Here is a 70,575-nt window from a genome sequence, read left to right on the forward strand (position 1 = left end):
CGGGGTCATCCTCCAGCCCCGGCCAGCATGTGTGGCAGGGAGGCAGGGCCATCGGGGCACAGGCCGTATAGGGAGCTGGAACCTGGCTCCCAGGCTGCAGGAATGCTAATGGGAAGACACACACTACAGCCGTAAGCACTGCACCCTGACTTTCCCAGGCAGCAGGGGATGGAACCCTGAGGCCGGGCCAAGGGTGTCAGGAGTGTCTCCATAGGAAAGGGGTTGGCCAGGATCCTGCCTGTCTGTGGGTAATCCTCCTCCTTCACCCCTCCTTCTTCCTCTCCTCCTCTGACTTACAAATGACTTTGAAGTCCACATGTCCCTAAACTGTGGTCAAAGAAACATGCAGGCAAGCTTCGAGTGCTCCCCTTTCTCCGCAGCTGTGGGAAAGCTTTCTTTTGGCTAGGAAACCATCCTTGCAAGAGGCTTTTGTTTGGAATCTAGGTCTTACTGTATTGCCCAGGCTGGTCTTGAAGCTGGGCTCAAATGCTCCTCCTGCATCAGCATTCCAAGAATTATGAGCTAGAGCTTATAACAACTATTTATATTAAATGAAGTAATTATATTTTGAGTCAGAGTTTTGCTATCTCAGGTTGGCCTCCAACTCATCATCTTCCTGCCTCAGCCTCCCAAGTGCTGGGATCATAGGGGTGAAACATTGTGTTTACCCTGCAAGCATAAAATTCTTTTTTAAAAATTATTTATATTTTATGTACATTGGTGTTTTGCCTACATGTGTATCTGAGGGTGTTGGAGCCCCTGGTACTGGAGTTATAGACAGTTGTAAGCTGCCATGTGGGTGCTGGGAATTGAACCTGGGTCCTCTGGAAGAGCAGTCAGTGCTCTTAACTGCTGAGCCATCTCTCCAGCCCCTAAAATTCTTGAAATTGTGATAAACAAGTCAGCAAGAGGGCTGAGCAGGTGAGAGCACTTGCTGTGAGAGTCTGACTCCACATGAAGGTGGAGAGAGAGAGCCTGACTCCATCAAGTTGTCCTCACCTCCAGTGTGCTCATCCCCCCACAAATGAAACATGCTTCTTGTGATAAAATATATGTCTTAGGGGCTGGAGAGATAACTCAGATGTTAAGAACACTGGCTGCTCTTCCAGAGGACCTGGGTTCAATTCCCAGCAAACACATGGCAGCTCACAACTGTCTATAACTACAAGCATATATATCCAGAGGATATAGCATCCTCACACAGACACACATGCAGGTAAAACACCAATGTACATAAAATAAAAAATTATTTTTAAAAAAATACATGTCTTTGGCCGGGCGGTGGTGGCGCATGCCTTTAATCCCAGCACTCAGGAGGCAGAGCCAGGCAGATCTTTGTGAGTTCGAGGCCAGCCTGGTCTACAGAATGAGTTCCAGGAAAGGCACTAAAACTACACAGAGAAACCCTGTCTCAAAAAACCAAAACTAAACCAAAACAAAACATGTCTTAGGCTAATTGAGCTATCTGCAGGAGAATTACACTGTTGTACCACCATCACTGCTACCTCTTTTCAGAACTTTTTCATGCCCCCCAGACAGAAACTCTGGATCCACTGAACACTGGCTCTCCACTCTCCTTCCCTACCTGTGACCTGTCATTTCAGCATCTGCCTGTTCCAAATGCTTCTTCTAAGTAGGACAGACAATGCACTACGGAGGCCTGTCCATCCATGTTCTCCAGGCCCGCTCCCAGCTGAGCAACCCTACCCCACCCCCACCTGCTGCTGGCGTTCGAGTATGTCGAGTACTTCTTTTGATTGTTGCAAAATTGGTAGCAATGCACTCACTTTCAAGTTTGAATGACTTGGGTCCTTTATTTTTCTTTGCTGATCTAACTAAAGGTTTATCAATTTTACTCATCTTTGCAAAGAACCCAGTTCTCTACTGTAGCTAGAGTTTTCCGCCTTGCCCACAGTCAGGACAAATCTTTGTCACCCGCCAGTCCCACAGCCGCTCAGACCCAACCAAGTAAACACAGAGACTTATATTGCTTACAAACTGTATGGCCGTGGCAGGCTTCTTGCTAACTGTGCTTATAGCTTAAATTAATCCATTTCCATAAATCTATACCTTGCCACGTGGCTGGTGGCTTACCGACATCTTCACATGCTGCTGGTCATGGCGGCGGCTGCAGTATCTCTCCGCCTCAGCCTTCCGCTTCCCAGAATTCTCCTCTCTCCTTGTCCCACCTACTTCCTGCCTGACCACTGGCCAATCAGTGTTTTATTTATTGACCAATCAGAGCAATTTGACATACAGACCATCCCACAGCACTCTACTCTGTTTATCTCTGTTATATATTTTCCCCATTTTTGTGTGTGGAGCATTGTTACAGGAATTCTGTCACTGGCCCACCAGCCAAGTGAAAGAAGTGTTTTGGTCCAAGAGGCAGGGTTTTCAGTGGGAATGGACATGACTGAAAGAAAAGGCGGGGCTGAGGGATGCATGGTCTTTTGGAACAAGGAACCAGCAGTGAGGCAGCAGCAGTTAGCGACTTGGTTCAGATTCCCCATTCTGTCTTGTGATATTTGTACACAAATTTTACTGATAATAAATGGTTAAGTAATCTTTTGACTTCCATTTTCATCTGGCGCCCAACGTGGGGCCTTGCTAGACCATGTGATGGCCACTCTGTGGTCCAGTGGAGGCTGCTGCCTTCTCAAGGATGGACACCCCTGCTTTGCTGCATTCCTGCCTTCCGGGGCTCAGACTCGGCCCACTGCTGCCCTCCCAGATCCATTCTGCTCTACATGCACACAGGAGCTGGTACAAGTTTTGATTCCATCACCTTGCGCATTACACTGTGTGCTGCTACCCTCCCAAGCCCAGGGCAGGCAAGCACTAGAGCAGAATCTAGTGTGGTATATAGCTGCTCTCTAGAACCAATTTTACTAAGTGGGAACAAGTGCTGGAGTCGAGTCTGGTATGGCTCAAGCATGCTGAGCTTGAGCTGCCTTGGTGCCTCACCTGCTCCACCTGCTGGTCCAACATCATTGCTACATCTACAAAAGGACTGAACTGTGTTAAGTTATTGGAAAATTTTAAACGGTAAACCAGGATTTTAAAAAAGGTAAAAGAATAAGGGGAAAGGACAATCTTAAAACCTTTCCCAGGTCAATGCTTGGAAATATCACAATGCAGGAATTAGGACCCTACTAACTGCTACTGTGGACAAGATGCTAGAGAAACTAATTGAGGAGATAAACTTAGCTGGGATCAATACAATGTTGGCCATAATTATTATCAATCTGGTAATTTATATTTTACCCTTAAAAATGGTTTGATAACTGTGCCAAATATGAGAAATTGACTGACAAAAGCCTTAGAAAATGGTACTAATGATAATATCCAAAACTTGGAAAAACTTACTATTCAAAGGATACAAGCCTTAGAGAAGTCTACTACTGATAACACAAGCCTCACAAATAGTTACTAAAGAGAATAATACAGTTTTGACTGACAAGATAAAAGATTTAGAAATATTTACTGAAGAGAGTAAAAGGGTGACTGGTAATATGCAAACCTTAGAGAAGCCTACTGTTCAAAATGCAAGCCTTAGAAAATGCCACTACTGATAATCACAAGCCTTAGAAAAATTTACTGAAACAGATAATAAAAGCATTCAGACACAGACAGAAGAATTCAGAGGAGAACCAACCTCACCATTACATTATGAAATTAGAGAGGAGAAGCCCAAGGTTATTAAAAAAAAACCACCCTTAATTTATCCAATTACCATTCAAGAAAAACCACCAGACAATAGGAATCCCCAAGGCCATGCAGAAGTTAAATGGAATCCTAGAGAAATGTTAGATTTAAGGAAGCAATAGTTTCCTATGGTATACATTCATCTAATGTGAGGCAGATGATGAATACATGGTCCGCTCAGAACAAACTTACTTCACAAGATTGGAAAGATTTAGTTACAGCAGTATTGGAATATGGTCCTCAGTTACAGTGGTACAGCTGGTGGAGAGAAGCTGAGGCCCTCTAACAGCAAGGTAGGGTTAGAGGTTATCAGATTTCCCAAGATCAAATCCTTGGGTGAGGACTGTTATACTGATGTGGATAGTCAAGCTACATTTGATGAACACACCTTATCCCTATGCCGTACAGTAGCCTTAAATGCTTGGGGAAAGATTCAAGAATCAGGAAAGAGGCCTGAGCCATTTACTAAAGTTATAGCCCAAAAGAAGCCTTCACTGAATTTTTAGAAGGATTGACTTCAGCTATAAACAGAATGATATAAGATCCAGAAGTTAGACTACTGTTAATTGAATCTTGGGCTTTTGAAAATGCTAATTCACACTGGGTGGTGGTGGTGCACACCTATAATCCCAGCTCTCGGGAGGCAAAGGCAGGTGGATCTCTGAGAGTTCGAGGCCAGCCTGGTCTACAAAGTGAGTTCCAGGACAGCCACTGTAGGTAACCCTGTCTTGAGAAACAAACAAACAAACAAACAAAATGCTAATTCACAATGCAAAAGGATAACTGTGCATTTATAGATAAGATCAGCACCCATAAAGGAATGGATCCAACACACAGTCAATATTGTCAATATTGAATCTCATAACCATGACAATACTTAGATAGGAGAGGTGATTTCCAAAAGCTTGAGAAAAAAAATCAAAATGTCAAATGTTTTAAATGTGGTAAACAAAGTCATCTAAAAAGGAATCATAGACAAGGCATTCCCATAAACAATGTTTTTTTTTATAGAGATAACCCGAACAGAAGTCCTCAACCTTCTGGAGTATGTGGAAGATGCGGCAAAGGTCGACATTGGACCAATGAATGCAGATCAACAAGGGACAGGCAAGGCAACCCTCTACCATCAGGAAACACCATGTCGAATTTGGTTCAGTCATTCCCTGTTACCATGAAGGAACTCCTCCACAAAGCAATTAAAGGACCTAATGCCTATTGTAAAAAACCATACTGCTCTGGATGACAGGACAGCTTTAGAAGATAAAACAAAAATTTCAGGAGAAACCATAAAACAAATATTTTGGCAAAGTTCAATAAATGATCAAAGACCAAGGTTAACAATACAGATAAATGCCATCAAAGTTGAGGGTCTTGTAGACATAGGGGCAGATGTAGCTATAATTGTTCTAAAATCTTGGCATCAAAATTGGCCACTTCAGGAGGTAAACATTCAGCTTCTAGAGACTGGAACTTTATCTCAGGTGAAACAAAGCACAAGATGGGTCAAATGCATAGGGCCTGAAGGACACAGAGGAAAATTAAAACCATAAGTGGCCAAATAGCAATGAACTTATGGGGATGTGATTTATTACAGCAGTATTATTCAGATTAATATTCCTCTAATCTCAGAAACAAGCCATAAAATACGTAATGCTTCAGGGAGAAATGTTAAAAGGTATTCTCTAGAGTGAACACAGACTGTTCAAGTTGTTACATAAACAGGAGCCAATGGCTGGTGACTCCTATAAGGTACCAACAGCCCTAACTTTAAAATGGCTAACTGATAAACCTGTCTGGGTGGAACAATGGCTTTTGACACCAGAAAAATAACAGGCCTTAGAACAGCTGGTACAGGAGCAGCTAAATGCTCAACATATTGAAGAATTGATCAGTCCTTGGAATTCTCCTATATTTGTTCTTAAAAAGAAATCTGGAAAATGGAGAATGTTAACAGATTTGAGAGTCATAAATAAAGTAATTCAGCCAATGGGCTTTCTACAACCTGGAATTCCCCTGCCCTCTCTATTAACTAAAGGATGGTATATTATAGTGACTGACTTAAAGGAACATTTCTTTACAATACCTTTACAAGAACAGAATAGAGAAAAATTTGCCTTTACAGTACCTACTTATATTAATTCACGGCCCATTAAAAAGTATCAGTGGAAAGTTCTCCCACAAAGGATGTTAAACAGCTCCACCCTGTGCCAATATTTTGTACAACAACCATTAGAAATAATTTGTAAACAATTTCATTGATCCATAATTTATCATTGTATAGACAATATCTTACTAGCTGATCTGAATGTAAATACCTTAGAAGAAATGTTTGAGGAAGTAAAGAAAATATTGCCTTACTGGGGATTACAAATTGTTCCTGAAAAAATACAAAGAGGAGATTCTATCAATTACTTAGGATACAAAATAGGTTTACAGGGGCTGGAGAGATGGCTCAGAGGTTAAGAGCACCAACTGCTCTTCCAGAGGTCCTGAGTTCAATTCCCAGCAACCACATGGTGGCTCACAACCATCTGTAATGAGATCTGGTGCCCTCTTCTGGCCTGCAGACATATGTGCAGACAGAACACTGTATACATAATAAATAAATAAATCTTTAAAAAAAAAAAAAGGTTTACAGAAAATTCAACCCCCAAAGGTACAAATCAGGAGAGATCAATTGCGGACTCTTAATGACTTTCAAAAATTACTGGTAGACATTAACTGGTTATGGCCCACAATTGGATTAACAACTCAAGAACTAAGTAATTTATTTCAAACCTTACAAGGTGACAAGGACAAAAATAGTCCAAGAAAATTATCAGCTGAAGCTGAAAGAGAATTGGCTCTGGTAGAGAAGAAATCACAGGATGCCCATGTGCATCAGTTGGATCCAGAGCTCGATCGTATCCTAGTCCTTCTACCTTCTACCCACTCTCCTGCTGGAATTCTTGTGCAGAGAGAAGATAACATTCTGGAATGGATATTCTTGCCACACAAACAGAACAAAAAATTAAAGACCTGTGTTGAAAAGGTTTCTGAATTGATTCTGAAAGGAAAATTGAGACTTCTTCGATTAGCAGGAATAGACCCAACAGAAATTGTAGGACCTTTTACTAATGCTGAAATTTCATCTTTATCGACAGAAAATAAATGTTGGCAAAGAGCTTGCAGTAATTTTTTTGGAGATTAATAATAAATATCCCCCAAACAAGAGATTTCAATTTATAAAAAGAAACAATTGGGTCCTTCCTCACATTGTATGGGGATCACCAATACCTGGAGCCCCTACATTCTATACTGAGGCAAATAAATCAGGAAAGGCAGGTTATAAATCAAAACATTTAAGTAAGGTGGCTTAAAGCCCTTATGACTCTGTTCAAAAGTCAGAACTATATACTATTATTGTATTACTAGATTTTTCAGAACTTTTTAATATAGTTACTGACACTCAATATGCAGACAGAGTTGTTTTACATATTGAAGCTGCTGAACTTATTCCAGATGATTCAGAATTAACTTCATTATTTATGCAATTACAGGAAATAGTCAGGAATAATCACATATATATCTAACACATATCAGGTCCCATACATTTCTACCAGGCCTGTAGCATCAGGTAATGATGAAATTGATCAGTTATTAGTAGGAAATGTGCTGGAAGCCTCAGAATTTCATAAGAAACACCATGTTAATAGCAAGGGTTTGAAAAAGGAATTTCTTATCACTTGGCAACAAGCCAAGGAAATTATTAAGAAATGTCCTACTTGTTCTTTGTGTAGCCAAATTCCACTACCTGCAAGGATTAACCCAAAGGTTACTCAAAGAAATGAAATTTGGTAAATGGATGTTTTCATTTTGCAGAGTTTGGAAAATTAAAATATGTACATCATACCATAAATACATATTCAGGATTTCAATGGGCAACTGCTTTGGGTTCTGAAAAGGCTGATTCTGCAATTATACATTTATAAGAAGTCATAGCCATGATGGGGATACCTGTACAAATTAAGACTGACAGTGCTTCAGCATATGTCTCTAGTAAAATAAAGCAGTTTTTTGCATAGTACAACATAAATCATATTACAGGTATACCACACAACCCTACAGGGCAAGCAGTTATAGAAAGATCTAATTGCACTTTACAAGAAATGCTTAATAAACAGAAAAGGGTAATAATTACCCCTAGAGATAGATTGCACAATGCTTTATTAACTTTAAATTTTTAAATGCTATTGAAAAAGGAACAACAGCTGTGGAGAGACATTGGTAATAGAAAGCAAAACAAAACACTTGAACTAAATCAGCCCATATACTTTAAAGATGTGCTGACTTCAGAATGGAAACCAGGATAATGTGTCATGTTGGGGAAGCGGTTTTGCTTTTGTTTTCCCAGGAGAAGAAAAACTATGGATACCATCAAAATCAAATCTTGATAAAGATTAGATTCGAACATGAGAGATCTCTTAGTGAGGGGAGGTGATAGAGGCGACAGTTCATCAACTGATGCGGAGAGTCAACATGTCCAAAGGGAAAACTCCCCAAATTAGTTCTGTTTTTGTCTTTCCTGGAAAATAAAAACATCCAACTATGGAATATAAAGACCTTTTGACAAATAAAGCACATAAACAAGAAGGGAGAACCATCTGGAAAAAAATTACCAGGAAAGGGAGTAATCTGGCCTAATGGTATAATAGACTTTGAACAGTGTAAAATGTCACAAACCTTTTGAAATGTCTGTTTTTTCTGGTCTCTACAGTCATGTTAATTAGGTGATCTTTATGCAGTCCTGACTAAAGCTGGCTTTGGAGTTGGAGTGTGGCTTTCTCCTTCTCTAAACCCAAAATGTTTGTTAAAAGAAAATTCAAAACCTGTCTCATATCAGAAGAGCTACCTGGTATGGGACAGAAGAAACTCAAAATCTAGGGACTATTACTGTAACTAATCTCATTCCCCTTGAATTTACCTTGACTCTTTGAAAAAAAATGTTAGGTATAAGTACTATTTCAAAGTGTAAAGTTTCTGTTTTGATATTGATGATATTATAAGTCCTGGTTGTATTTAATAGATCATGATCCTTTAACCTACATGAGATTTACAGCATAAGACATTTAATATGTTTAAGTTTTCTACAATGAACAATAAATTTCCTAATAACAATCTCTGAAGTCTCCAAAAAGATGATGGGGCCCCACAACAACGATTCTACCTGGATTGTAATAATGCCATTAAGCCGATAAACACCACCCAAAGATCGGCTTTGGGCTACAAACTGCTCAGGACAGTTCCAAGGTGGCTAACTAAGATCAAATGATACAGCTAGTTCTCAGGAGACTTGACCATTGTTTCGGTTTTTTCAGGGTCCTCTAGAGATGCCATCGCCCGCGCCCCCGCCCCCGCCCCCAGACAGCAGGAAGTAATTTAAGACCACGACATCCACTTTCCCAAGAGGTGGGATGGATGGTTTTTGGTCTTTCTCAGGGTTATGGATATTTGTCATCTTATGAAGGAGTTGGTTACAAGTTGTTATAGGGTATGGAGCTGAACAAAAGAGATTAGATTCAGGGATCTTGTTCAGAAAAGAAAAATGGGGGATAGATATGATAGGATAAAAAGGCAGATTACTAAATCTACTTTCAAACTAAAAGAGCAACTATTAGTTTTAAATAATGTACATTGATAATTCTTGTATACTGATGCAAATTTAAAGTTATTTTGTTATGCTGTATATACGTTTCTACTTCTGTTTAAGCTATTTTTGTATATTGATACCAATTTAAGGTTATTTTTGTCATACTGTATATATGTTTCTACTACTGTTTAAGATATTTTTATATACTGTTACAATTTTTTTGTTTTTCGAGACAGGACTTTTCTGTGTAGTTTTGGTGCCTGTTCTGGATCTCACTCTGTAGACAAGGCTGGCCTCGAACTCACAGAGATCTGCCTGGCTCTGCCTCCTGAGTGTTGGGATTAAAGGCATGTGCCACCACTGCACGACATATTGTTACAATTTTGAGGTTATTGTCCTTATACTGTACATCTGTTTCTACTTTTGGTTAAGGCATGTATTACCTATACAGCTTGTTTATTTATGCAATGTGAAGTTTTAGTCCTTAAAAGCTATATAGGATAATAAATACAGGTTAATAGTCACCCATATCTATCAAACTTAAAGTCATATTAGTTAGGCTTTCTAAGTATACAAAGACATGTTTCAAATAGATAGGTAATCTTCAAACACTTCAAAGTCCTATAGAATATGACATTTAAAATGTTTTAATAACTTGGACTTTTCTTGACATGAGATGCATCTGCTCCTGGTAGCACCAATCTATTTCTAAAGAGGATGATGGGCATTGAAGACACTCCATATGGAGTTTGCTTTCTTTGTGGCACAAGCTGGCCTTTAAGGCAAGAAACTGCCCTTGCCTCAACTGCTGACAGTAAGTATGCTGTTCAAACTGGACAATCAGGACACAAAGAAAGGTGACTGCCAAACATTTTCAAGACAGGGTAGGACAATCCTTCAAAATTTCCTGCTTCTGAAAAAGGTCTGTCAGATATTCTGTGCCTATAGGCCAAAGACGGATGCCCCAACGTTGCAGAGGAACCTTGGGTGACTGTCTAGGTAGCCAGGTGTTTCTGTCATTTCTTAACATTTTTTGGAAGTTGCTTGCTTGCACTTCCTGCTTACTCGGGCAATATTATTTTCCTTTTCAGGTCTTTGATGGGGGTTGAAGACTAGACAGTTACAGTTAAGTTTTCCCAAATTTTGGCAAAAGACATATTAGGTATAAAACTTTGGACTCTTCAGGAGAGGACAGCCATTGGAATAATCTCTATAAATTTGCTGATTACTTATGGACTGGACATACAGAATGTTTAGTAAGGGGGAAATAGATAAAAATGGAAGTCAAAAGACTACTGTTTATTATCAGTAAAATTTGTGCACAAATATCACAATACAGGACGGGGAATCTGAACGAGTCACCAGCTGTTGCTGCCCTGCTCTGTTCCTCATTCCAAAAGCCCACTCATCCCTCTGCCTTTCGGTCACATCCATTCCCAATGAAAACCCCACCTCTTAGACCAAAATGCTCCTCTCAGTTGGCTAGCAGACCAGTGAGGGAATTCCTGTAACAGAGCGTGCATGTGGAGGCCCAAAAGTGATGTCAGTAATCATCCTGGACTGTCTTCTGTAGTCCCAGAACCTTTCCCCATGGTAGACAGCTATGCCTCCAGAACCCAGATCCTGGTTGTTTTTAAAGACTGATTTATCTTTATGTATTTGAAGTTTTCCCTACATGTGTTTGTGTGCCACATGCATGCCTGGGGGCCAGAAGAGGGTATCAGGTTTCCTAGAAGTTACAGGTGGTGGTGAGAACCAAATCTGCACCCCCTACAAGACCAACAAACAAGTGCTCTAACAACGGAACTCTCTCCAGGCCTATTTATTAAAACTGTATGTATTTATGCATTCATTTTGTGTTTGCGTGCTCATGGTGTTTGTGAAGACCAGAGAACAGTTTACAGGACTCGGTCCTTTCCCACCATGTGGCTCCCGGGGAGCAGGCTTGGTTGTCAGGCTTAGTGACAAGGGCTTTTACCTCCTGAGCCATCTTGCTGGCTCACAATCTGCCATTTCTCCTTTTGTATTTTTTTAAAATATTTTGTTGGTTTGTTTGTGTATGATTGTTTGCTGCATGTGTGTAATACATGTTCTGATGTCCGAGGAGACCAGAAAAGAGTGTCAGATCTTCTGGGGCTGGAATTATAGGTGGTTGTGAGCTGCCTGATATGGATGCTGGCAACTAGACCAGGTCCTCTCCAAGAACAGAAGCCTGCCTCTGGGCACTGCCCTCCACACACTTCCCCGACACCTCTCCAGGCGCGTGTGCTCTTCTCTGGTGAGCACAGACCCCCACTCTCCCATCTCTATAGAGATTCACCCTGGAGTTTCCGTTTTCAGACACCAGCAATCCAGAGGCTGTGCCATGCTTCCTGAGAACACCCCCAGGCGCTGAGGCCGTCGGCACCGGGCACAGCACCTGTTTAGCCAGTGTGCCGCACGAGAGGTGGAGGAGTGCTTCCTTTAGCATGCCTGGGAAGGGCAGCTGGCTCTTCTGTGCCTGTGTGAAACCAACTGAGAATCCTCCATCAAAGAGTCAGAGGGCCCTTCTACTAGCAGCAAGGAAATCCAGAGAACAAAATCCACGGTGAGCAGGCCGTAGTAGAAACTGGATTTTAATATAATATTCAAGTCTAGCATTTTCTATTTACAACAAATAAATATTGCCCCACCCCAATCAGTAAACTTTTTTACTTTTTATACAAATATTCAGTCGTCTTCCCCTCCCCGCAAATCTCCTTACCCCCAGCCTCCCATTTCACGTAGTCTTGTACAACCCAGGATGTGGTGGTGCTGAATGGCACTTTCAGTGGTATGGGATTCGATACCAACCAGGTGGTCCGTGAGAGGGCTTCTCTCTCTGATCCAAGGGAGGGCTGGGGCTCGTGGTGGGCGAGACTCCCTCACTTTGTAGGCCCTGAAGGTGGAATCTTTGGTGCAGCCTGAGAAAGGCTAGAGTGTGGGAGGAAAGGCCGGGACTTCTTGAAGGTCCCAGGCCAGTGCCTGTGGGCACAAGGAGAGAATGCAGTGGTCAGCCCTGCTGGATGTGTGGGTGCCCTGGAGCATCTGGGGGCACGGGTGGCAGTGGTCTGCATCTGGGGAGGTGTCAGGAAAGTGTGGAGGGTAGTGTCCAGGGCAGGCAAGGTACCATGCCCAGTTGGCAGTACTCCTTGGCAAAGTCAGCTAGTCCTCTGGTTCCAGAGAGCAGAAGGCACCTAAGGCGGCGAGTGGTCCCCGGAGGCCAGGTCAGCCTGTCAGCGGCAGGTGTCAATCCCGGCAGCAGGAGAGTTTAGGGTGAAATTGGAGTCTGGGGGTAGCCTGGGCTGGCAGGTGGGCCGAGGTACCTGTGTGGCCTGGGCCACTCTAGTCTCTAAGTGCTTAGTCCCCAGCCAGCCAGAGCCCGGGAGACGTCCTTAGAAGATGCCTTTGGCAATCTTGAGTCCTTTCTGCTTCATACGAGGGAGAGTGGAGCTGGCTCCATGCTTGACCTTAACCCCCTTGGTGAAGGTCCGCTTCTTTAGGATAAAGTCATAGTTGGCGGTAGAGTTCATGGCATAGAACACGTTGGCGTTTTCTGGAATCTTCAGCTCTGGAGGGAGAGGGGCAGGGTGACAATCAGTGGTGTTCATGGGGTTGGGGTACCCCCACCACTTGAGAGCCTCCTCCAGGCCAGGCCACACTGAGGTCCTAAGAGCCTCCAATCCAGCTCCAACAACAAGGACCTCTCCTGTGGCTCCCACCAGGGGGCAGAGGATGCTGAGAATAGGAGAAAGTACCCACTGCAGCCAAGAGTTCCCCCATCCACCCACATGGCTGTCTCTGCTGGTTGGGACTTCCACCCAGAGCAGACTTCCTGGAAGTCAGACTGCCTTCCTTGACGCTCCCTGCTACTCACGGAGGCTCCAAGGACCAGCAGAGGGCAGACCCTTGCTCTGGGTCCAGTTCCCACCACTCTCCTCTGGCCTCTATCCATCCACCATTCCCATGCTGGACTTGCTGCTCCTGCTGACCTTGTGCCTGATTCTAGTTCCTGAGCCTCTGTAGGCCTGCTTTCTGAAAGGCGGGGGTGGGGTGGGGGGTCCCCCACTCTGTCCATATCACCAAAATGGTAGAAGTTAAGAGAAGGTTTGCAATACACATCTAGATGTCACAGGAATCACCGCTGACTGGGGCACATGGTGGCATGTGGGGGCTCGGCTCACATCAGCAGTGTGAAGACAGCATGCATGGGTGACCCCTGTGGTGATTCTCTCTCTAGCATTCCCCTGCTGGTCAGAGCCTCCTTATGGGGAAAACGACACAGGCACACAGTGCCTGGAATTCTCCGAGGTCCTAGAGAATGGGCTGGTTCTTTTTGTTTGTTTTGAGACAGAGTTTCTCTTGTGACAGCTCTGGCTGTCTAGGAATTGCTTTGTAGACCAGGGATCTGCTTGCCTCTGCCACCAAGTGCTGGGATTAAAGACGTTGTACCACCACTGCCGGGTGGGCTGGTTCTTTTATTTATCTTTTTAATTATGTGCATGTTGTCTATGGAGGCCCAAAGAAGGCATCAGATCCCCTAGAACTAGGGTTACAAGAGGTTGTCAGCCAGCTGGTAAGTGTGCAGGGAACTGAACTCAGGTACTCTGCAAGAGCAGCACACACTTATTTTTTTTTAAGATTTAATTTTATGAATGAGTATTTGCCTGCATGTATGTGTGTGCAACACATGTGAGCCTGGGACCCAAGGAGATTATAAGGGGGTACTGGATCCCTTGGAACTAGGATTACAGGTGGTTGTGAGTCATCATGCGGGTGCTAGTAACTGAACCCGGGTCCTCTGGAAGAGCAGCAAGTGCTCCTAACCACTGAGCAATCTTTCCAGCACACAGTACACACTCTAAAACACTGAGCCGACTCTCCGGCCCAGGCTTGTTCTTGATTCCATCCTTCTCCTGGTTTCTAGAACATGGACTCAGCATATATGCTTATTGTGTTCATGTGTAGATGTTAACATGTCAAAATTCTTCCTGAAGCACCTGCTTCCTTATTTTAGCCAGACAATGTCCCCTCCAGCAGCCCCCAATGAGCCTCTCTCAACTCTTGCATCTTGGATGGGGAGGCCCAGCAGATGCTGGGGCAATGAGGAGACCCTGGGTGTCCGTCCAGGGCTGCCCCAAGACAGGCTGCTATGGGTGCCATGTCCCATTTACCCACTACGGTGCTTTCTAGGGTCTCGGGCCTTGGGCCTGGAGCACAGGACGGTGTTGACCTGCCCCTCTGCCCTTGGCCTGGAGTCCGGCTGTCTGACTTACTGTGATCTTCTGAGATGATCTGTACCAGCTCGTAGTCCTCTGGCTCGTCCTCATCCAGGTTGTGTTTGTCCATGGCTTTTCGGATGACGGTCGGGGCCTTATCCTGGCTGGTCACCTGGAATGGGGGACAGGCTATCAGGACAAGGGTCATAAATGCTTCCACAGGGCATAGTGGCCAGAGACCCATCAGGGCACCTCTCACCTTCTGCCTCCATAGTATGAGGGTGGCTGTTTCTCAACTGCTCCCAACCCCAATTGCCTACCACAGCCTGCCACCAACTCCCACACTGCCTTGGGGAGCCATGTGTCCCTTGAAGGCAAGATCACAAGCCTTGGGAACCAATAATTTCCACCCCAACCCCAAGGAGGAACCAGCCAAGGCCCACTGGCCGCCTACATCTTGCCCTGCCCCGAGGCTGGGATGGTAGGCAGCACAGGATAGCTCAGAGGACTCAGTCATGGGGTCACCCAGGAGAATGTGAGTAAGAGCCACTGCAGCTCCTGGCAGAGGGGCTGAGGCTGGGGTGGTGTCGGGGGTCACCTGCAGCCGGAGCCCTGACAGGTGAGAAAGTCCTTCCTGTGTGCCCACCCACAATCTGTGAGCAATCCCATCAGCTCCACGTTCAAATAACATCTATATTTTAACACTACTGGCTCTCCCCAGAGCCACCAGCCTGCTTCAGCCTCCCTCTCCCCGAGCGTGGATGGCAACAGCAGCCTCCTAAGCAGCCTGCCTCCATGTTGGTCCACAGCCCATCCCTACGGACACACCACGTCATCACCGCTCTGTTTCAGCCTCCAGAGAAAGTCAAGGGCCTTACAGCCCTGACCACCACCTCTCCCTCAACCCCTGTCGCACTGCCTCAGACCTGATGACCCACAGGCCAGTTCCCTGGGGGCGAGGGCATACTGCTCCTCTCCTGCCTCTCAGGCCCTGAGTGCTGACTAAGGTCCCCAGTCATTTCTCTGCTGTCAAACCTAGAAAGTCAGTGCTCAGAGGTCAAAAACAGCAGCACACAGGCGTCTGTGCATGTCCACCGCCTGGCCCAGTGGACCCCATGGGGCGGCCCTGCTGCCGGCTCACCAGGATGCTCTTGTACATGTTCCCGTTGTCCACATCCAGGCTGACCCGAATGATGCAGCAGTCGCCCACCTGCTGGTTATAGAGTGGCAGTGAGGAGCTGTAGCTGCAGACCCCTGAGACGGAGCGCTTGTGGGTACGTGTGGTAGACACGGGTGTGGTAGAGGCTGATGAAGAGGAGGTGCTGCTGGAGGCTGAGCTGATGCCAGAGGTCTCTGGGGATGACTGGGAGGCTGACTCCCAGAACTGTGGATGACAGCAACGTCAACAGCGGCCTGAATCAAGAAGGCCCTGAAGGCTGGAGGTCAGCTCTGGGGACTTCTGCGCCCCGTGCTGGACTTCGTGTGAGACCCACAATAAGGAGGGGGCGGGGGCAGGGGTGGTCACCTTCTTTTCCTGGCCATCAGGAGACTCTGGGACAAAGCTCATGTTGATTTCTTCCACGTCAGAGCTAGAAGAACCAGCTGAGTGCACACTGAGGGCGTCAGTGATGTCCCCGCTGCCGAGGTAGGGGCCGCACCGGAGCTGGTCACAGGACTTGGAGTGGGCACTGCTACTGGTACTGAGCTCCGTGCTGGGAGCCTGGCGGCTGGATGAAAAGGTTGGCTTACTTCAGGGGGTCTTCCCAGGGACACTGCCCTTGAATGTGCAGAGCCTTGGTCTACCAGTGCTCTGTTTCCCCTGGCTATCTGTGGGATCACCCCATTTCAGAGGGGTGGAGACTGAGTCCCAGGGATTCGGCTGATTCCACTCACTCCGTGACTGACAGGCTGGTCGGCGGCGTCAGGGGGAGACTCCAGCGCCAGCTTAGCTGGCTCTCCCAGCCCACAGCCCTGAGGCTTCTCGGGCCCCCGCGTGCCCCGCCCGGGTCCCCGCGTGCCCCGCCCGGGCCCAGGCACTCACTCGCTCCAGCGCTTGACGATGGCCGTGCTTTTCTTGCTCCTGAGGGTGTTGCTGGCTGACTCGGACGGGGGCTCCAGCTCACACGAGAGGTTGTAGCTAAGGCAGAGGTGGATGTCAGGCTACCAGAAGCTAAACTGGAGCTCCCAACCAGGGCTGGCCCAGAAGTTGGAGCCTGGGTGCACAGGCATCCCCAGACAACAGCGTGATGCGGTAACCCAGGGCCTACAGCCTCACCTCTCAGCCTCACTGAGCCGTTCCATGGCTCGGAACCAGGCTCCAAAGTGCTCCTCGGGAGCAATGCTGTAATTGTTGCAGGCGGACTGCAGCAGCTTGATCTGGGCGATCACTTCGAACTCCTGGGTCAAGGGAAGACAGGGTGGGGATGGACCCATCAGGGTGGGGCAGGGGCTAGCCGCTGGGTCTCTGTCTTCTCCCCCACTTACACCCCTCAGGCTCATTTCTGTTTTCACAGTCAAACAGTCACTCCTAGGGAAGCTATCCTGGATGCCATCTCCTACCCCTTTTCTGTGGGACAGCCCTTGAAGGGCATACCAAATGTCACCATGAATCAACACAAGGATGGAACAAACACCTTGCCCAGTCCATGTCCCCTCCCCACTCCTTGAGAATGGCAGCTCCTCACCTTCCTTCTCTTTTCGAAGTTGATGAGTCTTCCCTAGAAGAGATAGCCAACATCCGTAAGAAAGCAGCCCGCCACCATTCAAGTCCTGCCAGCTTTGTTCTGCACTACTACAGGCGCCCAGCAGGGGGCAGGGGGCACCCGCACCTGGCCCTAGGCCCCATGGCAGGGAACTCGGAGGGCAGGTTTGGAGACATTCCGGTTCAGCCCATGCTGAGTTAGAAGGCCCTGCTTGGCCCACGCGCTGTCTGACCTTGGAGTGTGGGGCTTTACCCTCTTGCCCACAGCCACCGTCTGAGGGTCATGCATGTCTAGTCTGGACCAACCCACTCCTTAGCTCTGTTGTCAGTCAGCTCTGGAGGGGTCACCAGGGAGGTCAGCAGGGGTCCTGTTCTCCTAGGCCTCAGGACACCACCCTCACCCCCAGCCTCAGCCCCAGGTTCACTCACATACAGATAGTCCTTCATGGCAGTGTCCAGCATCACCAGGTCAGTGAGGAATGTGCCCAGGTAGGGGACAGTGCCCTGGATGACACCCTGGAGCATCGGGTGGGAAATAGGCAAGGCTTGGTGCTCCTCTCCCCTACTCACCTGACCGCAGCAGCCCCACCAGGCCCTGAACCTGTGTCCCCTCTCTCCCAGGCCCCCCCAACCCCCACCCTCGCTCCCATCCCAGGCTGGCAATGGGCAGCTCGTCAACACGTGGCCCCTGCTCATATCCTCCCCCAAAGAGCTGCTGGGCCCTGACTCTGATGGTACAGCTTGTTCCTGACCCCCAAGATGTAGCTGGTCATCTTGCATGGCAGATAAGGGCCAAGGGAACCCTGAATCTCCCAACCTCCAGGTCACTCACCGTCTCCTTCTGCCGCCTCTGGGCTCTCCTAGGGTTCATTTCCAGTGTGGCGAACTTGGAGGTCCCCTCCTGCCAGGGGTGAAGGCAGAGTGCATGAGATTTTTCTCCCTCCTAATCCCAACCTGTGCTCTGACCCTGGGCCTGGAGGTCCCTGCACGGGCTGGCCAGCACGCCTGCTGCCACGTTTGACGCTTCTACATCAGTCTCCTGTCCTAACACTCACTGGAGGAGAAGGGAGGGCTCGGACTTGGCCTTCCTGCACCCAAGTCCTCACCTTCGAAGTTCAGAGGACCCTGTACCTGCCTCCTGGGGACAGGAGGGCCCAATGCTCAGCCCCCAGTGCCATCCTGACTCGCTTCCTGCAGCTAAATACCGGCGACCTCTTGCACACGCCTCCTGTAACCTCAGTACCCTCCATCTGCCAGACAAGATAACAGGCCTAGAGGCTGGCAGCAACTTGTGCAGAAGCCCACAGGGACTCAGAGAGCGCAGCCCACTGACTGGGGTCCTGTCCTCTGGCCCCGTGGAGTGTTGCAGGATCTCTAACTGAGCTCAGTCATAATGGGAGAGGGACAAGATATCTCAAGCTCCTTGTTCCAAGACCAAAGCTTCCACGGGGCCCTCAGCAGAAGACACAGAGCTTAAGGGCTGCCTCAGCCTGACCAATATGACAGGGCAGGGCCCATTAATAATGCTGCTTTTTCTTTTTTTTTTTTTTGAGGGGGTATAGAAGCTTCTGGGATGAGACAGAAAGGTGTGTCTATCAGTCCCTGGTATGTCTAAGCTGCCTGGGCATCCTGTGGCTTCAAGGGACAAGGCAGCCTGCCACCATTCCTCATGCTGGTCAGGAGCTTCTGCTTCAGGGCAGAGGAGAAAGTCACCCATGTAGGCATATCTGCACCCTGGGACTAGATGTTTGAAATGGAGGGTGGATCCCATCCCTGGGACAGACCTGGCATCACAGAGACAGAGTGGGCTGGCTCAGGACAGGTCTGGCATCACAGAGACAGAGTGGGCTGGCTCAGGAAAGGAGGCAGTAGCACCCCGTCCATCGCCTGCCCATCAGTCAGTCTGCCAGTGGCTAAATCCCAGCAGGAGGCTGGACCTGCTAATCCGGCTGGCTCATCCTCCTGCAGCAGCCTGGCTGGCTGTCCCCGCTACATCAGATTACCAGGGGCCTCCTGTTCCTCCAAATGCTTGCCACCTGCCCGAGGGCCAAAGACATCCCTCCCCGCTTTGTCCAGCCTTGTCAGGACTGGAAGTTGGCCGGACCCTTGTCCCCCCTGCCCCCCATCACTGTGGCGTCCTCACCTTGATGAGTAGCTCTCTGCTCAGTGAGTAGTTGTTCTCATCAGAGAAAATCTCCGACAGTTTCTGGAACACTCGAAAACTGTCCCTGGAGATGGCGCAGAGAGAAGGCCATGGTTGGGAAGAGAGCACTGGGGTGGGCACGATGGAGAACCCACTTTCTTCTAGAACAAAGATCCTAAGCGGCCGTTCTAAACATGGTTCCGCTGGGGACTATGGATGGGAGTAGCCGGCCAGTTCTGTGCTGTGCACAAGCATTCAACTCTCACCTGGCTCTAATCAGGTGTGCACACGGCACTGTGCCCACCAGTGGACCCGCCCCTTGGACTGTGCTGCTGGGGCTCACTGGAAGTAGACCATCCTGGGGTAGAGTAGGGCAGGGCACAGGGAGGCCTACCTGGAGACCTCTTCCCAGGTCTTCTTTAGGCGGTGGATGGCATTGCTCTGTAGAGCAGAGAGGATGGCGTAGAGGGAGGAGAAATTCTTGAGCACTCTGCACTCCTGGGGACAAGGAGTCTGTGAGTGGAGCCCCAGGCTGAGCCCCTCCTTAAGAATGCCAGGCAGCTCCCAGAGGGCATGCCAGGGACACACGCTCACACAGCAGCTCAGATGTACAGTGCCAGGAAGGAGTGTGCACCTGGCAGCGGGCTGTGTGGCCCTGAGGTTTGTGAGGAAAAAGAAGAGGTCCCCAGGCCCCTCCTGCAGCCTACCCTGGCCACCTCGATCCAGTGTTCCACCACCCGGGCCCTGTCCGGGGCCTTCATGCTCTGGTCCCCAAGGCAGGTAGTAATGACACAGTTGGCCACGTTGTTGAACTGGGCGACGGTGGCACGGATGGTAGGCGCGAGGTGCTCCTTGCCCTTCTTGTCCCGCTGGGACCAGATGGAGCCCAGGCAGTGGTAGGGCACCACTTTCTTGAATAGTTCCTAGGGAGGAAGAGAAGTGTCACTGGGTCCTGCACGGCCCACAGGTCCAAGCTGGAGCTCAGAGAGTGAGGATGCGGCTGAGCCCTGTGGGACTCTTACCTCGCCACCCGACCTCTGGGAGCACAGTGCGTGGGTAAGCCACCTAACCTCTGGGAGCACAGTGCGTGGGTAAGCCACCTGACCTCTGGGAGCACAGTACGTGGGTAAGCCAGGACAAACGATGGTGACGGGGAAGATCCACATATCAGTGGCTCCTGCCTGCTCATCTCAGAAAGCATCTGCTGCCCCCTTCCCAGCGAGCACACTGGCTACACAATCCTGTCCCGTGTCTGGCAGTCTCCAGTACACAGTAAGCACTTCATAAGTGCCGAGGCTAGATAGGCCTCTAGGGCAGAATGGAGGGGGGTGACCCAGGGGCCTAAGGGTACCTTGGTGAGCACATCTCCATCCCTAAGAGGTAAGGCCCACTACACTTCCTATCTGCTCCAAATCCTCAATTCTGTAGTGTGTGTGTGTGTGTGTGTGTGTATGTGTGTGTATGTGTGCGCGAGTGTGTGCAAGCACACATGGGCAAGCACACGTGTGCACTCCGTGACCACCATCCAGGGGGACTCAATGCCTTGGGGTTAAGCGGTGTGCCCATGTCACATGTTTGCTAACAGTGGAGCTGGGACTCACCCTGGGGGACACAGGCTCTGACCAGAAAACAGGTCTAGACAGTGGAATACAAAAGAAAGTCAGTCTCGGCCCACCCTCGAGCTACTCACGGCGTCCATCAGTGTAAACTGCTCGGCCACCAGGTCTGGAGGGAAGAGCAGGAGGTGAGGCTTCACATCCAGTCCATTCTCTGTGGCTCCAGGCAGAGGCCAGGACGGCTCTAGTGCAGGAGCTGGCACAGGAGCGGGCTCAAGCTCTAGAGTCTGCAAGAGAGGCGGCTCCAGCTCCGGAGCCGGTGCTAGGGACGGCTCAGGCTCTGGAGGTGGCGCTGGAGCTGGCTCCGGCTCAGAAGCTGGTGCCGCCACTGGGCTGGATGCCCGTGCTGGTGGTTCTGGGACCGGATCCGGCTCCGAGGCTGGTGCTGGCTCTGGCTCCCGGGCCGATGCCGCCACGGGGCTGGATGTCAGAAGCAGGGCTGGAGCTGGCTCTAGCTGCGAAGCTGGTTTCAGAGAGAGCACTGGAGCTGGAGACAGGGCTGCAGGAGGAAAGACGTCCAACATGGCTGCCTTGCCCGAGCCTTTCCAGAGACAGAGAACCACTGCCTGCCAGAGAAGCAAGCCCCCGCCCCAGCACAAGATGCTGACCCGGACCACGGCGTACTGCCTGCTGGGTCCCAGGTTCATTCTTGCTGCTGGCCCAGTGCCAGCCCTGGAGCCTCTGTGTGGTGGGAACTAGGACTGACCCCTCCTACCGGGCTCCGTGTAGCTTCCCCTGGCTCCTCACCCTCAGGCTCAGCCTCACTGGGCTCCAGGTCCTCCAGCTGGGCCAGAAGAAGGTGGGCACGGCGCTCGAGGTCTGAGCCGGGCATGTTGAGCTGCACGTAAGCCACCAGCTGCCTGAGGCAGGGGAAGTCCGGAGGCTGGCAGAAATCCTCCGAGTACTGGTCCAGCCAGGTGCCCAGGATGGAGGAGATGGCACTGCGGACAGGCCACAGAGTCAGAGGCCTGGCCTCTCCTCCCGCCCTCCCACAGCACCTCTGGGGTGTGCTTCCTCCCCTAAGTCTCCTTTAGCTGTCCTGACCAGCAGGCCGGGTAACCAGGCAGAGGCTCATCGATGGAATGGCAGCTCCCCGGGCTCTGGAGGGAACACCCCCTCCTGCCCAACACCACTGGAATGCAAATGCAGGAAGGGCGTATCCTCCTGCCTGGCATTCAAGGACCCTCAGTCAGTGGCTGGGACTACCTCAGTATCTATTCTTTGGGAGCCAGGTGTGGGGTGTGTTTTCCTCAGGCACATGGTTTGTTCTTTGAACCCCTTGGGCGCCAGCTAAATGACATTACCAAGGAGTGAGGCTAAGTGTCTATCGAGATAAGCTGGGCTAGGGAAGGGGTCTCATAGTGGCTGGATCTGAATGACACCCCATATGTGCATCACACACACACACACACACACACACACACACACACACACACCTATACCTCCTCTCTGCTCCTTGAATGCTTAGTATCACCCTGAACTGTCTTCCTCTGGCTACAGGAGGACCCTCAGACCTCAGCCCTCCAGCAGGAACCAGAAGTGTGGGACCTATGGTTTGCTCAGCCCTGGTTCCCCAAACCTCCCCTCTTGACCCAAAGCCCACTTACTTTTTGAGTTGGTCCTGCGGTCCACCGTCCTCACTGGAGTACGGGAGGATGCAGCCATATCTAGAGGAGGCCGTGAGGGCGTCACATCTACCGTACCTGCTTATGATGTCTAGTGTTACTGGCCGACTCCCTGATGGGAATGGAGCCCAGGGAGGCAGGGACTCTCTGCTCTTGTCACAGAGAAGTGCCTGGCAACACAGCTGTACACAGCAGATGTTTATACACTCAGACACCTCAGCAGACCTGGGCCTCTCAGTCAACTACCACAGGGCCTGCATGTATCTAGGTCAAGGTCCCCCTCCTTTCTAAGTGGGGAACTGTGGAACCCGAGATCCGGTGAAATGGCTTCTCCATGGAAGAAGGGACAGTCATATAAGACCCCATAGGTCTTGACAGCCCAGATGGGTGGCACTGCCAGGGACCGGGTAATCTGTTCCTGACCACAGCCTCTGAGGAGGCTTATCATCAAACTGGGGCTCACAGAGACACAAGGCATGCCCAAGACCCAGCCAAGGGGAAGGAAGGGCGTCCCTGGGTCCGGAGCTGGTGCTCACCTCTTGAAGAGCAGGTCTAGCACCTGCTGGGTGGTGGTGAAGGCTCTGTAGGTGCACAGGAAGATGGTGACGTAGGAAAGGTCACTGCCCTGGAAGGCAGGCACCAGGTGCTCCACCAGCTTCTCCAGAGTGCCGGCCTTCACTGTGCGCACTTTGCAGGTCTCATAGAGGTTCAGGGCCGACTCATTCTCACACTGCGTGAACGAGGGAAAGGCAGTCAGTGGCAGGGCTGTGGTCTCAGGAAGGTGAAGCTCAGATCATCTCCTACACACACTCAGCACAATGTGGGCAACGCTGGGAAAAGAGGGTCTCTGGTAAAGGGTCTCTCATTTTCTTCTTCTCTTTCTTTCTTCCTTTCTTACTTTTTTTTCAGACAGGGTTTCTTTGTATATCTTTGGCTCTCCTGGAACTCACTATGTAGACCAGGCTGGCCTCAAACTCACACCTGCTTCTGCCTCCAGAGTGCTGGGATTAAAGGCATGAGCCACCACCACCACCACCCAGCAAGGGCCTCAGATTTTAAAGCCAAATTTGAGGTGTGGAACCCTTCAGGGTGGTTTCTGAGGTGAGTGACAAGAGTATGTAACATACTGGGGGGGGGGGGTGTTCCAAACCGAATAGCCAATCCTAGAGGTGGAAAGACAGGCTTACTCCAGAGTCAGGGAGTTGGCCAATCAGGACCTAGAACATTCCCTGAACAAGCTCAATGACCACAGAGAAGAATCATGTTGGGATCCAACAGCAACAAAGCTCAGCAGCTGTTGCAAAAGGTTTCTCTTCTGAAATATTAAGTGGCTGGGTCAGGCCCAGCTTCTTAGCTCCAGGGGCCCCGGAGATGTGCTCAGAGACAGCAGTTACAGAGAAGTATATACAAGCTTGCTAATTTTGTCAGCTTGACACAGGCTAGGATCATCTTAGAGGAGGGAACCCCAATTGAGACAATGTTTCCCTAAGACTGCTGGAGATAAGCCTGTAGAGCATTTTCTTAATTAGTGATTAATGTGGGAGGGCCCAGCCCACTGTGGGCGGTGCCATCCCTGGGCTGGTGGTCCTGGGTTCTATAAGAAAGCACAGTGAGCAAGCCAGTAACCAGCACCCCTCTGTGGCCTCTGCTTCAGCTCCTGATGTGAGGTTCCTGCCCTGTTTGGGTTGCTGTCCTGACTTCCTTGAGTAACAGACTATGGATGTAGAAGTGTGAGGCAAACAAACCCTGTCCTCCCCAGCTTGCTTTTGGTCATGGTGTTTCTTCACAGCAATAGTAACCCTAACTAAGACCGTGTACAGGCCTGAACTTCCGTTCTCTGGGGATAAAGGGCAGCCCTCCTATGTGAGAGGATTTGTAAGACTAGGAGAACTGATATCTGGAGACAGTCTTTAAACCCAGCAAAATATTCGAGTATGCATGGCCTTATGGGAAATGAGAAACAAAGTCAATGGTGTCTCCTCTCACTTGTAGGTAGGCAAGTCGGCAGGGCCTTTGTGCATGGGCTGGACTTTGGGGTGGGGGAGGGAAAAGGGAGGGAAGGAGTCTGGCAGGGTCACCCCCCAGGTCTCCTCTCTATACTCACCCCCAGCCAGCGCTGGCCCTTGGTGGCTCCCTGGTGTAGCTGCACCTTGCGCAGGGAGATGGAGTAGATGACCCCGTTGATCAGCTCCTCCCCAATCTCCTGCGTAGAGCTCTGCAAAGACAGGGCCCGCAGCCGGGCCAGGATATCAGGGGTCTGATGCAGGGGGATGGCAGAGACAAGTGGCTCCTAGACCTCCAAGGTGAGGTAAATGGAGAACCCAGGACTCCTTATGACCCAAGGCCAGCACCTCAGGAACCTGCTCCTGCCTAGTACTGTACCACCCCATGCCATTCTCCCTCCAAGACAGGTACTGTTATTCAGCCATTTCGCAGAAGGGTAAGTGGAGATTGAGGCAGGAGTAACTGACCCAAGTCAAACTGTCTTGCGTATATGGCAGAGCCCCCATCTCGAAGTGCCAACACGGTCACAGGTGGCACTGGCCCTCAGGAAAACCTAGTCCCCAGAGCCCAAGGCCCAGGGTCACCCACACCCTCAACTCTCTGCCCGTCCAGTCGGCGGCTTCTGGCTGACCCAGCAGCATCAAGCAGGCAGCATCACGGGTCTAGGGCAGGTGCAGACGCAGGCCGCATCTGAGGCTACTTCCTTCCCCTTCTGCTCATTCATGCTTCTGAGGCCTCTTGGGCAACACGGGATTTCCCGGCTGGCTGTTCTTCCTCATGTGAGTGGGGAACAGCAATAATGCTGAGGTTCCACAAAAGCCCAAATCATGAGGCCTAATTGACAAAGGAGGGGGTCATGTGGCTGCTTCTCAGAGCCCAAAGCAGAAAGTCAATACGCCTCCCCTGGCACCCCAGGATCTCTCTGGCTCCCGCCATCTGGGGACGGGCTAACCTGGGATGGAGGGTAAAGAAACCCCTCTCACAGCTCAGAGAGGGGCCAGCAGGTGCGAGCCTAGCCCAGGGCTATTGCCCCCATACACCCTGCAGGAACCCTGAGGATCACTGTGGGGCCCAGGGGACTCCGGTCAAAGTGCTCACCTACCCGGAGCCCCACTGCAGACCCTCCTCTGGAGGCCAGTGTGATGTGGGCTGTACCCAAGCTCTCGCGTCTGCTATCTACCCTAGAGGGCTCTGGAAACAACTTCTGGAAGTCCACTTCCTCCCACTCTGGGCTTTGAACCAAGGGTGAAGCTGCAGGCACCACACTGGGCTCACCACTGTCTGCCTTCTCTGGAGACAAGGCCAGGCCTGTTTCCTGAAAGTCAGTCAATAACAAGAAGGCTCACGCACCCTAAGCAATCCTGGCCCACAGCCTGGGGGACTTCCCTTCAGAGAGAGACCAGTGACACTCTCATCAGCTCATCCCTGGCCTGATCTAGAAAGTCTTTCAGAAGAGATAAAGGAGACCATGGCCCTGGACCACCCTCGGCCTCCTCAGAGGCTCTCTTGGAAGTCAAGGCTGGAAGAGCCTTCCTTTCCCAAGGAGTCTGACCACATCTGGCGTCAGTGCTGCAAACACCCACGTGGTCAGCATCAGGGAGTCAGGGTCTCACACACAAACCTCCCTCTCCCGCCACACAACACTGGATTTCAGCCCGAGGTGCCCAGCACAGTGCCGGTTTGCAACAGGTTTTCATTGGTGCTCAATGGCCAGAAATGCGTCCTGCCTGGCCAGGCAAACCCACAGGAGGAGCTGGATGCAAGCAGGGCAGCGGCCATTCCTGAGCAGGGCTCAAAAGCAAGCCCTTTCTCAGCCCTGGGCTTCGGCTGACAGCCCAGCAGCTGGCCTGGGCCCTGTGGGAATGTCATGTGATCCCTGCACCCTTCCCCCACCTGAAGGGGGCATTCTGCCAGCTTGTGTGTGTGTGTGTGGGGGGTGCCAACAGGCACTGAGAGCCACACATGCCTTACTCTGGGGAGTCGACACCCGGTTGCACAGCACTCCATTTCCTTCAAGCAACCACAGCAGGAACGAACCAGACCACCCTACGATGCCGAGTGTGGGCACCTTTGCACCACATATCCAGAGAGGACGGAGATGCCCTAGGCCTAGTTAGAAAGCAGCAGAGAAGAGCCCCTCTCCCCAGCCTAAAGATCTGCCCTCACGTCCCTCCAAGGCTGGAAGGGCAGGGACCATGTCACCTAAGGCCATCTTGGGCTACCTTTGTAGCACACAGCCCATGTGGGCAGTACCATGCTCCCAGGAAAACCCGAGCAGACCAGGGAGAAGAGGGGGTAAGCTGGCCTAGTGAACAGCTGAAACAGCAGAAGTGTCTGCCTGCCTGCCTGCCTGGGGCAAGCATCCAGGAGCCTCTGAGCTCCAAGGGAAGAATGCCACATGGTTGGCTGTGTCCTTAGGGAGGATCATCCCTCCCTCCAGCATGTATGTGCAAGCCCCCGCCCCTCCGGCTCTGGGATGAAGTTGGCAGCTGTGGCTCACACACTTGGGTTAGTCACTTGGGGGTGGCAATGTCCCTGGGGGTCCTGTGAGCAACTCCTTCCCCCCATCTCTGTCTCTTGAACATAGCCCAGAGCTCCCAGAATGGGGACAGAAAACATGGCCTGGGTGGTATCCCTGATTAATGTTCTCAGGGTAGCAGGCCCAGCAAGATGTGTGCTCCCAGCTAAAAGAGAGAGCTGCAGGCCAAGCCCACATCAGTAAGTAGCAAGGGGCCCATGGGGACTCCAGGCCTGTCATCTCTCCCTGAAGAGCACTGGGGTGGTGGTGGTGGTGGTGGTGGTGGTGAGTGTCCAGTCAAACACTGGCTGCCTCTGCTTCAGCAGGCCTTGGCAGACATGATAGATCAGAGCACAGGATCACAGCTTCTCTCTGTATGTGCAGAGGCTCAGTCTACTTGGTGGTGCAGGGTGACTCTAAACCTTCAGGGTGATTTCCAAACCCACCTGTACTACTGCCCGGGGCCACCGAGGCACTAGGCCACCCTAGGGCTCTAGCAGGCCCCCTACAGCTCTGGACACACTGAGCCCACAGGACCAGACACATGTACTGTATCTTAGGAAGGGTCTCAAGCCCCAGCTTGGCTCAGTGAGCTAGCCATGGGCCGGGAGAGCAGCAACAGCTGACAGGTGACAGGAGACAGGGTAGGGCTGCAGATGAGTAAGAGCAGCCGACAATACCTAGTACACCATATGAGCTGGTGACCCATGAGAGCCACACCTGTCAGAGGCCCGCCCACCTGGGACTACTGGACCCAGATGGCAGCTCCCTCAGAGTCCTGGACCTTGAATGGAGCTTCCAGAAGAGGGAGGGAGCAGTCGCATACTGGCTGCCAATCTCAGGGTGTCCTCTCCATGGTGGGAGAGCACACTTCCCACTTTAGAGGTGGAAACCAGGGCCCAGGGGAGGAGCCAAACAGTGCCCACGACTCAAGCCCAGGCCCTGGTTCAGCTCTGAGACCATAAGCCTCCCATCCCAGGTCCAGCACTGGGTGGACAGCCTGGATGCTAAGCCCTCATAGCATCCCTAGGTAATCCCCAAGCCCACAGCCTACAGAGGCGGCCTCAGCTGGGGACTACCCAAGGTGCCTGATTGCCGTGGCAGCGAGGGAGCACCAAGACCTCAGAAAGTCAAGTCTTGGGCTCAGCCTGTGCAGAGCTCTCACAGAGTCAGATTCAGGTCCCCAGGAACCCTCCCTGTCAGCCTGAGTCTAGCTATTGGCTAAGTTAGCATTTCAGGAAGGAAAACTGAGCTCAACCGGGGGAGGGGAGACCCACTCCTTCAGCCCAGTAAACCCATAGCTCTGTCCACCTGGTCCTGCTGTCCATTTGCAACTGGCTCTTATCACAAAATGGCCACTGTTGGCCAGGCCTGGGAGGGGGCATGGCCTGGTCCTCACAGGGCGTAAACGTTCAGACCCACACCACTGACCATGACCATGCCACCCCGGTTACTCGGGCACTTCTTGTACCAGGTCCTTTGTACACTTAGTGCGTGTGACTCTCCAGTACGCTGCCTGGCGGGTGAGGGAACAGCCAGGGAGGGAGGGACAGGCAGAGGCCGACTCAGGTAGAGTCAGGAAAGGATTTGATCCCTGGCCTGGAGGGGCACACCCAGAGCTGGCTGCTGCTTCTACCAGAGGCACACCACCAGGGCAGGGTCCAGCCTGGTCACACAGATGCAGGGGAGGGGCTGGAGACAGAGATGAATCCCTCAGGCTACACAGCAAGTGGGAAGAGAGCCAGGCAGCCAGTGGTTTCTCACCTGCACCTCTGAGCAAAGGCTTAAGGACATGTCCTGGGGGGAACGCCTGTGATGCCACGCTGAGGCCAGCTGCAAGTGCCTGGCCACATGTCCCAGGAGCCCAGACAGTCAGGAGGCTTGGGCTTTGTCACCAGGTCAGAAAAGCTAGCTATGGCCCCGGCCAGGCTCTGTGGACTGCACTTGTCAGTCTGTCGGCCTCCACTCGGTCCACTCCAGAACCCAAAGAGTACCCAGCATCGTGCCCATTTTACAGATGAAGAAAACCCTGGGACTCAGAGGAGCCACGCTGGCATTCCAGCACAGCTGCCTTCCCCACCAAGCTCAGGCTCTGCACCTCTGGGTTCCAAAGGGAAGAACACCTGCAGGGGTGACTGCAGGACACCAGCTGCAGGCAAAGGCATCCGAGGGAGGGGACAGTGCCAACAGAATACCCATGGCCCGGCAGTTCTGGTCCCTGTGCCCTGCTCTGTGAGCGGCCCGCAGGCCGTCCTTTCTCCAGAGAACTGAATTTGCTCGGGGCCTCAGTTCCTATATTAGAAAGCAACCAATCTCAATCTCTCACTCTCACTGGGCTGGGGAGGCTGGGTTCCTTGGAGTGTATGCCTGATAACATAGCACTTGTGAGTGCATCAGAAGTCCAATCCCAGGGCAGGTGCCAAACTAAGACCTTCAGAGTGCAGTCTTCTGGAACCCCCTCCACAACCCACAGGCCTGAAAACTGTCTGGCCGCCTCACGGAGAGTCAGCCCCTGTTCTTGCCCTGCTAGCAATCAGGTTTCTCCTGCTCCAGAGCTGCCCTGAGGCTCCCAGGAAATGGGCCAGCAGGTCTCTCTCAATGTCCCGGACTGGAGACAGAGGACCAGTACCAGACTGGCCTGGGCCTCCTCATCCTCTTCTACTGTGCCTCTCAGTAAAGCAACAGAGGGGCAAGGGGGTCCTGGGGGCCTAGCAGTGACGGCCAGTCCCTTCCTGAATATAACAGGCCCTAAAGTTCCTGGAGGCTGCCCTTTCAGAGTTAGCCAGGAAGTTCCTCTGAAAGATTATCTTGTACACACACACACACACACACACACACACACACACACATACACACACACACACCTACCTATGTCTTCAGTGTCAAGGGAACAAAAGCGCCCTGGGGTAGGTTAAGGGCTGCACACTGTGTGATCAAGAGACCAGACAGCCCAGAGGGAGAAGTCCTCGCTTCACTGTGCCCAACCCACACGGCCTTCAGGCTTCACAGGCTAGCTGCCAAAGTGAGAAGCCGGCCTGGCCTCTGCCTCTGCAGTTCACCAGCCTATTGACTCTGTGCAATCTAATTAGTTGTTTCATCTGTCAAATGGGCTATTAATAGCCCTGACCACCCCCCCAGGACAAAATACATGCAAATTATCTAGCCCAGGCCCTTCCACCAAGCCCCTGGCTGCTAGCTATTATGCTAAGCTCCTGGTCCCACTGTCCCCAGGGTCTCCAAATGTGAGGCACTTCCACCTTCCCCTAGACCCTCAATAAGCCTTCCCATCTCACCTGGCCAGGGCCAAGCCCCACCCCCAGCTTCTGCTGGCTTCCACTGTCCACTAGCTGTCTCTGCCTTGTCCTGCTTCCAGCTCTTACAGGCAGCAGGCACCCCACCCACAAACCTCAGGCAGCCCAGCTTGTGCTCAAGTCCTGTCTGTGACCCTTCCTGACAGCGTATTTATCTAGGTCAAGGACTTCACCTCTCTGTCCTCCAGTCTCTTAGCAGATAGTGTTGGCATCTGAACTGGAGGCCTGTGTAAGCCAGGAAGAACCCGGTACTGGTGCCTGCTGCCTGTAAATGCTACAGATCCGCAAATCACCCTCGCCAGGTTAAAGCTGAAACCTGCCTGTCACAGAAGCATAGACCTCATGACCTCCAAAAAGCACAGACTGGGTCAGGTCAAGCTAGGTCAGTGGTGGCTTGACTTAGAGTTGAGATGACAGGCAGATGCCCAGATGTATGAGGACATCTGGCAAGCCCAGGGCTGGTGGAAACAATGATGGAAGAGGAAAGACAGAGGCTGGTGTTTTCCAGAGAACGCAGGGACCTCAAGCGGGGTCAGCTTCACTTCTGGACCTGGGACTGCCACCAGGAAATCAGCCCCAGGATGGGGATGGGAGGGAATTATTGGCAAAACAGACAGGGACTTCCCTGCCCCCTCCCCCAGACAAATGCTAAGTGGTCATTGTGTTTAGTTTCCGGCCGTGGCCTCCTCTCCTGCCAGGACCCTGGTTTTCCTGCCCCAGCCAGAAGCTTCCCTTCTGATTTCTAAACAGTGCCGAGGCTGCAGGACGGACAGCACAGAGGCCTGGAGGGGAGGGGCCGGGGGGCAGCTACAGCAGCAACCTGCGCAGGGCACAACCTTCCTCCAAGCGCTGGCTTCTCAGGGGTGTCGAGCCAGAGAGAAGCCTGAGCCCCCTCCCCCCATGAGTGATCAGGCCAGACCCTTCCAGCACACAAAGCCTGAGGCTCTGCCAGACATAATGAAAGCCAGCTGAGCGCAGGGCTGGTGGCAGGCCGCCCACCACCATGCTCCCTGGAGTCCCTCCCCAGCCGCCATGAGGATGAGACCACTGGGTGAATGAGATGCCTGGCTTGGACACCTGCCAAGCTTGGGAGGCCTCCCAGGCCTGGGGGTTCCCTGACCAAAAGTTCCCAAGTTGGGCACAGAAAGTATGCTTTGTTCAGGCCTTCTCTAGGCAGAGCAGGATTAGGGACTGCCTCAGGATTCCACTACCTCCGGGGCACGGTGGCAGGTGCACACGAAGGTGGGAGGCAGAGGCCCTGGCCAGGACGCACTGAAACAGGCCCCTACCCTCACCTGTCACTCCCACCTCTGCCGCGCCTAAAGGCAAAGGGGCTCCCTTCTCTGAATCTATCCAAACTCTTACAAAGTCAGGGTGTTGGCACATTTTCTAATCAGGCAGAAATGAATCACAGGTCACAGTGAAGCCCTGTCCTCTCACTGCCTGGACACCTGGTTCCACAAGGTGGAGATCAGTCTCCATCCCGACCCCTCTTCCTTCCATTGCCCCCTCTGAGTAGCCTTGATGTTCCCGGATCATCAGACCTATGTCTGACTCAGTGATGGCCATCCAGAGGCCCCAGAGGTCCCACTCACCTCTGGAGAGTCTAGGACTGTGCCAACTAGTGCTGGTCCCATTGTATTATGTGTCCTCCTCGTGTCTGCAAGTCCCATTAACAGGGGTGTGAAAGGAGGCCAGGCCCTTGTGGTTAGAGCATTCACGCACCACGGATGTAAACAGTGACAGCGCCCGCAAGGCTTAAAAGTCTGCCTGATTGCAGAGATTGGGGCTGTCACACTTGGGATGGGTGGGATCAGGCACTGGGGTAAATTGAGGGGGACACGGAAATCCAGCTCAGGGTGTGCTGTAAATTGTGATGCCCAACTTGCTGCCCTGGGGCTCGTGCAGCAGGAAGATTTCTGCGAAAGGAACCACACCCCCACCCCTACCCCCCACCCCCGCTCACCCACCTCTAGGCGCGGCAGATCCGGGTCTAGCTGAGTGAAGCTATGCAACACCACGGGACAGCTGTCCGGGACGCCCACCTCCAGGCGTACGGCATCCCACACGCTGCGGCTGCGCCGGGAGCCGGGAAACAACGGCTCGGCGCCCCCTACGGGCCCGGCCGTCTCGGCCCACATGCGCTGCACCATGGATGGCTCTCGGCGGCGAGGGCGGCCGGTGGGCCGCGAGACCCGGGGCGGCGCGGGCGCGGGGCCGGCCCAGCGCGGCTCGGCGCTGCCTGCCGCTTTGCACCCGCTGCCCGCTGCCCGGCCCCGCTGATGTCAGCTGGGGGCGGGGTCCGAGGAAGGGGCGTGGTCTCCGAGGGGCGTGTCATCACAAACCGCCTCTAAGTTGTTGGCCAGCTGGGTGAATATGGCAAGCACGTGCAGTCAGAGTGTCGTGTGGGCGTGCCAGAACTGGAATTCCCAAGAATTTCAGTTACCACACCCCCTAGCTCTACTGTAGCCTCAGTTTCTTCAACTGGAAAGTATGGGTAATGAAAATGACTTCCTGCAAGAGTATGACCGTGAGGATGTCATGAGGTCACTGGCTATGTGCTCATATACCAGAGCACGGGGAAGGGTAACCCTGAGTATTGGGCTGAGTGTCCGGGAGGGGGCTGGCGTCCAGCACAAGCCCCACTGGGAGAGGAGACAGCTTTCAGCCTCAGCACCAACCACCACAGCCATGCACAAACTAGATGGGACCTACTGTATAAAAGAAATTGCTACCTCTGGGTGAGGCTGTATACCGTTTTGTTTTTCCAAGACAGAGTCTCTGTGTAGCCCTGGCTGTCCTGGAACTCACAGAGATCCACCTGCTTCTAACTCTTGAGTGCTGGAAGTAAAAGCGTGGACCACCACACCCGGCTGAGGCTGCATGCTTTTAAAAGGCTTGTTTACTTTATGTGTATGATCATTTTTCATGCATGTGTGTACACTGCAGGAGTGCCTGGTGCCTGAGTGGAACAACAGAGGGCACTGTGAGCCATGTGGGTGCTGGTAACTGAACCCAGGTCCCCAGGAAGAACAGTAAGCGCTCTTAACTCCTGAGCCGTCTCTCCAGCCCCAAGGCTTAAATTTTCTCTGAATTTTCAAATTGTCCTAAAGTATTTTTATGAGCAAGCTCCAGTGATAAATATGGTTTAAGAAAAAGATAGGCAGGTTTGGCTTGGGGTGGAGATCCCCTAAGGCTGCTCAGAAGCCTCAGGGGCCCTGCCTTGCCTCCAGGGAAGGCCAACTGCCCTGGTGTATCACAGGAGGGTAGTGGCTTCCATACTTCCTGTGGGCTTCTCCCAAACCCCAATGCTGCCCCAAGGACCCAGCACCAGTTGAGCTTTGTTGCCTGTTCCTGCTCTCTTCTGTTCTGATCTCTCTCTCCCACTGGTTTTTTTGAGACAGGGTTTCTCTGTGTAGCCTGCCTCCTGAGTGCTAGCATTAAAGGCATGAGCCATCCACTGCCTGGCTTATCTTTTTCTAAGGGCAGCTTCTCTCCGATTCTTACTTCTGAGGCACCACCCCTCCAGCCTCAGGGGGTTAATCCCACTGCAGCCTCCTGTGGCAGATGGGCCGCCTTCTGTCTCACTATTACTTGGGATGGACACTGGCAGAGCAGTGGAGGTCCCATTCGTCTTTTGGTTGGCGCTCACCTGTTTTACCAAGTTCCTTTCCTGTCTTGTTCTGCACTGCTGCATCTTTCCTCCTGGAAAGCCTGTTCATGGATACCACACATGTAGATACAGATATACAGACATACACATGTACAGGCAGACACACAGAGACATAGCCACACAGACAGACATACAGATGCACAGAAACCCCTAGGGCCCATGGTCCAACAGCCCTGACCCCCTTTCACCTATGCGTCCTCCTGTCCTTTGTGAAGAGAAGAAGGCTGGCAGACAGCACACTCTGCCTGGTGCCCTAGACCCTGCAGGGCTCATACCCTTAGCATCCTCAGCACCGCCTGTGACTTTCTAGATGCTTCCCAGCAAGCAAAGCCCTCCCCAGGGCCTCATAAGCTTTCCCTCATGATCAGCCCCAAGCTACAGGGTAGCTCCTTTACCAAGGGCAGGCCTAGGAGAGGGATAAGGACAGCATGTGACGTGAGACTAGAGAACACAAGGCACAAAGTGAGCAACCCCTACCTAAACCTAACCGCCATTGAGGGAACAGGGGTCAGAAGGACACACTGGACAGACCACCAGCCTACAACCTATGGAAATACAGCCTGTAGGACAGGTAGACGGGCTTTTGTTTTTCCAACAAATCTGAGGGTTGGGGGTACACAAAAAGAAGAGAGGCCAGCTTTTCGAACAAAGCGGCTGTTAAGTACCCAAGGCTCCCCTCTTACTTGAGGGCGATGTATTCTAAGATGCCCAGCAGGATCCTTAAACAAGGATAACAGTGAACTGTGTTTGAGACCACAGTGGCTGGTGCAGTGACCCAGACAGCCAAGTGGCTACAGTGGGCAAAGGGGTGATTTCTCACTGGGGTTGGGGTGTGGAGATGAAAGGCTCAACTTCATTACGGTACTCAGAGCACCAAGAGATTTAATTTTATTTCTAGAATTGTCCACTTAATATTTTCAGAGCAGGGTTGATCTCAGGTAGCTGAAGACTACTGGATATTGATGGCATTGGACATTGTTTCTTTTTTTCTTTTTCTTTTTCTGGGGGGGGGGGGCTATGAGACAGCTCTGGCTGGCCTGGAACTCAAGAGATCCGCCTGCCTCTGCCTCCTGAGTGCTGGGATTAAAGGCGTGTGCCACCACCACCTGGCTGGACATGGACATCATTTCTTAGCTGCCACTATGCTATGGTGGGTCACCATATGAGTTGTATGGCTGGATCCATGTACCTGGGATTTGTGGGTGAACTGATCTTGTTAAAGCTTTATGCCATTTTCTCTACCCTGCGTCTATTTGGGATTTTCCATAGTGTAAGTTAAAAGAACAAAAGGGGCTTGGGTGGAGAATCACTCTCTAAGGCTCCTGGGGCTCCCAGCAGCCACTGAGGGAAGGCCACAAGCTTTAGACCTGGTGATAGTGACCCTGGGCTAGGTTTGAGCCATTTCCTACATGCTTCATTCATTCTGCCCAGTCACTTACACAATCCTTACAGTAGAACTGGATGGAGATCCTGCTTTGGACTCAGGCAGTGGGCACCTGAGAAACTGAGTCCCGATGCCCACATGTCCGTGAGAAAGGCTGGGGCAGCCCCAGTGACCCTGGGTGAGTCTTAACACTTGGGGTATTAGAGAACATTCCCCTCCTCTGAAAGGAGGCGTATGTGGAACTGGTATCTCTCCCCCTTCCTCACCCTGCTCCCAGTCTTCCTGGAAATGCATCTGCCCCCACTGGGGGCACAAAAAGCTCCTCGAGAACAATGCTGACCTTCCACTGTCGGATGCTCCTCGGAGAGAAAGGCTTTGAACTGACGGAGACTAGAAGCAAGCCAAGTGTGGCTCACATGTGTGTTTTGTTTGGACTGCAAAGTGTTTTTACAGTTTTGAGCCAACAGTAAAAGGTCAGGTGATTTCACATAAAAATCCAAATTTCAGGCTTCTCCTGTAGCTCTGGGTGACCCACCCACACCAGCTGTGATCAGAGGCATGCACTCTGAGCTTGCCACAGACCCCTGGACACCATCCCTGGTTTATGAGAAAGGTGTGTCCAGGCCAAATTGTTGTGGTCTCTTTTCTCCCTGCCCCCACACCATCCCTGATTCCCTGATAAATGAGCCTCTCCAAGTTCCCATCTGCACAACTGCCTAGGGTCCCAGGGTCTGGGCTTCCCCTCACTAGGACAAACATGAGCCCTCCTCACCCAGTGTTGGGGAGCAGTCACTCGTGCCTTTCAGCACCTAGGCTGCCCCTGCACTGGCTCCCGGGGGCGCAGGTCCGTGACTGCTGAGCAGCACACAGGCCAAAGCCAGACTGGACACCAGACAATGTCAGGGCAACCACAGACATGAGCCAACACCTCTTCACACCTGGACTGGGCCACAGCCAGTGAGGGCAGCAGCCAGGCTGGGCCCTGGTGGAAATCCTTTTGTCTCTTGTCTAGGCACAGTGACACATGCCTGTAATCCCGGCACTGGGGAGGCTGAGGCTAGAAAACTATGGCTTTGGGACCAGCCTAGGCTACAGAGCAAGACTCTGCCCCAAAACAACAGAAAACTTCACCCCTGGCTGGCAGGTAAAAACTTGCCCACCCATCTCTTGTTCTACATTAGAGTCCATGGAGGAAGGACACAGCGAGGGTGTGGCCAGGCCCAGGTCCTCTGTCATTTCCCGACTAGACTAGAGCATCATCATTCCTGGCCTGCCTGGGTTCTGGGGTGGCCCTACGTGGGTGTGTGAGCACACACCTTGGCGGGAAGTGACGCACCTGGGCCAGAGTGGGTGCAGCTAGCACAGGGGGACAGGCCTGCCTCTATCCTGTGCCCCCTGTAGCCTCCAGGGGCCTCCCCACACATCGAGGTGGGAACTTCAGTATCTACCTCCACAGGAGGTCTCACTGGATGGAAGGATGTGACATCGTTCCTAGACATCTCTGACCTCACGCCGAGTAACCGCTCAAGGAAAACCGGAACAAGGCCGGCCTGATGTTCAGTGGATGCAGGGCTTGCTGCCAGACAGTGCAAACATGACCATCTGAGTGTGATCCCTGGAATCCACTCCGAGTCTGAAGGAGAGCCCAACTCCAGCAAGCTGTCCCCTCACCTCTACACATGCACTGCGGTATGCGGCCCACACACATCATACACACATGCGCACACATGATAACAATTAATAAGGGGGAATGAAGAGACTACTCAATTGTTAAACTCTGGCAGAGGACCTGAGTTCAGTTCTCTACAGGGAATCTGACACCTGTGATGTCAAATGGACATACCCACATGCAGACACACACATCTAACTATAATTAAAAATAATAAAAAATTGTTTGTGCACACATGCACACACACACACACACACACACACACACACACTAAACAAATGTTAAACAAAACAAATGTTAACTAAACAAATGTTAAAAAAAAAAAAAAAAAGTTCTCCAAATCTGGGGCAATGGAAATGGCCCACATAAGGACACATGAGTTCTGAATCAGCCTCACTGGGTCTCACTGGGCCCTGCAAGTGGGTGCTCTAGACTGTGGCTCTCTGTCCCAACAATTCAATTCCAATTTGGGAGCACTCAGGGTAGCAAAGAGCAGTCTGCTTGGTACCATGAGGAGTGTTATTCTTGGAGCAAGAACCAAGGCCACCCTGATGACTGCCCCCAGTCACAAAATGCCCACTGCAGACCACCCCTGAGGAGTCATCAACAACACTAACGCTGCATGTGCCACCTGAGGTAGATGGAGGCAGAGGAGAGAGCTCGGGGGGGGGGGGGGGGGACATAAACACGCAGAAACGGAGTCGAGACTCAAAGCTGAGCCCCAGACAGAGAGCCGGAGAGAGGGACAGTCAGAGGGAAGACCGAGGGATAAGCTCTCGGGCCCTCTGTGAGCTGCTTGGAGCAGTCAGGGGAGCCACTGAGCACACACGGCAGATGAAGGCTCCAACTGTCCCATGTGTCCCACAGCCTCATCGGTCCCCCAGCCTGGTAACCAGGAGGCAGTGACGTCTGTCCCATAGCAGAGAAGTGCCCATCACAGTCCAGAGAGGCCCTGCCATCAGACACCCACTCTCTCCCCTTCCCTGGAGGGTGGTCAGCAGGCTGCCAGCCTGCCCTCCTCTTACACACTCAGCCAAGTGCCAAGTGGGAAGTGTCCTGAGGAACTGGAACCAGCTCTGGGCCCCACTGCCTGCTCTAGGTCTTGAGTCACCTCTCCGAGTCTCAGTTTTTCTCCCAGAAAACGGAGACACTAAGCAAACAGTGGCACAGACAGACCAGCCGGCGTTCAGAGTCCCGGGAGCACAGACGGTGAGACACCAGAGCCCATGTAATCCAAGAAGCACCATCCCACACAAGCTGCCGGGACAGGTCCCAGACATGCCGTCCGCTGTGGCCGGGGACAGGTGGCCGGCCAGAGCTCACACAGGTACCGTGGGCACAGCACCCCAACCTCTGTGCTGACACTGGGTAAGGAGACAGAGCCTCCCTCCCTGTGCTTCTCACCAAACTCCTTCAACCAGTTCTGACAAGGAGCGTAAGGAGCCCTGAGGTGCCATCTCCCACAGCCCGGCCCAGGCCTTGGCTGTGACCTGACAGCCTTTCCCAAACACTCACCTCGGTAGTGGGTGCCAGCAGGGGTGTCGGCCAAGGTGTCGGACTGGGGGTGCGGACAGTGGTGTGGCGGGCAACAGCCCACCGCCTGGCAGTCACCACTGAGACACAGGCAAAGAACACTGAGCCCTTCCTCCCCCTGGGCAGAGCGGGCCTGGCATGGACCCGGTCTGCTTCCCGGGCCATGGCAGGGTGGGAACCCAGTGGGGGAGTGGGCTCTTTGGCAGGCTTTTGGATAGTGTGCCTGCTGCCTGCCTGCCCCAGTGGAGCTGAGCACCAGGAGTGCCAAGGCCTGCTGTCACCTGCATGGCTGTCATACCTGCTGCTGTGACGGGCAGGGCCAGGAATTCCCGCTTGTACCAGGCCACAGGGCAAGCAAGGATGAGTGGCCAAGGCTCTGTTCTGGGCTGGCCCAGTAGCTCTAGTCTGAACCTACACCCCTTAGGTGGACCAGATCTCTCCTCAACCCCCCTCCCCCAAGACCTCATTCCTACTGATCTCCCTTGGGGGCCTGAAGTCTCCACACTGGGATCAAATCAGCCCTGTCAGGAGGGGCAGAGTCACCAAGTAAGCACAGCCAGGTCTATGGGAGGCAGCATGGAAGCCATGCTTACTCACTCAGAACTGAAGCCCACAGACAAGTGTGGTGCAGGTGTGTGCTTGTAAGCCCTGCAGGAGGCAGCACCAAGCAGGGGCAGGAACCAAGGCTTTACACACACACACACACACACACACACACACACACCACAACACACACCACAACACAGCACACACACACAAAATACACACACCAAGCAGGGGCAGGAACCAAGGCTTTACACACACACACACACACACACACACACCAAGCAGGAACCAAGGCTTCACACACACACACACACACACACACACACACACACACACACACACACACACACACACCTACCTTTCCTAACCACCAAACTCATAGCTCCTCTGTCCCTGATATGGATTTTTTTTTTTTTTTTTTTTTTGGCTGGGGAATGGTGTCATGTAGCCCAGGCTGACCTCTAACTTACCATGAGACCAAGGATGACCTTGAACTCCTAATGCTGGGATCACAGGTGCTGCCACCACACTAGGCACAGTACTTCATTTTAAACCAGGGTTGCCAGCTACTCCTGTCATCCAGTAGGGCAGTAAAACCAGGCACTGCCACTGCCAGCATTTCAGAAAGAGACCCCAGGAGAACGAGGTGGGGCAGCCGTCAGGAAAGGGGCAGCAGCGAAGTTGGTGTATTAGGCTTTGACAGCGCTCACCACCCTCTCCCTGGTTTTATCACAAACACTGGGAGCCACTAAACAAGCTCCACACACCCATCTGACACACACAGGAACTGGGGCCCAGGGAAGAGACTTGCCCAAGGTCTCACTGGCTCCCATCTGCTAAGCCCACAGGCTGCTTCCATCTGCATCCACAGACCTGACCCAAGGCCTACCAATACCAGGATGAAGGCCAGGCGGAGGCCAGGCTGCATCCTCGCCCTCCTGGGACCCTGGCTGGGCACCCAGCACTTTCAGAGACAGGAAGCAAGGAGGGTGGTGGCCAGTGAACCTACAGCTTCCCCAGAGGCATGTCTATCCCCAGTGGGGATGGCTGAGCCCCAGCATCCAGGATGAGCCCCACCAACACTATCATAGCTCTGCCCTTCGAGCAATTCACATCCTCTTCCAGTGGCCCTGGTGTGCAGGGTCACTGACTGGCCAGAAGGCGTGGGGAGGGGGTTGTCAAGCCTTGGTTCCTGTCCCTGCAGGACTTGCAGGCACACATCTGTTTCTGGGCCTCAGTTTCCTCCTCTGTGATGGAAGAAGGAAAGACATATACAGAAACTTTCAAACTTGAATCCAACTTCTTGCTGCCCCCTCTCACCCCACCCCAGCCTCATGCAAGATCTTCACCCTGAACTCACCCAGAGGGCTCTTTCATGAAGAAAGGATTTCAGGGACCTTGGGGAGAGCGAGGGGGCAGGCCAGACTGAGCAGGCACGTAAGAACCAAAGCCAAAGGATGCAGGGGCCCTGCAGCTGACATGCCCATGCCTCCTTTCCCCATTCACATGTCTCCACTAAAATCCTTCTACTAGTTGGTTTCTGTCCCACCCAGAAGAGGCTCCCAAGCCCGCATCTGCCTGGACATGCTCTGCGTGGGGCCTCAGCCACCTCCTCCCCATGTCCTCAGCAGCCCACCCCTCAGAGCAGGCTTCTTAGACCACTGTGACACACCACCAATCCCAGCTGCCTCGACGCTGTGTGCCAGGCACACTTCCTGCTCCTTGTCACTGTCCCCGGGGAAGCCAGGGGTCAGCTCTGGCTTCTGGCAAATTCTGACACTCAGCCCTGACCTTTGAGAAACAGCAGTGCCCATAGGCTGTAAATCAGCCAGCTCAGGATTCTGGGACCCTAAGCCCATGACTTAGCATCTTTGGGCCTCATTTTCTCACACGTAAAATGGGCCCATATCACAGGTACCGCAAACCTACTGTGGGTTAGGCTCTCGGCAGCTCCTCGCTCTCCCAGGACACCTGTGCCATCTGCTTTGCCGCACACACCGGCGGCCCTGGTAAATGCCACAAGAACTTGGCAGGGACCGGCTTGGAGCACTAAGCTCTCGGTGTAAGATGCACTAATTCTCCCGGGGATGCTGTGGCATCGGACACGAGAGAGCAGATGGGAGCGGACAACGCCTGGACAACCCCAGCACCACGGCTGGGCTCCACTCTGCAGAGGGAGCTCCAGACGAGTCTGGGGTCTGTCTAGCACTCAGTATGGCCTTGTACCTGGGCCTCCAGCAATAACGCTGAACTTTTCACTTGAAGAATGGGTGTCTCCAGGAAAACCTGTTCCCTGGGAGAGAGCAGCTGAGGGGGAGAGCGGGCTGACTCCCCCAGGCTCTGGTCCTCTTCTTCTGGAGTCCCCAGCATGGCTCTTGCTCCATGCCCCTCCCCTCCCCTCCCCTCCCCTCTGCTTGGTTGTCCTCCATGTTGGCCTCTCTCTCTCCTGTACTGCTCACCTAGCCACTGGCCTTGGCTGGTACAGGTTCACCAGTAAGACAGGAGTTTCCTATGACGTGAACCTGTTCAGGGTTCACAGAGGCCTGTGGAAGAAGTGGGAAGGGACAGGAGAGCAGGGGCATTGTGCTGGTGCCTTTGACGGACAAGCATTTATATGGACTTCCCGACTACAAGGCCTGGGCAAGACACAATGCCTGCCTCTGATGTGCACTTCCTATTGCCCAACCCCATACTCTGTCCCTCCCAGCATCCCCGGCCTGGTACCCCCTCTCCCCACCCTGCGGGAGCCTCTAGCTTGAGCTGCAGGGCTTGATCCTGGGGCTATTCCTATTCTCACAGGGCAGGGCTGCCTGGGGCAGCAGCTCTGAGCTAGCTGAGAGGGCTGGAGGGTCTGAGTCAGAGCCAGGTCAAAGAACAGGACCAGAAGGACCAGCTGCCACTCCTGAAGCCGGGGTTCTAGGAGGAGGGACCGGAGGGAGGGAGGGAGGGGCCAGCAGGCCTCCTGCCCCTCCTCCCACCCACGTGCTCCCAGCCCCGCCCTTCCACAGGCTGGCCTGGGAGAGCAGGCCCTTTGTTCCAGGCCCTCGGGAACCACGTGACACTTGGCTGTCACTGTCACTGCCTGGAACGAGGATGGCCACATGAGTGAGCCCTGGGGGCTGTGAGGACAGGCAGTGTCCCCTCAGCCCCCGCCACGGGGGCAGCGCACCACCCCTGCCTGCACGTGCAGGCGGCTCAAGCCCGCTCTCCAGGGACCACTGTGTCATCTGCTTTGTTCTGCACACCAGTGGCCCTGGACGAGGTACACGACCGCTCACATAAGCCCGTGGTGTCGCCTGGCCCAAGCGCTAGCATTTTCTGGGGATGCCACCACGTGCGGGGGTGGGGGGTGGGGGGTGTCTTCCTACCCTTCACAGTTGAGGGCAGGCCCTGAAGGGTGACAGCCCATTGTTTATAAACAGATAGGGGCTGTCGCTAGGAGCTGTGACTCAGCGGAGTGGTGACTCCTCCAGAAGCTGTTTACTCCGAACAACATCCTGTCCAGGAGGCTGACTGGGGCCCTGGCTCTGCTCCTCTTCTTTCCTGCTGCCCACGGACCTGACACTCAGGGTCCTGTGGGGGTGGGGTGGGGACAGCTCCTCCACCCCCCCCCCCACAACCACCTCCATCACACACACCAGGAACTGGGCCCATCCACAAGTCACTCAACACATGTTCCTATGGTTCACGTTGCACTGGTTTTGCTGAGACCAGGGAGAGCGTAGGCCTTGGGTTGTACCTATACCCCTCCGCTCTGACCAAAAGGCCCTGAGACAGTGGCACTACCAACATCCGCACCCTGCAGCCCAAACACAACGTTTACCCAGAGAGGTTTTGGAGATGGGGGTAGAGCTGACGCCCCGTGCCCTGTCAGGCCCTGCCTTTAGCACTTCTCAGTGAACACAAAACATTTCCTACCCAGCCTGGGCCCAACTTGAACCACAGCCATGATCTCCACTGGAAAGCTGGGAACAGGGAAGCCCTAAGAGGGCAAACAACCTGCCCGAGGTCACACAGTTTATCAGTACCAAGTCCACAGGGATCTCAGACCCATTCAGTTCCCAGGACTGCCCACTTGCCTCTACTTTGAATCAAGTTAAAGATCACAAAATACTTCTGCCTGGTGGCCATGACAGGTGTAAGGCTGCAGGTCCGTGTCACTGGGAGGGTGGACTGTCATGTGGATGAGGCCTGGGTTGGGATTCTAACTTCCATTAGCCCTCACCACTACCCCTAACCTGATTGGTGCCTAGCCTGGAGTCACAACTGTTAGGTCCAAAGGAGAAATCTTTTCCACTCCCACAGCAGTTCAGCTCGGTGATTTCAGGGTGCCCTTACTTACAAAAACCACCCAGTGCGGACACCACTGAATCACCACAATGTGTCAGGCAGAAAGGCTCCCTCACAGCCACACTGCTGCAGAGAGAGTCATCCAAGGCTGCTGCCCTCTGTAGCTGGTGCTCCCAGCCGCTCCCTCCCACGGTCCCTGCCTTTCTTAAAACGCCCAGGGTGCCTTTGTCCTCAAAGAGCCATCTGTGGGCAGGGTGAGCACCTCAGGGGCTCCTGTGTTGTTTGAAGGGCCACGGAGCCTCCAGGTGACTTACAGGAAGTTTCATAGAGCCGTGGGGTGTTGCCTTCTGCTCTGCCTGGGAAGGTTCGGGTAACAGCAAGCACAGGCCACACCTGCCCACACCAGCATAGGAAACCTGGGAAAAGCCTAGGGAGACTGGCTCACTGCAGGGCTCCCCTGCTCTGGCTGCCTGCCCACTGGCTGGCCCTTCTACCAGACCACTGAGTCATGTGGGTTGCCAAGAAGGGGAGGGCCTGAGAATCTGTGCCCTGCCCTGGCCACTCCCACTGGCTTTGGGCCCAGCAAGATTCAGCACTGCCAAGAGCTCGAAGCTCCTCCCCATGGCAGATAGAGCTAGCTAGCTCTGCCTCCTGGCCCCAGGATGTCCTGCAAGTAGCCTCTGTCCAATTGGAAAGATCCGAGTGGCAGCTTCGAGCTGGGGTCAGGACAAAATTCCAAACCAATTGATGATAGCTGTTAGGTCTCTTTTCCTTGTTGGCCTTGGCCCACAAAAAGAGCTAATCTCTGCCTCAAACACAGTGTATGTTCAAAAGGAATACTCAATGGAAACACTTAGGACAGGGCCTCACATGGGCCACTTGTTCAGAAAAATGGTGCCCCAAAGCTGCCCAGGGTTGGTCCTCCCTGGGAAGAACCAGGCATTTTTGCTAATTCAGAGCTATGACACCCTACATTGCAAAATGTGACCTGAACATGGCTTTGGTGACAAATGCCACAGTTTCTAAACCTCTTCAGTTTCTCTCCCTAAGTAGGAAGGCAGCAGGATCTGGGGTGAGGTCTGGCCATCTGAGATCACAGGGGCCCTGGCCCACACAGCAGCTTACCCACATCAGCCTCATGATGTCTCCTGGCACCTACTGGGTGCCTGTTCAAGAGCTGGTGATAAGCCAACAACGGAACAGACATAAACCCTGCTTAGGAGCTGGGGGACATGGCTCTGTTGGTAGAGTGCTGCCTGGCAAGCATATGGCCCCGGATTCGATCCCCAGCAAAGCATAAACTGGATAGGGTGGTGTACACCTATCATCCTAGCACTTGGGAGTTGGAGGACAGGAGCATCAAGAATTCAAGGGCATCTCTGGCTACATATGGAGTTGGAGGCCAGCCTGGGCTATATGAGACCCTGTTTCAAAACAAAAACAAATTCACAATTTCTTCCCCAAATCCACCTCTGCCCCTGCAACCCTAGGGCATTATGAGTAAAATACATGTTCAAAAGAAAGAATGTTATAGGGAAACAAACAACAACAACAACAACAACAACAGAATGGGGTGGGGACAGAGGAAGTCACTGCAATTCTGAACCAGCCAGGGAGCCCTACGCTTCCTGGGCACGGCAGCTACCAGTGTCCTGTCTCTCATCTATACCCACAGCTGGAGTGTGCTTGAAGGTGGAGCCCTCCCCTGAGTGCCAGCAGGTAAAGGGATGCACACCTGCAACCTTCCCTCCGCCCAGAACTGGAAGGGATGGGAGCTGAGGCTCTGCTCCCCAGCACGGCACCCGGCAGGGCTCCTGGCATCTCCCGGCACGGCACTGACGCATGAGTACCTGCATGAACAGGTGATCTGATGGCTCCTGGGCTTTCAAGTTCCTGGCTATTCAGAACCCCTCGGGATCAGGAAGGCTTCATGGAGGAGGGAGGGCACGCTGTCTGCCCACCTACTCTCATGGAGGTGTTATCCTGCCCCAGAGGAGAGTGAGGCACAGCGCTGAGGCTGCCTGTGGGCCAGCAGAGGAAGGGAGAGGAGGCGGCAGCCGGGCTTTCTGGGAAGCAGGCACACTTTTCCTTAGAACAAGAGCAGGGCGCTTCCCAGAAATCAGCCTGCCCTGGGATGCCAAGTCAGCCCTGGTTCAGTGCCGGGTCTTCCTCCTTCCTGGCTGGCCAGAAACAGTTTTGGGGAGTGGGTCTCTGGCCACTGGCTAAGTAGAGGTTGTTCTGGTGCGGCTTGGCCTGAGCAGAGAAGTCCGCACCAAGGGACAGTTAGACAGCCTGAAGAGGCGACAGATGAGGGGAGCCCACAGCTAGGCCCTTGTGCCCAGCAGGCCATGGTTATCCAGGGCTCAGGAACCACAGGAGTCAGGACAAACGGGCCCTTGTGGTGCAGGGGGACTGTTTGCCGTGCCAGGGACACTGTGTGCCCAGAGCTGCCACCAGCCTGCAGCCCAGGGCTGGGAAGCACTTTCAGAAGGACCTCCCGAGTTGCCCTGGCCTGAAGAGGGCTCAAGACTCCCGCTGGCTGCCGGGAGATGGCGGGGCTAGTGCCCACTGCCCTCTTTCCCACAGAATTTTGCCAGCAAGGCAGTTCCCTGAGCCTGGGGGCGGGTGACACTGCCTTGTCCTACCCTCCGGCTACCTGCTGGCTCTCGGCCAACACTTAGGCTCTGTTCCTGCATTGGTGCTTTTCCCAAAGACAAGACTCTCAGATGTTCCGCTTCCATTTGTTCGTATCTGGGAACCTAACAAGGGAACAGCAGAGGGCCAGGCACCCCCTCCTGCTGGGGCCTGCCAGGGGCTGCCTGGGTCTCCACGCCCCAATCTGGTAAAAGAATGACTAGGCATGCACGGCACTATGCGGGGCATTTTCTAGCCTCTGAAATGCCAGGTATCTAGGAATAATTATCAACAGATGAACAGATCAGAAAATGGACACTGGGGCAGCGGAGGGCAAAGGCTCACATCCACACCCCAGAGCTAGGATGTGATCAAGTATTCTCTCTCTCCCCTTCAGCACTGGCCCCCACGTACACTCCTGTCCCTTGACATACGCACTGGCTCAGCCACCTGTAGTTCTGTCATGTCTGGGGACACACACACCAGCTGAGAACAATGACAAGGGCCTGTATTTGCTCAACTGTGGGCCTGGGCGTCTGAAGGCAGGGAGATGATCCTCAGCCATTCCCGTGCACACAGAGCACACACTGATCCACATCCCCCACAAGGCAGCCAAAGACACAGCTGCTCCAGCTTGAAGGCCCAGGGGCCTGGGAGATACAGCATCTTCCCCACAGGAGAGAGTGGGACCCGGTGGCTCACTCCTTCAGGCCCTACATCTGGCTTCTGTGCCCAGCACCTGGTCCTGGCAGGGCTGCTGGGAGCTACAGTAACGCAGCAAGCACTCTGTGAAAGGATTTCCTGGCCCTGGCTGCTGGGAAGGACACAAGAATCCCAAAGATTTTGAGACTGAGTCTTAGCCCCTTCCCACTGGACACCACCTGCTCCCTCCAGATTCCAGCTGCCAGCTCTCTGGCCCTCAGGGCTTCAAGCCAGGTGAACCGTTGCCTCACTCTTAAAGTCTAACCTGGAGCATGGATGTTCAGAGGCCTGAAATGGGCCTGAGGGAGGCGGTGGATGATGACAAGGCCACCTCAAATGGCTCAGACAATAGACTCAACTTCTCAGGGTCCATCTGGGAAAATCTGTGGAGTCCATCAGGGCCTGCAGGGGTCCCTGCCTGTTGCCTGCTCCAAGGGCAGTCACTTCTGGAGAATCCTGTAGCCATCTGTCTTCAGTGCTGAACAGACACACCCTGCACCTTTGGAAGGCCTGCTTGTGTGGTGACTGGTAGAGCGCCCCCCCAACACCACGTTTCTAAGTGGACCTGAGCAGGACCCCACGCCTCCATGACCTCCCCTGCACACTTAAGAGACGTGGTGTGCCTGTGAGGGCCACCTCTCCCCATCTCTTTGGTAATAAGATAGTGCAGGTAGCACTCAAGAGAAATGGCTTCTGCCCTCTCCAGGAGAGCAGACTCTAGGTTCCATCCCAGGTAGAGGGAAAGAGCAGGGAGGGGACCCACTCTCCCGCTGGGAGAGTGAGAAGCCTCTGTAAGGGGCAGGGCTATAAGGCCAAGCAGGCAGAGCCGTGCAGAGGGTAGGTGCCCAGGCAGAGGGGGTTTGGGGCTGCATGCTCTGGGTTCCATTCCCTCCATGCTGGCGTTGCATGAACACGGACAGTCTTGGTCAGTGCTTACCCTGTTCTTGCTTTTCCCTTGGTCAAACCCCCAATAAGGGCTTGCCCAAATCCTGCTTCTGCCCCTCATGTGAACACAGCGAGTGTGCCCAGCACACCAGAGGATGCCACAGGAGCCTCCCAACTCAGGAGGTGTGCACACCCTCTGGTCTGACAGATCAGGCCAGCATAGCTCAGATCAGAGGACAGGCTGTAGCCCAAGGTTATCCAGTAGGAAAAATGGGCAAGTCCGGCTCCCTCCTGGGGCAAGGAGTCACCACCGTCTCGCTGCCTACTGCCACACCCAGCCAGCATGTCTGGGGTCATTTCACTATCTGTGCTGTTCTAAAGTCCACCCTCTGCATCCAGCCCCACCCGGCCCTCTGCACCCCAGGTGGCCGAGGCCTCCTCTCTTCCAGCTATGCCGGCCTCTACCCCTTTGACTGTCCCCGGGCGCCTTCTTCAAGCACAGGGTTGGGCTCCACAAGGGAACACAGCACCGAAGGGAACATAGACGCCCTTGCAGGGAAGGCGGGAGGAGGAATTTTCTTGCAGAAAGGGAAGGAGAAGGGGAGAGGACACAGACAGGTGTGAAGGATGGCGGCACACACCTTTAGTCCCAGCAGTCAGGAGGCTGAGGCAGGCAGATCTCTGTGGGTTCAAGGGCAGCCTGGTCTACATGGATACACCTTTCTCTCTCTCTCTCTCTCTCTCTCTCTCTCTCTATATATATATATATATATATATATATATATATATATATATATACACACACACACACACACACACACACACACACACACACACACACACACACAAACAAAAAACAGACAGGCTTAGCAATCATTTCAAGATATCCAGGACGACACCTCCAGCTGGGATTCAAGCCTGGGGTCCAGCTCCACAGCCAGTGTACCCAAAGTCTCACCTGAAGCCCTGAAATCTGCCAGCTGAGATGGACTCAGGCAAGTGGAGGCCGTGGGCCCAACATCTCACTTCCCACGTAAGTCCCCAGCATGTGGCATAACTCACAGGGTAGTGTTTATGTATAGAATGAGCTCACAGGCAAGGGAGCTGATGAACCATAGATGCAGAAGTGATCAGTAAGGAGGGATATGCTGGGCTCATCTGGATAGTTAGCTGGTTTAGAATCACAGTCTTGTATTCCAGGGGCTCCAGGGGGCTCTCAGTCCTTGCCACATCTGCTGTGCCACCTAGCCCCAGGTACGGGGAATCCAGGGCTACGGGGTATATGCCCTTCCTGTATGGCTGGCACTAGGCTACAACTTTACCTTTGATTCTAATTTTTCTGCCGTTGTACCACTGCCCAGCTGTCACTCAGGTATCCAGGAAATGGCCTCTGTTGCTAGGGGATGGCCTGATCTTCCTGGCAGCTGCAGCTTGGGGTGATGGGCAGAGGGAGTAGGCTTGGGGTTTCCCTCAGGAAGGATCCAGGGGGCGAGGGCTGCTAGGTCCTATGCAGAGGGTGTGGGTGGATCAACCATGAGAGGTACCCAAGCAAATTCAGAACCAAGGGCCACACACAGGCTGTGGGAAAGCCCCTAGCTGGGAGCCTTCCTGCAGGTATTTTGGGGGACTGCAGTTGCCAAGCAACTGTGCTAGGTTGCCATGGGAACTCTCTCTCATTCTGGGGCTTGTCACTTTTAGGGGGAATGCCACAATCCTTCATCTCTACCTCCTCAGGCGGGCTTAGCGACCTGTAAACGGACCTGGAGGCCCCGCCAAACGCACCCCACCTACAAGGAAGCCATCTATCCATACCTCTAAGCAAAGACTCCTCAGAGTTTGTTTATATGTTTATCTATTTTGAGACACGGGTCTCACAATGTAACTCAGGATGATCTTCTTTGAACTCATAATTCTCCTGCCTCAGCTGGGATTACAGGAGTGGGCCCCTGTGACCCTCTGAGAGAGGATTCTTTTGAGGCCTGCAACCCAAGAACCCCAACAAAACACAGACAGCAGAGTTGAGGCCCTCATTAGAGTTAGAGGGATGAAAAAAACCGTTTAGGTTTGTTTACATCTCCATTCCTGCTAATCACCACCTCAGGGCCTTCCCGCCGCCTCGCCAGGGCTCTGACCACTGGAAGCCCAGTGTAATTGGAAGGCATTCTTGGCCCCGGCCCTGGCGCCTGACCCCTCCCTGGCTTGTCTGCAAAGGAGTACCACCTGGGGCTTGCCATGTCCCAGCTAGGGTTGTCCCCACATCCGGTCAAGCCCTCCCCTGAGAGCTCGGAGCTGCTACAGTGCGGAGTCGGGGGACCAAAGGTGTCGGGGGGCTGTCAGGGCTCCCAGAACTCCCCTGCGGAGCATTCCTCCCTGGCACGGGATCCTCACCTGCCATACTTTAGGATGGCAGAACTGAAGCTGAGCCCAGGCACTGCTGCCTCAGTCACACCCTCTCCCGTCACACCAGCCGTTGGCCCCGTATTCCTGCTCTGTGTGATGACTTGCTGGGTAACAAGCGGAGGCGCTCTCCCCCTGAGGCCACATGCACACAGTTCTCCACTACCTGCTTTGTTAACTGACTGGGTCAGTGGACCACTTGCCATGAGCTCAGGGCTAAGACTGTCCCCAGTAGCATTTATACGGGGGTGCAGGCAAAGAAGGGTGACAGTGAGAAGTGGCCTCCACTCCAGATATTCCGCCCTACCCCACCTGTCTACTGGAGCCCATTCCACATGTCCTAACCACCCTGCATACCAAAGGGCATTTGAGAAGGCTGCGTGCGCTGTAACCGGCCAGGGGCAGCAGGGCAAGCGAGGCAGCCATGCCTCCTGTGGGACAGTGGACTTGCTGCCGCAAGGTCCCTTCCAGTCATGCACTGCACAGGCAGCCCACCTTTCCCTAACGCTACTTTCTGAAGCCTTCCAGACCTGGGTCTTGTGGTCTGTGGTAACGGGAGAGTTGTCTGGAAACCAGGGAGGCCAGGGCAACTTCCTGGTGAAGAGGGGAGCAAAGTCCTGGCCTGAAGGTGTGTGTGTGGGTGGGTGAGCTCAGGTGTCCTCCTCAACAGTTACCAGAAATACACGGCTGCCTGTCTGGTTGATTCCGGGTTCCTCCGTGTGTGTCACCAACGATATGACTCCTGACCTTTTTATAGTTTGCCTTTGTCTCCTGGCAACCAGGTGAGCCCTTTATGGAAACTCAGGGCAGTGCAATGCAATGCAACACAATGCCGGATGGACGTGCTGCACTTCTGGAGTCCAGAAGTCACAGCGCCGCCTGCTGGTGCTACCATTGGTAGCCTCCAAGCCTCATGCCTCAAGCCTTCCTGCCACATCCTCAGGCGTCCAGCTGCTCCCAATACCTGAGGGAATCTGGCCTTCACGATGCCCTCATCACAGGTTAGGCTCTGTCCTTCCCAAAGACCGTGGGTCCTGTAGATACAGTCAACATCAGGCTAGACTGGGATGGGCTGAAGCCCATCCTACCCCTATATCCTTCCAGTCATGGAGACCATTAGACAGAGATACACAGAGGCACCTTGTGGGGGCAGAGAGTTTGGAGTGACATGTTTAGGAGGATCTAAAGCTAAGGACTACAGCCATGCCAGGAGCTGAAGAGGCAAGAAGGGCTCCTGGAGCCTTAGGAGAAGACTCTGTGTGCGGATGCCTTGATTTTAAGCTTCTGGCCTCTAGACCCAGGAGGTCAGGTTTCTGTTGTGCAGGGTCACCCAGTATATGGCATCTTGCCGGAGCAGCTGCAGGACACTAACACAACATACCAGGCCTGTCACCTTCACGTCACTGTCACACCTACTCTCTACACCACCTGCCTTCGGGACAGCTCCCAGATGGGGGACAGTCTGCTGCACTACTCTTCCTGTCTTCTCTGGTGTGGCCTGGCCTGGGAGAGGTCAAATGGATGAATGCATCTCCACCTCTGATACTTCAAGTTCAGACGTCCATAGAAGTCAGAAGCTGGGGACATGGCTCGGAGGTTAGAGTACCAGACTGGATTTGGATCTCCAGGACCCAGGCAAATGTTAAAGGGTGTGGCTACCTGTCTATATAGATCTAGCCTCTAAAGGTGGAGATGGCATCTCCAGTGCAAGCTGGCTAGCAAGACCAGCCATAGTAACTGAGACCCTGCCTCAGTGGAAACAGCAGAGCACTGACTGCTCTTCCAGAGGTCCTGAGTTCAATTCCCACAACCTTACAACCATATGAAATGAGATCTGGCGCCCTCTTCTGGCTGGCCTGCAGGAATAAACGCAGGCATTCATGCAGACAGAATACTGCATACATAAGAAATAAATCTACACACATGCAAACACACGTGTATTGGCGCACACCTTTAATCCCAGAACTCAGAAGGAAAATCTCTGAGTTTGAGGCCAGCCTGGGGTCTACATAGTGAGTTCCGGGACAGTCATGGCTATGTAGAGAGACCCTGTCTCAAAACCAAACAAACAAAACCCCTCGCCAAAACCAAACAAATAAAATACAAAATACATGCATCCACATATATGCATAATACACATACAAGAAAACTAGAAAAAGAAAATCAAGTGACAGCAGCGTGTGAGTGTGTGTGTGTGTGTGTGTGTGTGTGTGTGTGTGTGGCAGGCGGTGACGGGAAACAGGAAAGCAATGGCAGGTGAAGGTAGGAGCTTCCTGCTGCTCACAGCCACCCTGGGTGCTGGGCCAATCAACCTCTGTGTTTCCATATCCCTAGTCCTTGAAGCTCAAGAGGTTTAGGGCCTCGTGGGTCACCCTTGTGTTTTCCTGGGGTAGCCATTGTGCCTCCCAGGGCCTCTCTAGTCCCTCTGTGAGCAGTGGGGGCTCATTCTGGCATCAACCCGACTGTATACAGGTAAGATGACGCCCGTGACACTTGAGGGTTGATGCCATCTGTGACTAGAGCACAGACTGAAGAGGTAGAAGAAGTATGGGTGGGGATGGGAAATGCCAAGGAGCACAAACCCAAACAAGCCTGGTTCTGGGGCAGGGTTCTAAGGCCAGGCTCATTTCCTAGTCTACTCACTGGGTGGCTGGCAAGTAAGCAAAATAAGATAATGCCATAACCTGGCACAAACCTCCCAGCGGCCTGCATGCTAGGTCTTCTGCTCCACCTACATATCAGGTAGACCTCTATCAACAAAAACTGCAACTGCAAGGTCACTACCAATATTCTCTTCAGAACGTGACTTCTGACTCACTGGCTTTCTCTTGTGCTTCCTCCTGGTCCTCCATCTTCCCTGCCGGACTCCGAGGAAGCGGGTTCCGATGTTATGGGCTGTCCTACGGAAAGGCAGGCCCACATGGCAAAGAACCCACAGAGGGCTCTCATGGCCGACATAGAACTGAGGCCCGAGGCCCTATGGCATCCTGACAATCACATTAGAATGAGCTCCGAGGTGGCTTTTCCCAGCTGAACCAGCCTGGGTCCAGTAACCTAAAACCCGGAGGGATTACAACTCCCAAGGTCTGGGAACTGTTAGCTCTGAGTTAGGGGCAGGCTGTCACGCCGTGGAGGATAAGCAGAACCTCTGCTTCTTTCTCCTCCTACGCACTTAGGAGTTCCCAGGGGGCAGGGCCTACAGCCATCACTCTTAGAGCCACACCCAGGAGCAAGGCAAGCACTGGTCGGAGTTCAGGTATGCAAGGCGCTAAGTGTGTAGACAAGGGGAAGCTGGAGCCTTTCCCCTCAGCTCACCCTGAGGACAGTGGTGCTACTGATGGGAGGCCTGGAAGAGTGGAACAGACAACACACACAGTATGACTGGGAACCCTGTCCCCAGGCTCCCGTCACTCCATTGAGGACACGGACACTGCTGCCGCCCGGTGGCCAGTACCAGCACTACAGCCCCAGGCAAGAAACCCAGAAAACAAAACACAACCTTTTGTTTGCATGTTGTCAAGGTAGCAGGTCTCCCAGGCCCCAGCTGGGCGAAGGAACAGGACCTGTAGGTTCCAGGAGTTACCACAAAGACCTCAGAAGCCTCACTTTACCCCTCTTTCCCTCTGATGGCTCTGGCTCAGTCAGGAGGCCTCCTCTTTCAATCTAAGCAATAACTTGACTCCAGTTTCAAATAAGGACCACATACTCCAACGAGGGTGGTCTTGTCCCTGGACCCCGGAGGAATGGTCTAGATTTTTGCCGCCCTCTGCATTACTTGGGCCTTTAAGTCACTCAAACCCTCAGGCTGCTTGTTCTCTGCTCAGCAAGTCCACCAGGGGGAAGGCATTTTCCTAGAACCTTTATGGGTAATGGGTCACCGAAGGAAAGCCAAAGCCAACAGACACTCCACAAGCCCGTGGGATCCTGGGGGGATCACAAAAACCAAACACCCCGATCTGCAAAGGAGGAAACTGAGGTCTTCTCTGCAGCCCCCTCTACACTAAGGACCTCCGCCCTGCCCTACAGGCTGATCTGAAGATGGCCCCTGTCAAGCAGACCCTGGGAATCCTAGCATCGTCCTGTCCACCAGCGCCTCCCGTACAATGGGCACCCCCAATGTTGCTAGGAGACTGGACGCCTCAGCCCCAAGACAGAGCTGCCTCCTGCCTCTTCCTTCTTCCATCTCACCACCTCTTCACTGTCCCGCCCTCCTCTGAAACCTAGGAAGTCTGTAGGATCTTTCTAGAGTGAGTAGCGGTGTGCGCTCGTGCCTGGGTGGGCTCCACATGGAGGGGGTGGCCAGTGTTCCCCAGGACCTCAGGAGACTCTCATTCCCGAAGCAAACCCCACGCTGCGTTGAGCTCTGACCCAAGAGGCCGGAAGCCTTCCCTTCTCCGCTCGTCTCCGCCCACCTGGCGTGCCTCTTTCCAGACCTCAGTTTCCCGATTATACTAAGACAGGTTGGACGCGGAACAGCGTAAATGCACGCTCTGCGTGGACGCGGCGGCCCCGCTTTCTCCCCGGGTGTGCGCGGGCCTCGTTCACACCCACGGCTGCAGGGCCCCACGCCGACTCACCTGGCAATCTACCATCATCCTCAGCCTCGGCAGCTCATCGCCAGTCCCAGGGCGCGGCCCAGGGCTCGCAGAGGCCGCTGGCCTCGGCCCGCGCGCGGCGCAGCGGGGCGTCCGGCTGCGGAGCTCATGGCGCGGCCTCCGGTCCCCGCCAGGCCCGGGGCTCCGTGGCCCTCGCCAATGCCGCTCCCATTGTCTGCGCCGCTCCTCGCCTCGCCGCGCTCCCGGCCGTTGAGGCCTCGCTGCTCGGTTCCGCCGGAGCTCTCGGGGCTCGGGACGGGTGGGCGGGGACAGCGCGACCCCGCCCCGGCCCCGCCCAGCCCGCCCGCAGGTGCGAGGGGCGGGCCACGGCGCGCGAGCTCGGGGACGCGCTCGGCCTGCCTTCCCGCGGGGCGCACGCGAAGGGACCAGGGCGCAGGGAGGTCGGTCTGGCGCGCGCGCGGTGCCGGCCGGCGCGCGCACGTGACCCCGCCTCGCCGCGCGCACGCGCTGCGCACCGTGTGCTCCGCTGGACTGGTCTCTTGTGTCCCTCAGCCCAGTCGTCTGCGCAGTACTCACATCCCGGCAGGGTTTAGAATCACCGTCACGGGTGCTGAGGCTGGGTGGACATGGAGAGCCTGGACACTTTGTCACCCAGGTATCCCTACGCCACCTGCAGGACTCAGCTTGGTGGACGGCTGGTGTCAAATAAGACTCTGAGACTAGCCGGAAGATCAGGTCCCTCCCCGGACCTCCATCTTTCCTATCCCTCCTTCCCTTCCATGTCCCTCGCTTGTGCGAGGGTTAGGAGAGAGCCTAAAACGAGGTCCTTGTATCTGGGGGTGAGCAGGTGTTGGGGTGTGGGGAGTCATTGCTACTAAGGAGCCCTTGGGCAATCAGGATTAAGCCTCATTTTAGGAGTTGGAGAGATAGTTCAGCTGGTAAGAACACTTGCTGCTCTTTACGAGAATCCGAGTTCAGTTTCCAGGACCCCTGCTGGGGCTCTAACACTCTTCTGGCCTCCATAGGCACCAGCACACATTCACACAGACACATACACACATACACCTAAATAAGAAGAAATCTTGCTGGATGTGGCGTGTACACCTTAAATTCCAGCTCTGGGAGGCAGAAGCAGGCAGATCTCTCTGAGTTGGAGGCCATCATAGTCTACATAGAGAGTTTCATGCCAGCCAGAGTTACGGAGTGAGTCAGTGTCTCAAAATAGATAAATAAAATATTTAAACAAACAAAAAACCTCAATATAATGAGCAGCAGCAACAACATTCACAGCTAATCAGCCTTTGTAACCACATCCAACTGTGCCTGGGAGACTTAGAAGCATCATTCATCGCTCCATTCAGTGTTGGCCTCTCCCCAGCTAGGGTATCTTCTGTGTGAGCCTTTGGAGGCCCTCCATTTCCCTGTTTTATTTTAAAACACACAGGGGCAATCACTAATCCACTTTCTTTTTAAATTTGTTTTACTATTTTTTATGTGCTTGATACATTTCCCGCTGTGCATGCAGTACTCAAGGAAGCCAAAAGAGGGTGTCTGGTCCCCTAGAACTGGAATTACAGGCAGTAGTGAGCGGCCATGTGGGTGCTGGGAATTGACCCTGGGTCCTCTGGAACAGCAGCCAGTGATCTCAACCTCTGAGCCATTATTCCAGCGCACTAACCAACTTTCAATGAAAGAAAAAGACTTTCAGAAGTCACCCATGACCCTACTTGTCACAGGTCATAGTGAAGTCCAACTATGGTTTTGAACCCAGGTCGACAGGCCCCCCAAGCCACGCTGTATAGCAACCACAGAGATGTGATGGGGACTCTGAGGAGCTAGGGCTTGGAGTGCCTGGAGATTTCAGGCAAGCAGTTGAGGGTTACTGCAGGCTAGAGGTCCAGAGCCTTGTCCAGGAACCAGGAACCCTGTCCGGTCTCCTCAGACCCAAGGCATCCTGGAGAAGATGGCTGGAGGGGTTGAATGGGCACTGTTACCCCAGCGTGGATCCCAAGCACCTGCCTCATTGCCCTCCAGTGGCTCATGGAGATATAAGCAGTTGCGCCCCCTCCAAAGTGCAGTCTACTGCCTGGATGGCCCAGGTCCGGAGCAGTCAAAGGCCAAGAAGGGCTGGTGCCAAGTCTCCTGTCCTCACCCCATTTGATGGGGTTCTGAGAGGTGGGTGACCTGCCCAACATTGCCCGGGTCCTAAAACAAACTCCTAAACTGGTTTTTATTCTGCTGCCTCTCATCTCACTCAGACCGTTGAGTGCTGGATGTCAGGTACCAGGGGAAGCTCAGCTGATGTCTTGGAGCTCACTGCCTAGGGAGGGGGTCAGTGCTTGGGAAGGGGCATAAAAGCCTGCAAATGATGCTGCATGGTGACAATTTATGGGGAAGCAGAAAAGCACCCACTCTGGAGAGTAGCAGAAATCAAGGCAGGATTCCAGGAAGATGTGCCATCAGGAACAATTCCCAGGAAATTGTCTGTCCACTAGCAGGCCTGGCCTGGGAGCAGCATGAGCAGAGTTGTATGATCGGGTCCTATAAGCTCAGCCATGATGATGGATGCTGCTGGCCGCGAAGGGACAGAGTGTTTGAGCCTGGAGCAGGGGCTCTGTGGTTGAACTTTGTAAGCTTTTGGGGAGGGTGAAGGGGAGTGCACAGGACAACCTCAGGTGTTGTTCCTCAGGCACTATCCAACTTCCCCCATCCCACGTTGGTTTTTCCAGAGAGTGTTTCTCTGTGTAACAGCCCTGGATGTTCTGGTACTCTCTCTGTAGACCAGGCTGGCTTCGAACTCACAGAGATCTACCTGCCTCTGCCTCTTGAGTGCTGGGATTAAAAGTGTTCCCTACCACACACAGCTACTATCCACCTTTTTAAAGATAGTTTCTTGTACTGGCCTGCAGCTTGCCAATTAGGCTGGTGGGTTCCAGAGTAGAGATCATCTCCAGCTTCCCTGTGCTAGGATTACAAATGTGTTCAACCACACCTGGCCTTTTAAATTTTGCTTTTTGGGAATTTCATATGAGCACTATATTTACATCATTTTCTCCCTCCCTCTTCTTCCTCTAATCCTTCCCATGTCTGTCCCACTCCTCAAAGCCATAGCTTATTCTTTCATTATAATTATTACACACACAGACACACAGTTTATAAGTAGTCTGCTGAGTTCATATAATATTGCTCACAGGTGTTTAGGGCTAATCTCCCAGACTGGCTGCCTTATCAAGGAGTTTGCCCATGAAGAAGACTGGTTTGCCCTCCCCCAGCAACTGTCAATCACCTGTAGTTCTCTTTCTAGGGGTGAAGCCTGTGAGAATTCTCCATCCCTGTTGGCATGCCAATAGGTGGTGGCATTTTTTAGGTCTCGTCTAGACAACAATATTGTTGAGATTCTTCTGGGGGCTGCTTCCCTGTCCAACAGAAAAGACACTCTCTGGAAGCAGACCTCCACCCCGACCCGTGTGCTGGTCTGGCCTTCTGGCTCTTCCAGGCTTTCCATGCCCTCTTTGTGATGCTCCCTAAGCCTTAGGTGGAGAGGCTGTGTTTTAGATATATCAACTGGGGCTGGGCACCCCATGATCAGTTCTCTGCATTTTGACCAGCCATGGTTTTCTGTGGTGCTTTTCATCCTCTGCAGAAAGCAGCTGCCTTGGTGAGGGGTGAGAACCACACTTATCTTTGGGTTTACAGGTAAGTCTTTAGAATTCAGTCAGAAATGTTATTGGTTTAATGAAATGGCCTCACTAGTCACAGGTAATGGGCCAGCTTTTTCTTGTTTGTTGTTGTTGTTTTAAACAAAGCAAAACATGGTGTGCTTGATAGTTTTATGCCAACTTGACACAATCACCTAAGAGGAAGGAACCTCAATTAAGAAAATGCCTCCATAAGATTTGGTTGTAGGCAAGCCTGTAAGGCATTTTCTTAATTAGTGATTAATGGGGGAGGGCCCAGACCATTGTGAGTAGGGCCATTCCTGGGGTGGTGGTCCTGAGTTCTATACGAAAGCAGGATGAGCAAGCCATGAGGAGAAGACCAGTGTCTTGGTTATGGTTTCTATTGCTGGGAAGACACACCATGACCACAGCAATTCTTTTTTTTTTTATTATTAAAGATTATTTATTGGGGCAGGAGAGATGGCTCAGAGGTTAAGAGCACTGGCTGCTCTTCCAGAGGTCCTGAGTTCAATTCCCAGCAACCACATGGTGGCTCACAACCACCTGTAATGAGATCTGGCGCCCTCTTCTGGCCTGCAGGGATACATGCAGGCAGAACACTGGATACATAATAAACAAATAAACCTTTAAAAAAATACTTATTATGCATACAGTGTTCTGTTTGCATGTATCCCTGCAGGCCAGAAGAGGGCACCAGACCCCATTACACATGGTTGTGAGCCACCATGTAGTTGCTGGGAATTGAACTCAGGACCTCAGGAAGAACAGCCAGTACTCTTAACTGCTGAGCCATCTCTCCAGCACTGACACAGCAACTCTTTTTTTTTTTTTTGGTTTTTCGAGACAGGGTTTCTCTGTGTAGCTTTGCGCCTTTCCTGGAACTTGCTTGGTAGCCCAGGCTGGCCTCGAACTCACAGAGATCCACCTGGCTCTGCCTCCCGAGTGCTGAGATTAAAGGCGTGCGCCACCACTGCCCAGCTAGACACAGCAACTCTTATAAAAGAAAAATGTTTAATGAGAGTGGCTTACATTTTCAGAGGTTTAGTCCATTATCATCATGGAGGGGAGCATGGTGGCATCATGCAGACATGGTGCTGGAGAAGGAGCTGCTGCATGTCGATATGCAGGCAACAGGAAGTGGACTGTGTGTCCAAGGCCACATCTCCTAATAGTGCCTTTGGGGGCCAGTTTATTTCAAACCACCACAGCCAGTAAGCAGAACCCTTCCATGGCCTCTGCATCAGCTCCTGCCTCCAGGTTTCTGCCCTGCTTGAGTTCCTGCCCTGACTTCCTTCAGTGATGAACAGTGATACAGGAGTGTAAGCCAAATAAACCCTCTCCTCCCAAGTTGCCTTGGCCATGATGTTTCATCACAGTAATACTACCCCTGACTAGGACAAATGGGTTGTGGGTATTGAACTCAGGTCCTTGTGCTTACATGGAAGAACTTTACCTAACCTTGAGCTATCACCAAGCTGCTCACTGGTTTCTTTCTTTCTTGAGATAGGGTTTCTTTGTGTAGCCCTGGTTAGACCGGGCTGGCCTTGAACTCACAGAGATCCGCCTACTTCTGCCTCATGAGTGCCGGGATTAAGGCATGTGTTTAATCCACCACTGGCCTGCTCACCTGTTTCTTGTGATTTTAAAGCTTCTGGGCCCACAGAACCTCACTCTGTCCTGGAACTGTGGTGCCTACCACTCTACAAACCTCAAAGCTGCGTCTTCTTCACAGAGGCTGAGGACTCCTCGCTGGAGCTCTCCCTGGCCACCCTCAGAGAGTGGACCAAGCTCTGTCTGGAGCAGCTCCCATCCTGGATGATGGGTTGCTCCTACAAGTTAGGTTCAGTCTCTTAGCTGGTGTATGGGACCATGCCCTGAATAAGAACCGAAAGAGATGGCTCAGAGGTTAAGAGCACCGACTGCTCTTCAAGAGGTCCTGAGTTCAATTCCCAGCACCCATATGGTGGCTCACAACCATCTGTACTGAGATCTGGCACCTTAAAGGAGGTGCTCCCTACTGAGGACAGAGCTAGGGTCTGTTCCAGCGCCTCTGTCTAGAAGCCCTAAGGGTTCTTCTGGACTCTAGACCTCTCTGCCAGGCTGTGCCCTTGTACTGGAGACTCTGCCTGCCCACTCTTATGACCACCCCTGCCTGGCAGATCAATAACAAGCTATAAGAAGACAGGCTCAGGTTGAGCCCCCAGCTTTGCCAGGGACAGGCGGGTTATGGGGTGTCTGCATGACTTCAGGGTGTACACTCAACCCATTATGTTACTTCCTTCCATTGACAAGATACTCCTGCCTAGGGAAGTATGTATTAGGTAACCAAGCTCTCAACCATGTCCAATTCCATCTCTGCCTGGCTTCCATGGTTCTGAGGTTCCTCTGGGCCCAGGCCGTTAGCACCCTTTGAACCTAGCCTGTCTATCCCACCACCCTGGAGCCCCATACCCGTGGCTTCCCACAGGCATAGTGGCCATGGATACAGAGGGGACAGAGGGCACAATAAAGCTGATGAGCACAGCTGCCCTCTAGGTGTGGCACATCTGTCCACAGGACCCCACCTCACCCAGGTTCCCAGGACCGGAGTAAGCAAGGTCTGTGGGAGCAGCCAGCTTTGGCTCAGTCTCCCAGAATAAACATTAACCAACCCTCTCGACATGAACTGTTTGAAGTCATCTGCTTGTGTCCCCCAGAACTATCCTGACTAGCAAAACAGTAGTCCACTGTGCAGGTGAAACTATGACCAGGACCTAGTACACACCATCTTTATTGAAAGCTTCCACAAACTGTGTCACAAAGAAGACATCTAGTCCCTGAGAGTGAGGCACATCATGGGATGCAGGTGGCCAGAAGGAACCTAAGGCTGGCCTGCTTCGGAGCGAGCTCCGGGATCCTGCATGAAGAACACATGTGGCTGGGGAACGGCACGGTACTTGGGATGAGGATATTAAAGTGCAGATGAAAGGCGGCAGGCCAAGCTGGGGATGGATGGCTTGGGGCAGAGCACTTCCCTTCAACCTGCACGGCCCCGGGTTTGATCCCCAACACTGCAGATCAAAACGAAATTAAAAAGCAGTAAGAAAGAAGTGACAGCAGCAGGCCTCCAGGCGCTGTGAGCAGGGCTGGAGTCCAGGCCTCTCCTGGGAAGGCACATCCATCCTTCGGGTGGGTGTGAGGAGGCCTGCCAGGCCCTGTCTCTTTTGAAGCTCTGGCCTCCCTCTTGCCCACCCGCTCATGCTGGAACACTCAATGACGGTGGGTGCACAGTGCACATCCCCTCATAGTTTACACCTTCTCTCCACCCATTCTCCTGGCTGGACTCCCCTGGGAGACTGAGGTGGGCAGGGCTGGGCTTGGCATGGGGTGGGTCTCAGCTCCACTGTCAGTTCCTCAGCCAGTGGGTGTCCTTGTCCACTGTGGAGAATCGGATCAGCTTCAGGCTTGGGGGCCGAGGCTTCCTGTCATCCCAGAGGTACTCCGGGGAGAGCACCTTAGACGGCTTGTGCCAGATGAAGCGGCGGTTCAGGTGGCTCTCCTCCTGCCAAGCTGCCATGATGCCGTTTGCTTTGTCCGCCAGGATGGCCATGTGGCAGCCTCTGGTAAACTCATACACCTTGGCCACCCGCCCCCCAAAGACTGCCCCACCATAATAGAAGTCTCCTTCATTGTCTGCAACAAAGGCAGCAGAAACTTGCCTGCGTTCATAAGGGAATTGCTGGCGAGGTACTGCAAAATAGCCTGGGTGAATGGCAGCCACTAGGTCCCCCAAGGTCTCGGGACCCCAAGGGTTGCGGAAGACCATATCCACATCGAGACAGAAGAGGTAATCCACCTCTTGGTGGGCCCTCTGGGCAATGTGCTTGCTGATGGTCTCCATCCGGCGCATGGAGATCTCCTCCCAATGGGAGTGACCCTGGATGGGGATGATGCTGAGGAGCCGACCGGGGCCCAGCAGGACTCTGGGAACGGCTGAAGGGTCATGGGTAAAGAGGTAGTAGTGTACTTGGTACCCACGCATAAAGAACTCTTCAGCTGACTCCAGGAAGGACCGGATGAAGCAGGTGTACCTGCGGATGACAGTTCTGTCAACCACTGCTGTCCATCACTGTCCGAGTCCCCAGTGTGTGCTGGAGTCTACATCCTACTTCCCTACCTCAAGAAGTCACTCAGGTCTTACCTTGAGGTCCTCATCTGTCAACCTCCCACAATCCTTGTTAAAGTTGAATACGCCTCATCTGAAAGCCCTGCTTCAGAGTTTTGGATTAAGATTCATAATTGTTAAAGTCAACACAAATTCTAAAATCTATACTGGGAGACACCTCGGGCTGAAGTGTTTCTCATCAGGGATACTCAGTGTGTGACAACCATGAGACAGATCCTTTATCGTGTGTGTGTGTGTGTGTGTGTGTGTGTGTGTGTGTGTGTGTGTACCAGAGGTTAAACATCTTCCTCAGTTGCTTACCACCTTATTTTTTTTGAGACAGGGCCTTAGGGGTTGGAGATTTAGCTCAGTGGTAGAGCGCTTGCCTAGCAATCACAAGGCCCTGGGTTCCGTCCTCAGCTGGGGGGTGGGGGGACTGAAAAAAAAAAAAAGAAAAGAAAATGTCACTGAGATAGGGCCTTAATGAATCTGGACCTTACCAATCTGGCAATGCTGGCCAGGCAGCAAGCCTCAGTGACGTTTCTATCTGCATCCCTGGGGTTGGGATGACAGGCATGGGCTATGGGGTCTGGCTTTTTCCTGTGGGTGCTGGGGATGGAACACAGGCCTTCATGTTTGCATGGAGAGCACCTTACCAACTGAGCTGTCTTCCCCGGTGTCTAATGTGGAGTAGAAGATTACTTTAAGGTGTGATACTTTTGTTTATGTTGCATTTTGTTTAACTCTGTAAAGCTGTGTTACCATGCCTGTCTAAGACAGGAGAAAGGATAGGCGGGGCCGGCAGACAGAGTATATAGAGGGAGAAATCTGGGAAAGGGGAGAAGAAAAGGAATGAAGGAGTGAAGAGATCGAGCAGCCAGAGAAGCAGGAGGACTCCAGGGGCCAGGCATCCAGCTACACAGCCAGCAATGGTTTAAGAAACATAGATGTTTAGGAATAGAAAAGGAAAAGCCCAGAGGCAAAAGGTAGTCAGGCTAAGTTAAGAAAAGCTGGCTAGGGAGGCTGGAGAGATGGCTTAGAGGTTAAGAGCACTAGTTGCTCTTCCAGAGGTCCTGAGTTCAATTCCCAGCACCCACATGGTGACTCACAACCACCTATAATGTGTTCCGGCGCCCTCTTCTGGTGCGCAGGAATACATGCAGGCAGTACACTGTATACATAATAAATAAATAAACCTTAAAACAAACCAACAACACAAAAAACAAAAACAACAACAACAAAAAGCTGGCTAGAAACTAAGCCAAGCTAAGGCTGGGCATTCATAATTAAGAATAAGCCTCCATGTGTGATTTATTTGGGAACTGGGTGGCAGACTCCCCCAAAGAGCAAAAAAAAAAAAAAAAAAAGCAACAACAAACAACATTCTGGCACCCAATGTGGGGCCTTATTTCCATGAAGGGCTTAAAAAAAAAGTATGTGGCCAGTTTCTGCTGGTTATCGGACCCTTGAGCAGCTAGTGCGTTAAGCAGGAACAAAAAACTAAGTAAAAACGCCTGCCACAGTACAAGCATAGGCATTCAGAACTCAAGGTTGAATGCAGTTCCTAGTCAGACAAACCTCACCCTGGTAGCAAGTTTTTATGCTTGTCTTTCTCAACCCCAGAAGTGGGCGGAGCCAGCTGAGAGGCGCTCATGCAGAGAATCCAGGTGTACCTTACCAGTTTAAAAGTTGGCTTGTGCAGTCAAAAAAGGCTAAACGATATGCAAAAAGAGATCCGGACGGAAAAAACCTCTAAACGGGTTCCAGTGTGTTTTACAATGTGTGTAGGCTTAAGAAAAAGGGTCTGGATAGTCATAGAAAGAAATAGTTTAAAAATAACAGTCTTTAAAGACAGTAAAAGAAAAAAGCCACATAAGATGGGAAATACACAGGAAGTCTGGGTCCTGTATGTTACTGTGTTAATTTTGAATTTTCTGATTTTTGAAAAGCAAAGGATAGCTGCTAAGAGACCTGGAATTGAAAGAGGGACTGTTGAAATAAATCAGCCTATATAGTTTAGGAATGCCTTAACTTTTAGGAAGTCAAAAAAGAATATGGTTGTTTGTTTTTGTTTTTTTTTTTTTTTTTTTTTTTTTGCTCTTTGGGGGAGTCTGCCACCCAGTTCCCAAATAAATCACACATGGAGGCTTATTCTTAATTATGCATGCCCAGCCTTAGCTTGGCTTAATTTCTAGCCAGCTTTTCTTAACTTAGCCTGACTACCTTTTGCCTCTGGGCTTTTCCTTTTCTATTCATAAACAACTTTTTTTTGATTCTTACTCCGTAGCTGGCTGTGTAGCTGAGTGGCTGGCCCCTGGAGTCTCCCTCCTTCTCTTGCTCCTAGCTCTCTTCACTCCTCCATCTCTTTTCTTCTCCCCCTTCCTAGATTTCTCCCTCTATATATTCTCTCTGCCTGCCAGCCCCACCTATCCTTTCTCCTGTCTTGCTATTGGCCCGTTCTTTATTAGACCATCAGGTGTTTTAGACAGGCCCAGTAACACAGCTAAACAAATGCAACATAAACAAAAGTATCACATCTTAAAATAATATTCTATAACACTAATGTGCTTCCTTAACATTTTAAAAAAAACATTTATTTATTTGTTTATTTATTTATTTGTATGTGTGCATGCCATGCGATGTGCCTGCAGAGGTGAGAGAACAATTTTCAGAAGTCAGTTCTCTCCTTCCACCATGAACGGGTTCCAGGGATCAAACTGAGGTCAACTGGCTTAGAGGTAAGAGCATTTACTAATGCCAGACAGTGTTGTAGGTATCCTGTGATCTTTGATCTTACCATTAGCGATCTGCTTAGAAAGGTGACCGTTTTATATGCACAAATACTGAATACCAGGAGGATGAAAGTCGCTGAGAAGCAAACATGGGACAGAATCCAGGGAAGGTGATGCTAGATGCTGGGGACAGATAGCACAGTGGATGACATGGCTCCATCCCTAAGACAAGGAGTCACCTGACCTCTGAGGTCCAGTTGTTATCTGGCCAGTACTTTAAGTCCTGGGGCCCGATCACGGTCCCAGGTGGACTTAAAGAGAAAGTCAGGGGAGACAGGGAGGACAAAGTCTCTCGCCATCCTCCTCACCTAGGCTTCTTGTGCCTCCTTTCCCATGGCAGGTGAGGCCTTACATCAGAAAGCTCTCCCACAACACTGCACAGCACTTGGCCAGGCTGGCCTCTCCCTAGACCAGAAACCCTAGTGGCTCCAGAAGACCCAGCCCCACCGGTCTAATCCATTACTCACTTTCCCACGGCGAACACGGTGACTCCAATGGTCAGGTTCATTGGCCGGTACATATTCTGCAGAAGCTCTGGGTCGAAGGTCCCCTCGGAGATGATGGGTGCCAACCAGGGAGTAAGTGTCAGCAGCTCTGTGGGCCTGGCATGAGGGAGGCTCAGGCCATGGAAGCCTCCCTGTTCAGAAGCCTGGGTAGCATCTTGGCCATGTTGCTGGGCCTCAGTTTCCCCATATGAAAGTGGGGATAATAATAGCTATCTCCTACTAGGACTGGGAAGTCTAGGAGTTGGCATGGACACATGTTTAGAGCAGCAGTTCTCAACCTGTGGGTTGTTACCCCTTGGGGGTTGGGGGGTTACATATCAGATATTTACATTATGATTCCTAACAGTAGGAAAATTACAGTTATGAAGTAGCAACAAAATAATTATATGGTTTGGGGTGACCACAACATGAGGAACTGTAGTAAAGGGCTGTAGCATTAGTAAGGTTGAGAACCACTGCTCTAGAGGGTCCTAGCTCTCCCACTGCAGACCAGGGGGTGCCCATAAAGTGACAGAATATGCCATTGGGGACAAGTCCCTATCCAAGGCATGCACCACAGTATCACTGTCTACTATTCCAGCCTCCTACAAAGTAGGTAATATTATGACCTCTCAAAAGGTAAAGCTCAGAGCAGATGGCCACTGCCTAAGGTCACATGGTTAGTGACAGGTGGAGCTCAGCTCCCTGACACTCTGGGGCCCAGGGCCCCTTTACTACTGGTACCTCCGCCATCCGCTAGCCTCACGGGATCTCTCTGGTTCCCCTCCCTGCCGCTACCAGGTCACTCCCTGACACCTACCTGTGTTTTAGCAGCTTAGGCTGAGGGTACTGCAACCTGTAATAAAGAAGGGCCCGTGTGAGGGAGGCGGCCCCCACTCCTGGAGCCAGGATCTAGGGAGAAATGGTATACTTACTGTGTCACGGGCTGGAACAACTTCTCCTGCCTGAACCGCAGTTTCATGTTGCTGGTGACAAAGATGGAAGAGAGTGGGATTTGTTCAGGATATTGAGGCTTAAACATGAAGATTAAGAAAAAAAGGCACTGGGGAGGGGGCGGAGTAAAACACAACCAGAGATGATGCATGTGGGCTCAAGGGAAGGTTACCTTACCTTTTCTTTGAGACAGGGTCTCTTGCTGGCTTGGAACTTGCCTAATAGGTTAGGCTGGCTAGCAGCAAGCCCTAGAGATCGACCTGTCTCTGCCTCCTCGGCATGGGGACTATAAGGGAGTACATACCACCAAAGCCACTGTTTTCAGATTCTGGAGATCAAACTTGCAAGGAGAGCACCTGACTGACTGAGCCCTCACCGGCCCTATCTTAATCATTTTTAAGTGCACAGCTCACTGGCATGGTGGCACAGCCAGCACTATTACCTGTGTCAAGAATGTTTTCTTCAGCCGGGCGGTGGTGGCACACGCCTTTAATCCCAGCACTCGGGAGGCAGAGGCAGGCGGATCTCTGTGAGTTTGAGGCCAGCTTGGGCTACAGAGTGAGTTCTAGGAAAGGCGTAAAGCTACACAGAGAAACCCTGTTTTGAAAAACCAAAAAAAAAAAAAAAAAAAAAAAAAAGAATGTTTTCTTACTCCTTGCCTCAAGATTTGGATCAATGAATTGCCACTCCAGAGACTCCTGCTGCTGCTGCTGCCTGTGGATCAAACTGTAGAACTCTCAGCCCCTCCAGCACCATGCTTCCCGCTATGATGATGATGGACTAAACCTCTGAAGCTCACTCGGAGAAGGAGCCGTCTCTGTGGGACTTGGCCAGAACGGACCTGAACATTCTGCCCAAGGCCAATCTGGGGCCCAGCGGCCAATCCTGTTAAGCCCAACAACTTGGAGGCATTGGTGAGATTGCCCTACTGATCAACCTACTCAGCTGAGACCCATTTGGGAGAGGAGCTGGTGAGCAAGCAAAACTCCACCTGAGAACACAAGAGAAGGAGCCGTCCAGTCACCGAACCAGGTCACCAGAGTCATAAGCCCATCCTACACCAACAGGGAACAGGAAAGGCCCATCTCCAGACCAGCAGACCAGGTCTCTAGCCCCTAGGCCCCAACCATCAGAGAGAGCCCCAGCAACCAGGCAGCTACCTTTCCCTGCTCCCTCACACACACACAAAACAAAACACCCAAACAAACAAACAAAATAACAGCCCCTGTGAACCCAACAACGACCGGAGTCATAAGCCCACCCTAAACCAACTGGGAACAGCCATTGGAGCCCCAGGGACCAGACAGCGGCCTCTTTCCCTGCCCCCTCACCAAGAAAACCATTCCATGCGACACCAATAACCACTGGAGTCATAAGCCCACCCCACACCAACTGGGAACAACTGCTCCCTGAGACAGAACCCACTAACACTGATTGGACTAAGCTGCTCCTGGAGAAACAGAGCCCAACAGCACCAATTCGACCAAGAACTCCTAGTGGACGAAGACTACCAATTAGAACAAGAGAGGCACCTTCAGACACAGACACCGCCTACACCAAGTGGAGGAAGAGATGAGTAGACGCCAGTGCAAAAATACAGGCACAACAAAGACCTATATGGCAACATCAGAACCTAGTGTTTCTACACCTGCAAGACATGAACATACCAATGCAGAAGCAGCAGAAAAAAAAAATCAATCCTAAAAATGACTTTGAGATGATAGAGACTCTTAAAGAGTAAATAAAAAACTCCCCTAAAGAGGAAAAAAAAATCCCTTAAAGAAATGGAAGAAAAAACAAACAAAAAATTGGAAGAAATCAAAGAAAGCCAAGAAAAAGTAATTAAACAGATGAAGGAACACAGTTCAAGATTTGAAAATTGAAATTGAGACAATAAAGACACAAACTGAGGGAATGCTGGAAATAGAATTTCTTACTAAACGAACAGGAACTACAGATGCAAGCATAACCAACCGAATGCAAGAGATGGAACAGAGAATCTCTGATGTTGAAGACACAATAGAGAAAATAGATTCATCAGTCAAAGAAAACACCAAAACCAAAAAAGTCGTAACACTAAACTTACAAGAAATTTGGGACACCGTGAAAAGACCAAACCTAAGAATAATAGGAATAGAAGAAGGAGAATACCAACTCAAAGGCACAGAAAATATATTCAACAAAAATCATAGAAGAAAACTTTCCTAACCTAAAAAAAGAAATACCTATGAAGATACAAGAAGCTTATAGAACAACAAATAGGCTGGATCCAAAAAAAAAAAAAAAAAAAATCCCCTTGCCACATAATAATCAAAACACTAAACACACAGAACAAAGAAAAAATATTAAGAGCTGCAAAGGAAAAAGGCCAAGTAACATACAAGTAACATATAAAGACAGACACCTCAGAATAACATCTGACTTCTCAATAGAGACTATGAAAGCAAGAAGGTCCTGGACAAATGTTACGCAGACACTAAGAGACCACGGATGCCAACCCAGACTATTATACCCAGCAAAACTCTCAATCACCATAGATGGAGTAAACAAAATATTCCATGACAAAACCAGATTTAAACAATACCTACCCACAAATCCAGCCCTACAGAAAGCACTAGAAGGAAAAATCCAACCTAAGGAAATTAAACACACCCATGGAAACTCAGGCAATAGATAATCCCACACCAACAAATACCAAAGAAGAGAAACACAACACTACCACAAAAAAAATAACAGGAATTAACAATCACTGGTCATTAATAGCCATCAATATCAATGGTCTCAACTTACCTATAAAAAGACACAGGTTAACAGAATGGATAAGAAAACAGGATCTATCCTTCTGCTGCATACAAGAAACACACCTAAACTTCAAAGACAGACACTACCTCAGAGTAAAAGGCTGGGAAAAGGCTTTCCAATCAAATGGACTTAAGAAGCAAGCTGGTGTAGTTATCCTAATATCTAATAAAATAAATTTCATGCTAAAATCAATCAAAAGAGATCAGGAAGGACATTACATATTTATCACAGGGAAAATCCACCAAGATGAAGTCTCAATTCTGAACATTTATGCCCCAAATACAAAGGCACCCATATTTGTAAAAGAAACATTACTAAAGCTTAAATTGCACATCAAACCCCATACACTAGTAGTGGGAGATTTCAACACACCACTCTCACCAAAGGACAGGTCTACTAGACTGAAACTTAACAGAGAAATAAAGGACATAACAGATGTTATGACTCAAATGGACTTAATAGGTAATTACAGAACATTCCATCCTAACACAAAAGAATCTACCTTCTTCTCAGCACCCCATGGAACTTTCTCAAAAACTGACCACATGCTTGGTCACAAAGCAAATCTTAACAGATACAAAAACATTAGAATAACCACCTGTATCTTATCAGACCACTATGACTTAAAGTTAGATTTCAACAACAACAAAAACTATAGAAAGCCTACAATCTCACGGAAACTGAATCATGCCCACCTAAAGCACCAATGGGTCAAGGAAGAAATAAAGAAATTAAAAATTTCCTAGAATTCAATGAAAATGAAAGTACAACATACCCAGACTTATGGGACACTATGAAAGCAGTGCTAAGAGGAAAATTCATAGCTCTAAATGCACACATAAAGAAGTTGGAGAGGGCTGGAGAGATGGCTCAGTGGTTAAGAGCACTGACTGTTCTTCCAGAGGTCCTGAGTTCAATTCCCAGCAACCACATGGTGGCTCACAACCACCTACAATG

The 70,575-nt window shown here is 51.9% G+C and overlaps 2 protein-coding genes across 19 annotated transcripts in view; both read right to left on the bottom strand.

Moving 5' to 3' along the window:
- Positions 1 to 11,936: 11,936 nt before the first annotated feature.
- Ralgds (ral guanine nucleotide dissociation stimulator) lies at positions 11,937 to 55,215 on the bottom strand. Of its 18 annotated transcripts, none has more exons than XM_042275041.2 (18): positions 54,783 to 55,215; positions 24,764 to 24,874; positions 23,196 to 23,389; positions 22,642 to 22,740; positions 21,782 to 21,975; positions 21,109 to 21,533; positions 20,126 to 20,341; positions 19,813 to 19,916; positions 19,419 to 19,503; positions 18,108 to 18,176; positions 17,705 to 17,791; positions 17,259 to 17,291; positions 16,850 to 16,971; positions 16,616 to 16,711; positions 16,100 to 16,301; positions 15,716 to 15,958; positions 14,632 to 14,746; positions 11,937 to 12,926 (listed from the first exon to the last, which is right to left on the bottom strand). In XM_042275041.2, exons 1-18 carry the CDS (start codon positions 54,798 to 54,800, stop codon positions 12,751 to 12,753), a joined length of 2,589 nt encoding a protein of 862 aa, XP_042130975.1. In that variant the 5' UTR covers positions 54,801 to 55,215; the 3' UTR covers positions 11,937 to 12,750. The 18 variants fall into 18 exon arrangements, with proteins under 18 accessions (XP_042130975.1, XP_042130981.1, XP_042130976.1 ...); XM_042275047.2 differs by having other exon boundaries at positions 22,642 to 22,701; positions 54,783 to 55,011; XM_042275042.2 differs by having other exon boundaries at positions 22,642 to 22,737; positions 54,783 to 55,011.
- Positions 55,216 to 61,195: 5,980 nt separating this feature from the next.
- The window catches only part of LOC102912627 (globoside alpha-1,3-N-acetylgalactosaminyltransferase 1 (FORS blood group)), a 15,915-nt gene continuing 6,535 nt past the window's right edge, over positions 61,196 to 70,575 (bottom strand). Inside the window, exons 4-7 of the mRNA XM_006993099.4 lie at positions 66,798 to 66,848; positions 66,683 to 66,718; positions 65,845 to 65,979; positions 61,196 to 62,511 (exon numbers count right to left, since the gene is read on the bottom strand). Of these exons, the coding sequence (XP_006993161.2) occupies positions 61,827 to 62,511; positions 65,845 to 65,979; positions 66,683 to 66,718; positions 66,798 to 66,848 (907 nt within the window). The 3' untranslated portion in view covers positions 61,196 to 61,826. The remainder of the gene's footprint in view (positions 62,512 to 65,844; positions 65,980 to 66,682; positions 66,719 to 66,797; positions 66,849 to 70,575) is intronic.

Source organism: Peromyscus maniculatus, chromosome 4, assembly GCF_049852395.1.
Source record: "Peromyscus maniculatus bairdii isolate BWxNUB_F1_BW_parent chromosome 4, HU_Pman_BW_mat_3.1, whole genome shotgun sequence".
NCBI lineage: Eukaryota > Metazoa > Chordata > Mammalia > Rodentia > Cricetidae > Peromyscus > Peromyscus maniculatus.

Coding starts and splice junctions, on each gene's coding strand:
- Ralgds (XM_076569126.1), bottom strand. CDS start 38,916: ATGGCCCGGGAAGCAGACCGGGTCCATGCCAGGCCCGCTCTGCCCAGG. Junction 15,959..16,099: donor CTGATGGCCAGGAAAAGAAG/GTGACCACCCCT, acceptor TGTCATCCACAG/TTCTGGGAGTCAGCCTCCCA. Junction 12,927..14,631: donor GATCATCTCAGAAGATCACA/GTAAGTCAGACA, acceptor CTCTCCCTCCAG/AGCTGAAGATTCCAGAAAAC.